Source organism: Bombina bombina, chromosome 6 (genome assembly GCF_027579735.1).
Source record: "Bombina bombina isolate aBomBom1 chromosome 6, aBomBom1.pri, whole genome shotgun sequence".
NCBI classification, from domain to species: domain Eukaryota; kingdom Metazoa; phylum Chordata; class Amphibia; order Anura; family Bombinatoridae; genus Bombina; species Bombina bombina.
The window spans coordinates 388,238,096-388,310,184 of record NC_069504.1 but is presented as its reverse complement, the minus strand read 5'-3'; positions in this window follow the sequence as shown (position 1 = coordinate 388,310,184).

Below are 72,089 nucleotides of genomic sequence, written 5' to 3'. Positions count from 1 at the left end.
TTGCCCAAGCCTGGGCGAAGAGAGAAAGTCTGCCCCCCACTAGATCCGATCCCGGATCGGGGGCCCTCAATTCATGCTGTCTTAGTGGCAGCTGCAGGCTTCCTGGCCTGCTTGCCCTTGTTCCAGGACTGGTTAGGTCTCCAGCCTTGTCTGTAGCGAGCACCAGATCCTTCTTGTTTTGGAGTAGTGGAAGTTGATGCTGCTCCTGCTTTGAAATTCCGAAAGGAACGAAAATTAGACTGTCTAGCCTTAGGTTTGGCTTTGTCTTGAGGTAGGGCGTGGCCCTTACCTCCTGTAATGTCAGCGGTAATTTCTTTCAAACCAGGCCCAAATAAGGTCTGTCCCTTGAAAGGTATATTAAGTAATTTGGACTTAGAAGTTACATCAGCTGACCAGGATTTTAGCCACAGTGCTCTGCGCGCCTGAATGGCGAATCCGGAATTCTTAGCCGTAAGTTTAATTAAATGTACTACGGCTTCCGAAATGAATGAATTAGATAGCTTAAGTACTCTAAGCCTGTCTGAAATGTCGTCCAGCGTAGCTGAACCAAGATTCTCTTCTAGAGACTCAATCCAGAATGCCGCTGCAGCCGTGATCGGCGCAATGCATGCAAGGGGTTGCAATATAAAACCTTGTTGAACAAACATTTTCTTAAGGTAACCCTCTAATTTTTTATCCATTGGATCTGAAAAGGCACAGCTATCCTCTACCGGGATAGTGGTACGTTTAGCTAAAGTAGAAACTGCTCCCTCCACCTTAGGGACCGTTTGCCATAAGTCCCGAGTGGTGGTGTCTATTGGAAACATCTTTCTAAATATCGGAGGGGGTGAGAACGGCACACCGGGTCTATCCCACTCCTTAGTAATAATTTCAGTTAGTCTCTTAGGTATAGGAAAAACGTCAGTACTTGTTGGTACAGCAAAATATTTATCCAACCTACACATTTTCTCTGGTATTGCAACTGTGTTACAATCATTCAGGGCCGCTAACACCTCCCCTAGTAAAACACGGAGGTTTTCCAGCCTAAATTTAAAATTTTAAATATCTGAATCCAATCTGTTTGGATCAGAACCGTCAGCTGCAGAATGAAGCTCTCCGTCCTCATGTTCTGCAAGTTGCGACGCAGTATCTGACATGGCCCTATCATTATCAGCGCACTCTGTTCTCACCCCAGAGTGATCACGCTTGCCCCTTAGTTCTGGTAATTTAGCCAAAACCTCAGTCATAACAGTAGCCATATCTTGTAATGTTATTTGTAATGGCCGCCCAGATGTACTGGGCGCCGCCATTTCGCGCACGTCCCGAGCGGGAGATGCAGGTACTGTCACGTGAGGCGAGTTAGTCGGCATAACTCTCCCCTCGTTGTTTGGTGAAATTTGTTCAATTCGTACAGATTGACTTTTATTTAATGTAGCATCAATACAGTTAGTACATAAATTTCTATTGGGCTCCACCTTGGCGTTAGTACAAATAGTACAGGTCTCATCTTCTGAATCAGACATGTTTAACAAACTAGCAAATAAACTTGCAATTTGGAAATACAATGAAAAAACGAACTGTGCTTAAGAAGCACTGAATATATATAACAGATGAAAACAATAAGCTTTGTAAAACAAAACGCAATTTAGCAAAGGCTTGTACCCAGTAGCAAGGAATAACTAACCCTGAGGCATAAAAAAGTTAAAGAATAAACGTTTTATATCACAGTCAACTACAATCTTACAGCTCTGTTAGATTACTTCCCTCAAATTAGCTTTGAAGATCCCTGGGTTCTGTAGAGATAAACCGGAACATGCAGGAAAAAACGATGAGCTTGTGACTGAAATTTTTAATGCGTAGCAAAAGCGCCAAAAAAGGTCCCACCCCCTCACACACAACAGTGAGAGAGATCAGTAAACTGTCATAATTAGATCCAGTAACTGCCAAGTGGAAAAATAGTGCCCAAACATTTTATTCACCCAGTACCTCAGAAAATGAAAACGATTTTACATTCCAGCAAAAACGTTTTACATAAATTAAGAGTTATTAAAAAGCCTGTTGCATTGCCAGTAGGCTAAAGTCTTGTATACATAGTGTAATTCCAGTGAAGTACCATTCCCCGGAATACTAAAAATGTAAATTATACATACATGATATTATGTCGGTATGGCAGGATTTTCTCATCAATTCCATTGTTAGAAAATAAAAACTGCTACATACCTCTTTGCAGAATAAACTGCCCGCTGTCCCCTGATCTGAAGTTTACCTCTCCTCAGATGGCCGAGAAACAGCAATATGATCTTAACAACTCCGGCTAAAATCATAGTAAAAACTCTGGTAGATTCTTCTTCAAACTCCACCAGAGAAGGAATAACACACTCCGGTGCTATTAAAAAATAACAAACTTTTGATTGAAGAAATAAACTAAATAAAATCACCATAGTCCTCTCACACATCCTATCTAGTCGTTGGGTGCAAGAGAATGACTGGGGGTGACGTAGAGGGGAGGGGCTATATGCAACTCTGCTGGGTGAATCCTCTTGCACTTCCTGTTGGGGAGGAGTAATATCCCAGAAGTAATGATGACCCGTGGACTGATCACACTTAACAGAAGAAATCTCTTAGCTGGAGGCCTTAACTTGAAGCCAATTCTGTACCTTTCTGAAACAATGTTTCTGAAACCAGAGATTAAGAACGGAATTGATCCAAATTTCTTTGAAGAAAACGTAATCTGCCCCATACCAGCTGAGCTGGAATAAGGGCCGCACCTTCATAGGTACTTAGGAGCTGGCTATAGGTTTCTATAAGGCTTGGATATATTCCAAACTGGAAATAGTTTCCAAACTGATACCGCTCCTGAGGATGAAGGATCAGGCTTTTGTTCCTTGTTGTGAGGAAAGGAACGAAAATGATTATTTACCCTGGAAAGAAAGGGAAAGCAAGGTTGACTTAGAAGACATATCAGCATTCCAAGTTTAATCCATAAAGCTTTTCTAGCTAAAATAGCTAGAGACATATACCTGACATCAACTCTAATGATATCAAAAGATGGTATCACCAATAAAATTATTAGCATGTTATAGAATAATAATAATGCTATAAAATTATGATCTGTTACTTGTTGCGCTAAAGCTTCTAACCAAAAAATTGAAGCTGCAGCAACATCCGCTAAAAATATAGCAGGTCTAAGAAGATTACCTGAACATAAGTAAGCTTTTCTTAGAAAGGATTCAATTTTCCTATCTAAAGGATCCTTAAATGAAGTACTATCTGCCGTAGGAATAGTAGTACATTAGCAGGAGTAGAGACAGCCCCATAACCTTAGGGATTTTTGTCCCAAAAAACTCTAATCTGTCAGATGACACAGGATATAATTTGCTTAAACGTCTAGAAGGAGTAAATAAATTACCCAAATTATTCCATTCCCTGGAAATTACTTCAGAAATAGCATCAGGGAGATAAAACACTTCTGGAATAACTACAGGAGATTTAAAAACCTTATTTAAACGTTTACATTTAGTATCAAGAGGACCAGAATCCTCTATTTCTAATGCAAATAACACTTCTTTAAGTAAAGAACGAATAAATTCCATCTTGAACAAATACAAAGATTTATCAGCATCAACCTCTGAGACAGAAACCTCTGAACCAGAAGAACCATTATCAGTATAAGAATGATGATGTTCATTTAAAAATTCATCTGAAAAAAGAGAAGTTTTAAAAGACTTTTATGTATACTAGAAGGAAAAATAACAGACATAGCCTTCTTAATGGATTTAAAAAAAAAAAAAAAAATCTCTTGTTATCAGGAACACTCTGAAAATTAGATGTTGACGGAACAGCAACAGGTAATGTAACAGTACTAAAGGAAATTTTATCTGCATTAATAAGTTTGACATGACATGCAAAACAAACAACAGCTGGAGAAACAGATACCAAAAGTTTATAGCAGATACACTTAGCTTGGTAGCTCCAGCACTGTGCAGTGATTTTCCTGAAGTATCTTCTGACTCAGTTGCAACGTGGAACATCTTGCAATATGTAAAAGAAAAAAACAACATATAAAGCAAAATTGATCAAATTCCTTAAATGACAGTTTCAGGAATGGGAAAAAAATGCCAGTGAACAAGCTTCTAGCAACCAGAAGCAATAAATAATGAGACTTAAATAATGTGGAGACAAAAATGACGCCCACATTATTTGGCGCCAAAAATGACGCCACATCCGGAACGCCGACATTTTTGACGCAAAAAAACGTCAAAAAATGACGCAACTTCCGGCGACACGTATGACGCCGGAAACAGAAAAAAAATTTTGCGCCAAAAAAGTCCGCGCCAAGAATGGCGCAATAAAATGAAGCATTTTCTGCCCCCGCGAGCCTAACAGCCCACAGGGAAAAAGTCAAATTTTTTAAGGTAAGAAAAAATGAATGAAACAAATGCATTTATCCCAAATATGAAACTGACTGTCTGAAAAATAAGGAATGTTGAACATTCTGAGTCAAGGCAAATAAATGTTTGAATACATATATTTAGAACTTTATAAACAAAGTGCCCAACCATAGCTTAGAGTGTCACAGAAAATAAGATTTACTTACCCCAGGACACTCATCTACATGTTTGTAGAAAGCCAAACCAGTACTGAAACGAGAATCAGCAGAGGTAATGGTATATATAAGAGTATATCGTTGATCTGAAAAGGGAGGTAAGAGATGAATCTCTACGACCGATAACAGAGAACCTATGAAATAGACCCCGTAGAAGGAGATCACTGCATTCAAATAGGCAATACTCTCCTCACATCCCTCTGACATTCACTGCACGCTGAGAGGAAAACCGGGCTCCAACTTGCTGCGGAGCGCATATCAACGTAGAATCTAGCACAAACTTACTTCACCACCTCCATCGGAGGCAAAGTTTGTAAAACTGAATTGTGGGTGTGGTGAGGGGTGTATTTATAGGCATTTTAAGGTTTGGGAAACTTTGCCCCTCCTGGTAGGAATGTATATCCCATACGTCACTAGCTCATGGACTCTTGCTAATTACATGAAATAAATGTGGGTTATAACCGTATGAAAACAGGCCCGAAGTGTTTTGGGAAGCAGCAAAAGCTGTATTGCGAGGCAAGGTAAAAGCATATTTGTGTAATATGAAAAGGAAATCCAGGCACCAGGAAATCCAGTTGTCATATCAAGTAAAGAATGCATATAAAACATACTTAGGGCTACGCTCGAGTGAGCACTGGAGGAAATATATAGCTGCTAAATCTATGCGTGATGTCTTTATTAAACAGAAGACCAGAGCAGAAATACAAAGACAAAAAGCCCTTTATTGTGGCTATGCGGGTAGGTCTGCTAAATTTGTGGCGAGATTGATTAAGACCAATGGTAGAAATAAGATAACTTCTATGAGAAAGGATTCCGAGAGATTATTTTATGAGGTTTTTTCGGAATTATATAGATCTGAAGAGCAAGACACAACAGACTTTTTTTGGGATAAAATTAAGGCTCCTAAAATACCCACCGAGAGTTTAGCAGAGATCAATGCTCCAATTACAGTAGAGGAGACCATAGAGGCAATTACAGCAGCCAAGACTAATAAGGCAGCAGGTCCTGATTGCCTACCTTCGGAATTTTATAAGATTCTACAGCTACAAATTGCTCCAACATTGGTAAATTTATTCAATTATTATTTTGTTGATCTAATAAATGCTCTCCTTACTTTGCAGCGGCGGTAATATCCTTAATTCCAAAAAAAATAAAGACCCTGAGTTACCCGGTTCATATAGACCTATGTCAGTTCTTAATGTGGACTATAAATTGCTTACATCGATTCTGGCAAAAAGATTAAAGCCCCACCTCGGTTGAATAATTCATGAGAATCAAGCCGGGTTTATGGCTGGGAGGAATCCTGCCAAAAATACTTATAAGATCATGACATTAATTGATTATTTTTGCATGTGCAGGAAGTAATCCGTATTATATATTCGGCTCCGATGTTCTCAGCCAGTAGTACTATACAGGGGCACCCGCCAAGGATGCCCCTTATCTCCATTGCTGTTTAAAATCTCATTGGAACCACTCGCAATTCTGCTTCGTCAACAATTATACAAAAACTAGTACTGTTGATGTACGCAGACGATATACTGTTATGTTTAAGTAATATTAGTAAGAATCTTCCGATTTTCTTGGATACGGTTAACAGCTTTGGTAGGATTTCGGGTTTTAAAATGAATCTGTCCAAATCCGAACTTTTATGGATAAATAAAAAAGATCATACTATAAATCATCCTTTTAAAGAAACAGCACAGATAACCTTTTTAGGGATTATTTTAAATCCGAACCCTGAAGATTGGTATAATTTGAACTATAACAAATGCTTTTCAGATAGCAAGAAAAAAATGGAAGATTGGATAAAACTTCCTATCTCTTTATCTGCTAGGGTCACGCTTTTAAAAACTATTCTATTCCCAAAAATATTCTATCTTATCCAGAATATCCCATTACATATTCATAAAAAAGGATATAATGGATTATAAGGCATGCTCTAAATTTCTATGGCAAGGCACCAAAGCACGGATTTCAGTATCACGCTTGATGAACAATGTAGAAGCTGCCGGTTTAGCACTGCCCAATATACTTCTTTATAGCCAAGCGGCCCGGGTTAAAGTGGCAGTGGACTGGTTGACAGGTCTAGAACAAGTATCCCCAGTAGGCTGGGAAACGGCATTAATAGCTCCCTATCATTAGCTATTTTGCATTGTCCAATCACCGCCCTGCCAACGCAAATTTTTATTTTGGAAACTTTTAAGTTTTAAATTTTTTCTTTATTAAGAACAAAAAGTACATACAGTTAGATAACCAAAGAAAGAAATTACTTTCCACAAGTACATCAAAACAATTACATAGCATTAACATATAACAATTAGGCGTATTGCAGAGTTATATACATCTATATATATTGTAAGCAATATTTGTGCTTCTATTCAGTCAATGCGGGGAGTCTACAATGTACCTAGAAGTCACGGATAGCGGAGTATAACTCCAGAGTCGTAGTGATAGGGTTGAAGTGACAGTTGTAACCACGTTTCTCAATTACTTTGTCGGTCTGTATTTTAACATGGTCATTCAGTGGCATTGGGAGTAAGGGGTAGGTTATAGGGTTAGTAGGGAGGGAGTCATCACATGGGAGGGGGAGGGGAAGTTCAGGTGAGAAGAGGTGAGGAGAGGGGAAGGGGTTAGGGTAAAGAACGCGGTAGTGGAGATGGAGACATGAAGAGAGTGAGTGGGGGAGAAAGGGGAGAGGGAAAAGAGAAAAAAAAAAAAAAAAAAAAAAAGGGGGTAAAACTACTTGTGCGCGGTATCTCCTGTCCCAACTGCCTAGGGAGAGGGAAAGCGGTACGGGAGTCCGTATGGGTCTACAGGATCTGAATCCAGTCACCCCAAATTGCCCAGTAAACTTCCATTCGCTCTAACAAGCTATATGCAAATTTTTCCATGTTGGCTAAGTATTGTATTACCTCACAGACTTCCGAAATCGTGGGTGAGGTAACCTGTTTCCAGGCTCTAGCAATGCAAAGTTTGGTGGCTGCCATCACATAGATCACCAGTTGCTTGCTACATTTGGGGAGAGTATTATCCATGATGTGGAAGAGTGCCACCCTTGGCGTTAGCTGTATAGTCAGATTCATAGAATGCAAGAGTGTCTCAACATCTTTCCATAGGTCCTTTATTTTAGGACATGACCACCATATATGGGAATTGGAGCCTACCCTTCCGCACGATCTCCAGCAATCGGGAGATACATTAGGAAACATTCTCGACAGTTTGGTGGGCACTCTGTACCATTGTAGCATTAGTTTCATATAACTTTCGAAGATCGTTATACAATGGATCATTTTTTTTGTCAATTCAATCACTGCTTTCAGCTCTATATCTGATATGATTAAAGCCAACTCCTTGCACCACATTTTGATTTGGCTTGGGAGGCCTTCTGAGTGATCTTGTAGCATGGCTTTGTAGTGGAATGTGAGGGGTTTCCACGTCCCCATCTCAAGCAGCCATCTTTCTTCCCATTTAGAATGGGGTCTGAGAGTCTGAGTGCCAAATTTCCAGGAGCGAAGTAAGCTGAGTACCCTGCAGCACTCAAAGTAGAGCCATAAAGGAGAGCCGCTTAGTAAGTCGAGTACTTGATGGACTGTCATAAGTTTACCGTTTGAAAACAGATGTTCCACCATGTCTATGTTGTGTTGTATCCAAAACTCAAGATGGATATTCGGTAGGTCCCAGAGAAGACCCCTTATCTGGTGAATCGGTGAGGGATGTGGGGCAATCTCCTTATGATGTCTAAGTTCATGCCACATTTTGATATTTTGTTGTACTATGGGGTTAGGAACTCTATCTACCAGCTGCTTGTGTTCATGAACCCAGAGAATACTTGGTAAGTCTAGGCCTTCAGGTAGGTGTAGTTCCTCTATTTTGAACCATTTCGTTTCCTCTCTAGTCGGGCCCCAAGCCGTGATCTGTGATAGTCTAGCGGCTTCATAGTAAAGGAATATATTTGGAAAAGCTACTCCACCTTTGGAGAACTCTCTCTGCATGGTTTTGTAGCCAATCCTAGGCATCTTTTTCCCCCATACATACTTAGAGAAAATTCGGTGAATTTGTTGTAATGTGCCATGCGGGATGTTCAATGGGAGACATCGGAATAGGTACAGCGCTTTAGGAAGCAGTGACATTTTCACCGTGGCGATACGGCCCATCCAAGAGATTTCTCTGAAATCCCATCTGTGTGTTAAGGATCGTAACTCAATGATGAGGGCGTCAAAGTTTAAAGAGAGGATGACGTCTAAGTCTGCACTTAAGTGAACACCTAGATGTTTGAGGGACGTTGTAGACCAGTGAAAGTCATACGTTTCACGTAGGCTCAGGAGTTGGTCTTCGGGCAAGTTAATACTGTATGCCTCTGTTTTTGAGACGTTTATCTTGTAATAGCTCAGAAGGCTAAACTGTTCTAGGGCAGTGAAACCTGCCGGGACTGAACTTTGGGGGTTTGTGAGAAAGAGAGTAACGTCGTCCGCATACAGAGCAATCTTTTCCTGACTAGTGCTTACTGGTAATCCCTCAATGACAGGCGACATCCGAATCAGTTCTGCCAATGGTTCCATGACCAGGGCAAATAACAAGGGGGATAATGGACAGCCTTGCCTGGTACCATTAGAAATATTGAAGGGAGGAGAGCAGAAGCCCAACCCTCTTACTCTGGCACTTGGATTAGAGTACAAGACTTTGATCATGGTTATGGCTTCGGGTGGGAAGTCAAACGTGTCCAAGACTCTCCACATATACTCCCATCTGACCCTGTCAAACGCTTTTTCAGCGTCTAGTGACAGGGCCAGAAGGGGGACAGCTCGTCTCTTCGCCTCGGAAAAGACGGAAATCAGTCGTCTCGTATTGTCCGGGCCCTGCCGGCCGTTCACGAATCCGACCTGGTCTGTGTTGATTAATCCCGGCAGCAGGGGAGACAGCCTTTCCGCGAGAATTTTAGAATATAATTTTGTGTCTACATTAATAAGTGAAATGGGACGGAAATTGCCACAAAGGGTCGGGTCTTTACCCGGCTTTGGGATCGCAACTATAGTTGCTTCAAGATATTCTTGTAGTATCTGTCCTTCAGTTCTGATTTCGTTGTACGCTTGACAGAGTACAGGTTTGAGTTGCGTTTGTAATTTTTTGTACAATTGCCCCGGAAACCCATCCGGGCCCGGGGCTTTATCAGTCTTCAACTGTTTAATTGCTATTCCGAGTTCCATTTCAGTAATAGGTTCAGTTAGCTTAACCTTGTCTTCCTCTGAGAGTTTGGGTAGGCCTAGTCTCTGTAAGAAGGAGGAGATATCCGGAGGAGACATCACTTTGGGTGTCTCATGAGAGTTGATGTTGTACAGGCGTTCATAAAAGTCGGCAAAAGCCTTTCCTATGTCTTCAGGAGCATGTACTTTTTGACCTTCAAGGACGAGGTATGGTATTCGGGAGCTAGCTAGTTTCTGCTTCAGTTTATTTGCAAGCATCGAGCCTGCTTTGTTGCTTTTTGAGTACATAATCATTTTGAATCTCGAAAGGGCTCGCTTAAATTTTTCAACTTCCAGGTTTTTAATCTGTGATTTCAAATTCAAAATCTCAGTGGATAGGCTAGCTGTAGGCATTAGTTTGTTTTGCCTTTCTTTCGCCCGTAGGTCGCAAGTGAGCTTGCCTAGCGGGGCCCCCCATTTTTTTTTGATATTCGATGCCTTTGCAATACAGAATCCCCTGATGTACGCCTTTAATGCTGCCCACCTGATTTGGTGCGAAGTCTGATTGGGTCTGTTAGTGTCTAAGAATTCCTCGACCTTGTCGACCAATTCTGTGACAAAAGAGATGTCCTCCCAGAGAAACCTCGGGAGCCTCCATGACGGTCTAGCCAGTACGGATCTCTCAATGTCAATAGACATTGTAACAGCGTCATGATCTGACCATGGACAGCTGCATATGCTAGAGTTTGTGATGTTGTTCATAGACCAGGAGTTGACAAAGAAGTAGTCCAATCTCGAGTATGACCGGTGAGGGGGAGAAAAATACGTGTAATCTCGTGAGTCAGGGTGACATGCCCTCCACACATCATAGAGCTCAGACTGGTATATCAGGTTTTGAAATTTAGGAGCTGTAGACCTAGAGTAGTTGTCTAAAACTCTATCTTTCGGGAGTTTTTTGTCCGTATGGGGGTCCCAGACTAGATTAAAATCTCCTCCTAAAATTAATGTGCCTTGCTTCAGGCCATCGATAAGATGCAGCATTGTGCGGAGGAAGGTTATCTGACCTTGGTTAGGGGCATACAAGTTTACTAGAGTGAAGAGGTGTGAATTCAGTCTGCAAACCACCAAAAGAAACCTCCCCTCTGGATCCATTTCTATATGTTGTGGTTGAAATGCAACTCTTGCACTGATGCAAATTGAGACACCTCTGGTTTTTTCATGGTAGGTCGAATTAAGGACCACCGGAAAGTGTCTAGATTTCAATATTGGAGTATTAGTTGAAGACCAATGCGTCTCCTGAAGGAAGGAAACATCACACTGGAGCTTCCTTAAGTAAGTTTGTACCATGCTTCGCTTCTCTGGCGAGTTAAGTCCCTTCGTGTTGAGGGAGACAAATTTAAGACCAGGGTTCATCGCGAAAGAAAAGAAAAAAAAAAAAAAAGGGGGGGGGGGGATCTAAAGGGTGAGGAAGAAGGGAAGTTAAATAGCCGTTGTTAGTAGTCTGAGAGCAGTAATGAGTGTGGGCTGGTGGTTATCGTCTGTTTATAAGTTATGAAAATATGAAAAGTAGGTCACTTAGTGAGTGCGATTGAATCTGTGTTCTTGTGCTTACTTTCGGTAAGCTATGGTGTTACCCTTGGGGGGGGTGGAGAGATACAGTCCTACGACTGCATTAACCAATGTCCAAAAGAGTAAGAAAAAAGAGAAAGAAAAACTGAAAATCGGGGAGAGGAGAGAGGAGATGGGGTTCGGGCCGAGGCAAAGTCTGTAAGCAGGGGGGGGGGGGGAGGGGGAAGGAGAAACAGTAATGTGCATCGCTTCCCTGATGAGCAGGGTCAATTCTATGTATATTTATCGAGGTGTAACTGTATAAATTAGTATCATTCTATAGGTCATGAGGAAAGAAGAAAAAGGTGGTCCTGTATAGGGTTTAACCGTAAATGATTAAAAGTGCAGATGTCGAGGAGAGAAAAATGAGATATTAATGGTTCAGTATGCTGTCCTGATGGTCATGTAAAAACTTTATCTGATCAAAACAATATCTTTCAATCATAAATGCGAGAGAAATTGGTGAAGGATCACAGTAATCATAATAGCTTCAGTCTGTGTAATTAGAACCTACCAACTATATTTTAGCACATGATGGTATCTTTATTGCCTAGGTTAGGTGTTTCTGTTCTGATCTAACATCTGGTATGGGTCATAGTAGCTTCACTCTGTATAACCAAAACCTGCCAACTACATTTAAGTGCATAATGGCATCTTAATTGCCAAGGTCAGGTGTTTCTGTTCTGATCTCGCATCTCTTATGTGGGTTATCTATTGATATTTAGGCTAATCTATACTCACAGGTGCAAAACTAATATATCTTAATTAATAATTAACTCATATAAACAATAGAGAACTAGAGGGGATCTAGTAAAGCCTTTTTGTCAGATATGCTTAGGACTTGTCTTATAGCATTTACTTTAGGACTCAATAAGTTATGCCTTATCAAGCGAGACTCTCCGACTGAGGCTAACAGGCTCTAGTCATGTGGTGAAACATATCCTTCCTATCACATCCATCTTAACTTACCCATTCGCATGTTCAACGGCTTATGTGTCTCTATTAATACCTAGTGGGTGTATGCTAGGTTTGAATATAATTGTAGGGTACTATGGGCTGAGAGCTATTAAAGCAAGTATGAGTGTCTAGGGAATAGGGTGCAGCAGTTAAGGTCCTGGGAAATGATACGTACTTTGGAACAGAGATAGTAATGTTTTATCTCTTGTAGAGACTGTTAGGTTGGTTAGGAATTACCTGTCTCAAATCTCTAGACAAATGTAACATATAATAAACATAGGGCTTGTGAGTTATGATAAACAGTGCATATAATCAGTGTCAAGAGTAGCACATAATAACTGTAAACATTGCAAGAGAAAGAAAAAATTCAAGCATTTTCGTTATCAGCAATAGGGCAAAATGGGATAGTCTCTTATTGCGTGTCCATATCTTTGCAGCGTATCCCCATATATACCTTCCATATAGGATTCATTGAAATTTGCAACAAGTAACAGAGATGATAAGAAATAAACCTAAGCATTGCTAGAAAGGTATGTATTACTCTGACATTTTCACAGTCGAAGCCAAACCAGGAGGATGAATCCTGAGGCAGAAGGTCTCTTATGACAGTACATGTAATCAATATCAAGAGTAACACATGAAAACTGTGAACACAGATAAAGAATAAACCTAAGCATTGCAAGAAAGGTATGTATTACTCTGACATTTTCACAATCAATGCCAAAGCAGGAGGATGAGTCCTGAGGCAGAAAGTCTCTTATGACAGTACATGCAATCAATATCAAGAGTAACACATAAGGACTGTAGACACTGCAAACAATAAAAAGAATTCTAGCATTTACATTATCAGCAATAGGAAATCTAAGCATTGTAAGAAAGGTATGTAGTACTCAGATATTTTCATAGTTAAAGCCGAGTCAGGAGCATGGTTCCTGAGGTAGGAAGTCTCTTATAATATGTATGTGCCCATGAAACTTATCTTCAATCAGGATCCAATGTCTCTAGTCCTGTAGTTTAACATTCCCCCTTTCATAACAGTTGCATAACTAGGGAGCAAATAAAACATCCCCCCTGCAAAACAATATAACAAAAAACATTTAGTAGCAAAGGATATACTTATCAGTCTTCATCTCCTGAGGATTCTTCTACCCTATCTGATGATAGTTGCTGAGGTGCTAAGTTCTGTCTTTTAGAAGGGGTACTTCTCTGAGCAAGGGGCCTCCATTCAAATGCAGATGGTCTTAGGATAGAGGAGGGGGTAGTGTTGAGTTCCATATCCTGAGGGATAAGGGAGCTATTTTCTCCAAATTGGTTGGGGAACTTGGTCCATCCCTTGAGAAGGAAGAGGCCTTTGTCTGGGGTATCCGCTGTGTAGAATCGTCCATCTTTTTGAATCAGAAGTTTAGTAGGGTATCCCCACCTATATTTAATTCCCATCTGTCTCAATGTCTTTGTCACTTCACGGAATGTGCCTCTCTTTTGCATCGTAAATTGAGACAGATCTGGAAATATTTGTATAGAGGCAAATTTGGCTGGTAGAGTGGGGCGAAGAAACATGGCTCTAAGAATTTGTTCTTTGTATGTGAAGTAGTGGAATCTGGCAATCACATCCCTTGGTTTCTCTGCTGAGACATTCCTCCCCCTGGGGAGTCTGTGCGCTCTGTCTATCAGGGTCTCGTTGGGGAAACCTGGAGGGTGGAGTATTTCACACAGTTCAAGAAGGTATTTGCCAAGATCAGTTGGGGTAATCTCTTCAGGTACACCTCTAAATCTTAAGTTGTTCCTGCGGGAGCGATCTTCCATATCCGCCATCTTGGCTTCAACCGTGTCTAGCATGTCCACTAGAACTTGAGAGTGGTTAGCCAAGTTTCCCTGTTCAACTGTTAAGTCCTCTTGTTTTTTTTCCAGGACATCAATGCGTTCACTAATAACGCCAATATCTCGCCTGAGGTCTGCCGTGGAGCTCTTAATAGCTTTTGTAAGGGAATCTTGGAGAGAATTCATCCTCTGAGTAAGGGTAGTGACAATATCTGAGGCTACAGAATCAGGGATACTGCTCTCAATGTTAGCAGCTTCGGCCATATCACAGCCGTTTCCTAGCAATTGCTGTGGAGTGTCAGGGTCGGTTGCAGGTTTTCCCAGAGTAGGTTTGACTTTAAAGTGGTCTACCACCGATTTCCTATACTCTGAGGGATTAGCGGTTTTTCTTCTAGACCCTTGTGGCATGATAAAGGAAGTGGGGGTTCAGTAGAAGTACTCCAATATGAAATGATATGATTGGGTAGAGATCTCTTAGTTTCTTAGATCATATTCCTTTATGTTCCATTTTATGCCTCGGCCCTAAGGACCCCTGTCTCCTAGTGCATGTTGTGAGCCATGTGGATCGACTAGTTTAAGATTAGAACCGGCATATGGTTGTACTTCACCCAGTGGCGGCTTATAGTGAGAGCCTCCTTTGTTTCAAGCAGTTTCAGGATGAGGAAAAAGCAATTAACAGAGTTAAGCCTTCTGCAACCACTGTCTCCCCCCCGGGGATATGCCTCCTATCAGCGAAGTCGGTAAAAGGTTGGGGGGTATGACCCACAGGTACCCCGCTCCTGCAGGAAAGGGTGGGGGGGGGACTAGTGAAGAGCAGTTATAATAAGGATAATGAGTAGTGCCGGGCCCTTATTGTGGTCAGTAGGTACTGAGAATTCTGTTAGTGCGGGCTTCTGAGGGGCTGCAAGTAAGCATGAGGGAGAAGTGAGCTGCAGCGAACTTCAGAGGTGTCCAGGGTATATAGGGCCGTGACAGTGTTAAAAAGCCGCTGTGAAAAAGTCTGTGTGAGCAATTGCCTGTGGACTGTATCTTAGAGGGGGGTAATATACATAGCGATTTGGATACAATAGTCACAGTCTATGTGTCTCTTATAGGAGCCGCAAGGAACTCACTACTTACAGGTCGCCACGTGGGATGCTGCGGGGGTCACTATATCTGCCAAAGTGGAAAAAAGTAGAATCCAGTCGGTGCTTCCCCTCTCTCCTAGGGTTATTGTAGGTCCGGTAAGTCTACAAGGTGTATTGTTGCCACCAGGTACACTTTTATTTCTTCAGGCCTGGTATCGAGTGCCGGTGTAGGCCGCAGCCGCGGTCTTTCCTGGGAAGCGGTCCGGTTCTCCTGGGCAGTCTAATTTTGCGGCCAAAATTGACTGAAAAATCGGATAGGGATCTGCTCCGGGTAGTGTCACTAGTTGCCCCAGGTGGTTTGTGAGCAAATTCGCTAGGTGTATCTAGCTAAAAAAAGGCGAGCTTCAAAGGGGGGTATATTCTATTGCGCCGTTTTATTCCCTTCTCATACAAAAGCCCTCCGCAGTTCAAGTAGAGTATATAGTGTCTTTATGGGACAAATTATTTCCACAATTAGATCTAACATCAATTTTGATAATATCAAAAATGGCATCACAAATAAAATGATTAGCATGTTGCAGTAAGCGAATGCTGCTAGATATGTCGGGATCCAATTCTTGTTGCACTAAATTCTCCAAGCAAAAAGTTTAGGCAGCCGCAACATCAGCCAAAGAAATAGCAGGTCTGAGAAGATGACCTGAATATAAATAGGCCTTCCTTAGATAAGATTCAAGCTTCCTATCTAAAGTATCCTTAAAAGAAGTACTATATTCCATAGGAATAGTGGTACGTTTAGCAAAAGTAGAAATAGCCCCATCAAATTTTTTCCCAAAACTCTATAGATTTTACTGGTAAAGGATACAATTTTTTAAACCTTGAAGAAGGAATAAAAGAAGTGCCTGGCTTATTCCATTCCCTAGAAATCATATCAGAAATAGCCTCAGGAATAGGAAAAACCACAGGAGGTTTAAAATCAGCATTTAAACGTTTATTAGACTGAACGTCAAAAGGACTGGTTACCTCAATATCCAAAGTAATTAACACTTCTTTTAATAAAGAACGCATATACTCTATTTTAAATAAATTAGTAGATTTGTCAGTGTCAATGTCTGAGGAAGGATCTTCTGTCTCAGATAGATCCTCATCAGAGAAGGATAAATTATTATGTTGTTGGTCATTTGAAATGTCATCAGCTAAATGAGAAGTTTTAAAAGACCTTTTACGTTTATTAGAAGGTGGAAATGCAGAAAAAGCCTTCAGAATAGAATCAGAAACAAATTCTTTAAAATTTACAGGTATATCATGCACATTAGAAGTTGAAGGAACTGCAACTGGCAATGTACTATTACTGATGGAAACACTATCTGCATGTAAAAGTTTATCATGACAACTATTACAAATGACATTCGGTGAAATAATTTCTACACTTTTACAACAAATGCACTTAGCTTTGGTAGAACCGATGTCAAGCAGCAATGTTCCAGCAGAAACTTCTGAGGCAGGATCAGATTGGGACATCTTGCACAATGTAAGAGAAAAAACAATATATAAAGCAAAATTATCTATTTCCTTATATGACAGTTTCTGGAATGGGAAAAAATGCAAAAGCATAGCCCTCTGTTAGAGAAAAAAGCAAGAGGCAGACATCAATGGGGTATTGAAATAATGAAAAAATTTGGCGCCAAGTATGACGCACAACGTAACGTAAACTTTTTTGGCGCCAAAAATAACCAGAAATGACAAATGAGAAAATATTTTCGCGCCAAGAATGACGCAATAAAGTTTAGCATTTGATGCACCCGCAGGCCTAATACTCGCAATAGCAAGAAGTAGTCAATTGAAAAAAAGACTAAACCCCAGGTAAGAAATAAATTTCTTAAAAAGTTTATATTCCCCAAATATGAAACTGACAGTCTGCTGAAGGAAATACATGAACCTGACTCATGGCAAATATAAGTACAATACATATATTTAGAACTTTATATAAATGCATAAAGTGCCAAAACCATAGCTGAGGTGTCGTCTTAAGTAATAAAAAAAAAACTTACCAAAAGACACCCATCCACATAAAGCAGATAGCCAAACCAGTACTAAAACAGTTATTAGTAGAGGTAATGGTAAATTGAGAGTATATCGTCGATCTGAAAAGGGAGGTAGGAGATGAATCTCTACGACCGATAACAGAGAACCTATGAAATAGACCCCCGTTAGGGAAATCATTGTATTCAAATAAGTGATACTCCCTTCACGTCCCTCTGACATTCGCTGTACTCAGAGGAATCGGGCTTCAACAATGCTGAGAAGCGCATATCAACGTAGAAATCTTAGCACAAACTTACTTCACCACCTCCATAGGAGGCAAAGTTTGTAAAACTGAATTGTGGGTGTGGTGAGGGGTGTATTTATAGGCATTTTGAGGTTTGGGAAACTTTGCCCCTCCTGGTAGGATTGTATATCCCATATATCACTAGCTCATGGACTCTTGCCAATTACATGAAAGAAATTAAACTTTCATTATTCAGATAGGACTTTTAATTTTAATCAACTTTCCAATTTACTTTTATCATGACATTTACGTTTTTCTCTTGATATTCTTAGTTTAAACTAAACATAGGTAGGCTCATATGCTAATTTCTCAGTCTTTGAGGGCTGCCTCTTATCACATGCTTTTTAAATCTCTTTTCAACACAAAGAGACAAAGTACACGTGGGCCATATAGATAACACAGTGTTCAGGCGCAGGGGGTTATTTAAGATATAGCACAAAACAATGCTAAATTTAAGACAATAGATAATAAACAGTCACAGTCATGTGATCAGGGGGCTGGAAGAAGGCTCCTAGATACAAGGTAATCACAGAGGTAAAAAGTATATTAATATAACTGTGTTGGTTATGCAAAACTGGGGAATTTGTAATAAAGGATTATCTATCTTTTAAAACAATAACAATTCTATGGTAGACTGTCCCTTTAAGGCTCCAAGGAGGAGCAATAGTTTTAAACACAGGCCTGATTCTGACCAGGGCCTGACAAAAGGATTGCACATCTGGCACATCTGCCAGACGCTTATGTAAAAGAATAGATAATGCAGAAATTTGACATTTCAGAGAACTGACTGACAATCCTTTCTCCAGACCTTCCTGGAGAAAAGACATTCTAGGAATCCTGACCCTACTACAAGAGAAGCCCTTCGATTCACACCAATAAAAAGGTATTTACCCCATACCTTATGGTAAATTTTACGAGTAACACAGTTTATGAATGCCTCTTTTTTACCTGGTCTGCAGATAATCTTAAGAGGAGGAATCTGCCCCTGGGAGGACAAGTCTTGAAGTCTATTTTGTAACCCTGAGATACTAGGTCTGGGACATCATGTATCCAAGCTTGTTGAGACAAGGAAAGTCTGCCACTTGATTCAGTACCAGACCGGGGGCGGACCCTTCTACTGACTTAGTCTCGGAATAAGGGGAAACAATCAAAGAAGACTTCATCTAAGTCTGACTGGATCTCCATGAGGACTTTGACTGTTTCGGCTTGGAGGAGGAAGACTTCTGACCCTTGAAGTTACAATAGGAACGAAAATTTGAATTGACGCCCCTTAGATCTATTCTTCTCTTGTGGTAGAAAAACATAATTTATGTAAGAATTTACCTGATAAATTAATTTCTTTCATATTGGCAAGAGTCCATGAGCTAGTGACGTATGGGATATACATTCCTACCAGGAGGGGCAAAGTTTCCCAAATCTCAAAATGCCTATAAATACACCCCCACCACACCCACAATTTAGTTTAACGCATAGCCAAGAAGTGGGGTGATAAGAAAGGAGCGAAAGCATCAACAAGGAATTGGAATAATTGTGCTTTATACAAAAAAATCATAACCACCACAAAAAGGATGGGCCTCATGGACTCTTGCCAATAGAGTAGGCATAAATTCTTACTCATGTTATGAGCCCATGAGCTAGTGATGTATGGTATAGCAAATACCCAAGATGTGGAACTCCACGCAAGAGTCACTAGTGAGGGAGGGATAAAAATAAAGACAGCCAATTCCGCTGAAAAATAAATCCACAACCCAAATCAAAAGTTTTAATCTTCATAATTAAAAAAACTGCAATTATAAGCAGAAGAATCAAACTGAAACAGCTGCCTGAAGTACTTTTCTACCAAAAACTGCTTCTGAAGAAGAGAAAACATCAAAATGGTAGAATTTAGTAAAAGTATGCAAAGAAGACCAAGTTGCTGCTTTGCAAATCTGATCAACAGAAGCTTCATTCTTAAAAGCCCAGGAAGTAGAAACTGACCTAGTAGAATGAGCCGTAATCCTGAGGCGGGGGATTTACCCGACTCAAAATAAGCATGATGAATTCAAAGCTTTAACCAAGATGCCAAAGAAATGGCAGAAGCCTTCTAACCGTTCCTAAAACCAGAAAAGATAATAGACTAGAAGTCTTTCTGAAATCTTTAGTAGCTTCAGCATAATATTTCAAAGCTCTAACCACATCCAAAGAATGTAAAGATCTCTCCAGAGAATTATTTGGATTAGGACACAATGAAGGGACAACAATTTCTCTACTAATGTTGTTGGAATTCACAACTTTAGGTAAAAATTTAAATTAAGTCCACAAAACCGCCTTATCCTGATGAAAAATCAGAAAAGGAAACTCACAAGAAAGAGCAGATAATTCAGAAACTCTTCAAGCAGAAGAAATGGCAAAAAGGAACAATACTTTCCAAGAAAGTAATTTAATGTCCAGAGAATGCATAGGCTCAAACGGAGGATATGAACCAAAGCCTGTACAAAACAATGAATATCAGGAAGATTAAATAGAAGAACGGTAGTCCTGGAGAGTATAGTTAAAAAGTCTTTTATTTCAAACTCTGATTAAAAAGCGAATGGCAAACACAAGTAAAAGCACAACAGGTGTGGCACTGTCTGGCTACGTGTTTCGGCTTGGAGCCGTAGTCATAGCCTATAGTGCTATGTGACACACCTTTTAAATACCCATACCTAAAATCCGATTGGTTAAAAATAAAACACACCTGTTATTTACCTACTCTATACATAGTGAAACTAATTTCTACAGAACCTCCAAAGCAATTTAGCACTAACAAAAGTGCCAGTATCACGATCCAATATGACAGGGAAATGAAGGTAGTGGAATGGGAGAATACACACAATAAAACAATACTGAGTAATGGTTCATAAATGAAGACAAAATAGTGGTAATGCGGACTACAATCAACAAAATACACCACAGTCAAATGTACAAATGATCTATGAATCAGAAGATCTAAAGGGTCAGAGGGCAAACATGAAAGTCAATTACATATTGGAAGATATATTATGATAAACCCTCCCCTTATAGCATGTTTATAGATAAGATAACGTATTAGAATAATGGAAGATAGGATTGATAATACAATATTCTCCAAATAGTTGGAAGAGTGGGTTAATATGTAAGGTAACACTACCTAAATAACACAGATCATTACAGTTCAACATAAGATGTTAAATTAGTATGTATGAAATGCATAATTGTGACTCCCAGAAAACCAGTATAAAGAAATGCCCAAAGCAATTACCACAGATTCATGATATCATACTTGGAGTTGAGACCATTTGGAATTTGAGTGCCCATTGTAAAAATCCAATGTGCCTCTCTCAACTCCAGTATGCGATCAATGGAGCCGCCCCTTTTGGGTCTGTGGACCCTTTCTATGGCACTCCAAGAAAAGGAAGAGAGATTCCCTCCATGGTATACCCCAAAATGCTGAACTACAGGGGTACTCGATTTAGCTGTAGTAAAAGAGGAAAGGTGTTCCCTAATTCTGGTGTTTACTTCTCTGGAGGTGAGACCTATGTATTGAATTTTACATGATGAGCAATTAAGTACATAAATCACACGGTTTGCACTTCTTATGGCCGCATTTATGCATGCCCTGATGTCTGATCCAAGCACAGGCATCATTAGTCTTAGTGGGCAGCATAGTGGGAGACAGCAGAGAGCCCAATGTGGGACCTTTCCTGTATGCACACCTAACACCACTTTTGACTGTTTCAATTAATTTATCATCGGCCTTGAGAATATTGAAGTGCTTGCGTATAATAGAACAAATGTCATTATATTGTCCACTGTGTGTGGTGACAAAAGTCACTCCATCAAAGAGCTTAGAGTCAGTTTTCTGTCTGTCTACCAAGAGACTATCTCTGGTTTTGGAGCTCACCAAGTGTTTGGCCTTACGAATGGCTTTTATTGGATATCTGCGTTGGTGTAACCTGGATTCAAGGTCCCTAGCTAGTGTCCTAAAGTAACTGTCATCTGAGCAGTTTCTTTTAAGTCTGATCATCTCCCCCTTAGCAATTGCTTCTGGGACATGTTTAGGATGGCAACTTGTGCCAAACAGGACTGAATTCCCTGAAATGGGTTTCCTACAGGAAACTGTTTTAACTTTCCCATCTGGAAGCCCTATAAGGGTAAGATCTAAAAATTTGGCACTTTTATCATTAAATTCAAATGTAAATTTGAGATTCATGTCATTCGAATTGAGGGATGAACAGAATTCTATAGCTTGCTATAAAAGGTTCCTGTCCATATGAAAATCAAATCGTCTATATATCTCTTGTATGTGGATATATAGACACGGAAAGGGTTACTATCTCCAAAGATGTGGAAGAACTCCCAGAATCCTAGGAACAGATTAGCATACGAGGGGGCAAATTTCGCCCCCATCGCTGTTCCACATCTTTGGAGATAGTATACCCCCTCGAACACAAAAAAATTGTGTGTAAGGAGGAACCCTACAACCTTCAAAATGAAACAATTGAAATCATCAGTGTAATTGCCAAAGTTGTCTAAGAAAAAACAAATTGCCTTTAAGCCTATGTCATGGGGTATACAGGAGTAGAGTGAGACAGCATCCACAGTCAACCATCTGGATTGTGATGTCCAGACAACATTTTCCATTAGCTGCAAAACATGTTTTGTGTCTCGCAAATGCGAGGGTAATGAAGTTACAATTGGCTGTAGGATGCTGTCCACCCACTCAGATAGGTTACACAGCAGGGAATCTACCCCACTTACAATCGGACGACCCTTAATTTCCTGGAGGGACTTGTAGACCTTGGGAAAATGATGGAAGGCGTGAATTTTTGGAAAATCAGGAACCAAATATGCAAAAGTTGTCGAGTCAATAAACCCTGATTCCACACCCTCATCCAAAAGATCCCTCCTGAAGATAGAGGTGGGATCACCTTTAAGGATGGAATATTCGTCCCTATTGTTGAGTTGCCTTAATGCTTCAGCCACGTAAGCTTCACGGTCAAGAACAACAGTCATACCGCCTTTATCGGCTTTTCTTATAGTAATACTGGAGTTATCTTTTAACTCCTTGACTGCTGCTCTTTCCCTGAAACTTAGGTTGTTCTTGGGTCATTTGTTTGACTGTTTAAGGGCAATAAGATCCTGTTCGACCCTGTTGTAAAAAGTTTCTACAATATTACCCCTAACCTGTATAGGGTAAAAGGTAGACTTACCCTTCATCAGGGGGCCTCTACTGAGAGTACCTTGCAAATTGTGAATGGATTCTGACTGTAGTTGTTGCAAAGAGACCACATCACAGGTTTGTGAAAAGGAGAGAGACTCCCCTGTTGTTCATTATCACTGACTTCACTAGTAGTGGAAAAAAATTTTTTAAAAGTTATATTTCTGATGAATTTATTTAAATCCAATAAGGTTTTAAACACATCAAAGTCATTGGTAGGTGAAAAATTAAGCCCCAGACTAAGTACTTTCAATTGATCAATAGTGAGCGATGTGGATGAAAGATTAATGACATTGTTATATGTAGCATTTATTTGTACTTTGAGATTGGTTTGGCTTGTCTCAACTGGTATCTCTGCTGTCCCTGCGAATTGTGATAAATCTGTGTCTTTGACTTTTTCCCTCCCCCTTTGTGTGAGATCTGATCCTGGGGAAAAACCTGTTCCATAAGACCTATATTCCCTGTTTGTGTAGCATTAACATGTAAACCTAACTGGGGTACAGGTATAGGATACATAGAATAATTAGAATTGTGTTGAGGAATTAGAGTATGAGATGTCTCGGCTGAGTGTATTGGGGGAGTAGTTACAGACCTATGTACAGATTGTGAATTACTCTGTATCTCTCCTACAAACTGAGGTTCAGTAGTAGTAGTACTGACAGTTAAACCTGATGTTTGAATATTTGATGTTTCATCACTGCCATCAGTGCTATACTCAGTGTCACTTCCAGAAAACGTTACATTTCTAGTATTGTTTGTCTGTCTTTGTCTGTTCCTGCATCCCCTTCCTCTCCCCCCAATTCTAGGCTGATTTTGTCTTAGTGTGGACCTTTGTTTTTTACTCCATATGTAAACTGTATTGTTAAGATAGTCATTCTTATCTCTCAAAAATTTAGTGTGTTTTCTCTCCATGATTGTGGATCTGCTAGTAGCTAAAATACCTCTAAGGATATTGTCAAATTTAGCAAAATCTGAAACTGTGCTACGTAAGCCAGACAGTGCCACACCTGTTGTGCTTTTACTTGTGTTTGCCATTCGCTTTTTAATCAGAGTTTGAAATAAAAGACTTTTTAACTATACTCTCCAGGACTACTGTTCTTCTATTTTCACTACTTGCCAGTGATTCCTGGATTGTTGAGCTGTGGGGAGGTGTGTGTTTGCAGCTAATAGACATTGGTGAACTTTCAGCCTTTTTTCTTACCATGGATTGGTTCCCGCTGATTGACACTAATACCAGCCAATAGGATCTAGCGCTCATCGAGAAGGAGAGACGCTGTACATCTGCAGACCCACGAGGACGCCAAGCAGCTGAGCCGGTGGAGAGACGAGCACTTGGAGGTGGTATGAGGTACCCGTGCATCGCAGATCCCAAAGTTCCGGTAGAGTAAGCAGGCTTGGGCAACAGTGGGGTGATTGATTTCGGCAATTGCTTCTGCAGTCATTTGTGAAAGTTTTCTGAAAGCTGGTATATCGTTTGGAATCCACCATAATATTAGCTGACCTGAAGTGGTTATTCACGTATTTGTTTCTTAGCACTACCGAGTTTTTTCCTTGTGTATATCAGGAAGATTAGCAATGTTTCTGTGGAACAGAACAGAAAGAGCAGAGATTTGTCTTTTCAAGGAACTTGCAGACAAACCCTTATCCAAACCATCCTGAAGAAACTGTAAAATTCTAAGAATTCTAAAAGAATGCCAAGAGAATTTATGAGAACACCATGAAATGTAAGTCTTCCAAACTCTGTAATAAATCTTTCTAGATACAGATTTACGAGCCTGCAACATAGTATTAATCACTGAGTCAGAGAAACCTTTTTGACTAAGCACTAATCGTTCAATCTCCATACCTTCAAATTTAATGATTTGAGATCCTGATGGAAAAATGGGCCTTGAGATAGAAGGTCTGGCCTTAACGGAAGTGGCCAAGGTTGGCAACTGGACATCCGAACAAGATCCGCATGCCAAAATCTGTGAGGCCATGCTGGAGCTACCAGCAGTACATTATGATTTTGGAAATCACTCTTGGAAGAAGAACTAGAGGCGGAAAGATATAAGCAGGTTGCAAACTCCAAGGAACTGTCAACGCATCCACTGCTTCTGCCTGAGGATCCCTGGACCTGGACAGATACCTGGGAAGTTTCCTGTTTAGATGAGAAGCCATCAGATCTATTTCTGGAAGCCCCCACATCTGAACAATCTGAAAAAACACATCTGGGTGAAGAGACCACTCTCCCGGATGTAAAGTCTGGCGACTGAGATAATCTGCTTCCCAATTGTCTATACCTGGGATATGGACCGCAGAAATTAGACAGGAGCTGGATTCCGCCCATGCAAGTATCCGAGATACTTCTTACATAGCTTGAGAACTGTGAGTCCCACCTTGATGATTGACATATGCCACGGTTGTGACAGTGTCTGTTTGAAAACAAATAAATGGTTCTTTCTTCAGAAGAGCCCAAAACTGAAGAGCTCTGAGAATCGCACAGAGTTCCAAAATATTGATTGGTAATCTCGCCTATTGAGACTTCCAAATGCCCTGCGCTGTCAGAGATCCCCAGACAGCTCCCCAACCTGAAAGACTTGCATCTGTTGTGATCACAGTCCAAGCTGGATGAACAAAAGAAGCTCCTTGAACTAAACGATGGTGATCTAACCACCAAGTCAGAGATAGTCGAACATTGGGATTTAAGGATATTAATTGTGATATCTTTGTATAATCCCTACACCATTGGCTCAGCATACAAAGCTGAAAAGGTCTCATGTGAAAACGAGCAAAGGGGATCGCGCCCGATGCTGCAGTCATGAGACCTAAAACCTCCATGCACATAGCTACTGAAGGTTTCGACAAGCTGAAATCAATTTCAGATGTCTTTTGTCTGTTAGAGACAAAGTCATGGATACTGAATCTATTTGGAATCCTAAAAAGGTTACCCTTGTCTGAGGAATCAAGGAACGTTTTGGTAAATTGATCCTCCAACCATGTCTTTGAAGAAACAACACTAGTTGATTCGTGTGAGATTCTGCAGAATGTAAAGACTGAGCAAGTACCAAGATATCGTCCAAATAAGGAACAACCGCAATACCCTGTTCTCTGATTACAGAGAGTAGGGCACCGAGAACCTTTGAAAAGATCATTGGAGCTGTTGCTAGGCCAAAAGGAAGAGCAGCAAATTGGTAATGCTTGTCTAGAAAAGAGAATCTCAGGAACTGATAGTGATCTGGATGAATCGGAATATGAAGATATGCATCCTGTAAGTCTATTGTGTACATATAATGCCCTTGATGAACAAAAGGCAGAATAGTCCTTATAGTCACCATCTTGAATGTTGGTATTCTTACATAACTATTCAAAATTTTTAGATCCAGAGCTGGTCTGAAAGAATTCTCCTTCTTTGGAACAATGAAAAGATTTGAATAAAACCCCAGACCCCGTTCCTGAAAAGGAACTGGCACAATTACCCCAGATACCTCTAGGTCTGAAACACACTTCAGGAAAGCCTGAGCCTTTACTTGGTTCACTGGAATGCGTGAGAGAGAAAAAACATAATTTATGTAAGAACTTACCTGATAAATTCATTTCTTTCATATTAGCAAGAGTCCATGAGCTAGTGACGTATGGGATATACATTCCTACCAGGAGGGGCAAAGTTTCCCAAACCTCAAAATGCCTATAAATACACCCCTCACCACACCCACAATTCAGTTTAATGAATAGCCAAGAAGTGGGGTGATAAAAAAGTGCGAAAGCATATAAAATAAGGAATTGGAATAATTGTGCTTTATACAAAAATCATAACCACCACAAAAAAGGGTGGGCCTCATGGACTCTTGCTAATATGAAAGAAATGAATTTATCAGATAAGTTCTTACATAAATTATGTTTTCTTTCATGTAATTAGCAAGAGTCCATGAGCTAGTGACGTATGGGATAATGACTACCCAAGATGTGGATCTTTCCACGCAAGAGTCACTAGAGAGGGAGGGATAAAATAAAGACAGCCAATTCCTGCTGAAAATAATCCACACCCAAAATAAAGTTTAATGAAAAACATAAGCAGAAGATTCAAACTGAAACCGCTGCCTGAAGTACTTTTCTACCAAAAACTGCTTCAGAAGAAGAAAATACATCAAAAGGGTAGAATTTAGTAAAAGTATGCAAAGAGGACCAAGTTGCTGCTTTGCAAATCTGATCAATCGAAGCTTCATTCCTAAACGCCCAGGAAGTAGAAACTGACCTAGTAGAATGAGCTGTAATCCTTTGAGGCGGAGTTTTACCCGACTCAACATAGGCAAGATGAATTAAAGATTTCAACCAAGATGCCAAAGAAATGGCAGAAGCTTTCTGGCCTTTTCTAGAACCGGAAAAGATAACAAATAAACTAGAAGTCTTTCGGAAAGACTTAGTAGCTTCAACATAATATTTCAAAGCTCTAACAACATCCAAAGAATGTAACGATTTCTCCTTAGAATTCTTAGGATTAGGACATAATGAAGGAACCACAATTTCTCTACTAATGTTGTTGGAATTCACAACTTTAGGTAAAAATTCAAAATAAGTTCGCAACACTGCCTTATCCTGATGAAAAATCAGAAAAGGAGACTCACAAGAAAGAGCAGATAATTCAGAAACTCTTCTGGCAGAAGAGATTGCCAAAAGGAACAAAACTTTCCAAGAAAGTAATTTAATGTCCAATGAATGCATAGGTTCAAACGGAGGAGCTTGAAGAGCCCCTAGAACCAAATTCAAACTCCAAGGAGGAGAAATTGACTTAATGACAGGTTTGATACGAACCAAAGCTTGTACAAAACAATGAATATCAGGAAGATTAGCAATCTTTCTGTGAAAAAGAACAGAAAGAGCAGAGATTTGTCCTTTCAAGGAACTTGCGGACAAACCTTTATCTAAACCATCCTGAAGAAACTGTAAAATTCTTGGAATTCTAAAAGAATGCCAAGAAAAATGATGAGAGAGACACCAAGAAATATAAGTCTTCCAGACTCTATAATATATCTCTCTGGATACAGATTTACGAGCCTGTAACATAGTATTAATCACAGAGTCAGAGAAACCTCTTTGACTAAGAATCAAGCGTTCAATCTCCATACCTTTAAATTTAAGGATTTGAGATCCTGATGGAAAAAAGTACCTTGCGACAGAAGGTCTGGTCGTAGCGGAAGAGTCCACGGATGGCAAGAGGCCATCCGGACAAGATCCGCATACCAAAACCTGTGAGGCCATGCTGGAGCTACCAGCAGAACAAACGAGCTTTCCTTCAGAATCTTGGAGATTACTCTTGGAAGAAGAACTAGAGGCGGAAAGATATAAGCAGGATGATACTTCCAAGGAAGTGATAATGCATCCACTGCTTCCGCCTGAGGATCCCGGGATCTGGACAGATACCTGGGAAGTTTCTTGTTTAGATGAGACGCCATCAGATCTATTTCTGGAAGCTCCCATATTTGAACAATCTGAAGAAATACCTCTGGGTGAAGAGACCATTCGCCCGGATGCAACGTTTGGCGACTGAGATAATCCGCTTCCCAATTGTCTATACCTGGGATATGAACCGCAGAGATTAGACAGGAGCTGGATTCCGCCCAAACCAGAATTCGAGATACTTCTTTCATAGCCAGAGGACTGTGAGTCCCTCCTTGATGATTGATGTATGCCACAGTTGTGACATTGTCTGTCTGAAAACAAATGAACGATTCTCTCTTCAGAAGAGGCCAAGACTGAAGAGCTCTGAAAATTGCTCGGAGTTCCAAAATATTGATCGGTAATCTCACCTCCTGAGATTCCCAAACTCCTTGTGCCGTCAGAGATCCCCACACAGCTCCCCAACCTGTGAGACTTGCATCTGTTGAAATTACAGTCCAGGTCGGAAGCACAAAAGAAGCCCCCTGAATTAAACGATGGTGATCTGTCCACCACGTTAGAGAGTGTCGTACAATCGGTTTTAAAGATATTAATTGAGATATCTTTGTGTAATCCCTGCACCATTGATTCAGCATACAGAGCTGAAGAGGTCGCATGTGAAAACGAGCAAAGGGGATCGCGTCCGATGCAGCAGTCATAAGACCTAGAATTTCCATGCATAAGGCTACCGAAGGGAATGATTGTGACTGAAGGTTTCGACAAGCTGAAATCAATTTTAGACGTCTCTTGTCTGTTAAAGACAGAGTCATGGACACTGAATCTATCTGGAATCCCAGAAAAGTTACCCTTGTCTGAGGGATCAATGAACTTTTTGGTAAATTGATCCTCCAACCATGATCTTGAAGAAACAACACAAGTCGATTCATATGAGATTCTGCTAAATGTAAAGACTGAGCAAGTACCAAGATATCGTCCAAATAAAGAAATACCACAATACCCTGTTCTCTGATTACAGACAGAAGGGCACCGAGAACCTTTGTAAAAATTCTTGGAGCTGTAGCTAGGCCAAACGGCAGAGCCACAAACTGGTAATGCTTGTCCAGAAAAGAGAATCTCAGGAACTGATAATGATCTGGATGAATCGGAATATGCAGATATGCATCCTGTAAATCTATTGTGGACATATAATGCCCTTGCTGAACAAAAGGCAAGATAGTCCTTACAGTTACCATTTTGAACGTTGGTATCCTTACATAACGATTCAATATTTTTAGATCCAGAACTGGTCTGAAGGAATTCTCCTTCTTTGGTACAATAAAGAGATTTGAATAAAACCCCATCCCCTGATCCAGAACTGGAACTGGCATAATTACTCCAGCCAACTCTAGATCTGAAACACAATTCAGAAATGCTTGAGCTTTCACTGGATTTACTGGGACACGGGAAAGAAAAAAATCTCTTTGCAGGAGGTCTCATCTTGAAACCAATTCTGTACCCTTCTGAAACAATGTTCTGAATCCAAAGATTGTGAACAGAATTGATCCAAATTTCTTTGAAAAAACGTAACCTGCCCCCTACCAGCTGAGCTGGAATGAGGGCCACACCTTCATGTGGACTTAGAAGCAGGCTTTTCCTTTCTAGAAGGCTTGGATTTATTCCAGACTGGAGATGGTTTCCAAACTGAAACTGCTCCTGAGGATGAAGGATCAGGCTTTTGTTCTTTGTTCAAACGAAAGGAACGAAAACGATTATTAGCCCTGTTTTTACCCTTAGATTGTTTATCCTGTGGTAAAAAAGTTCCTTTCCCACCAGTAACAGTTGAGATAATGGAATCCAACTGAGAACCAAATAATTTGTTACCCTGGAAAGAAATGGAAAGTAGAGTTGATTTAGAAGCCATATCAGCATTCCAAGATTTAAGCCATAAAGCTCTTCTAGCTAAAATAGCTAGAGACATAAACCTGACATCAACTCTGATAATATCAAAAATGGCATCACAGATAAAATTATTAGCATGCTGAAAAAGAATAATAATATTATGAGAATCATGATCTGTTACTTGTTGTGCTAAAGTCTCCAACCAAAAAGTTGAAGCTGCAGCAACATCAGCCAAAGATATAGCAGGTCTAAGAAGATTACCTGAACACAGATAAGCTTTTCTTAGAAAGGATTCAATTTTCCTATCTAAAGGATCTTTAAACGAAGTACCATCTGACGTAGGAATAGTAGTACGTTTAGCAAGGGTAGAAATAGCCCCATCAACTTTAGGGATTTTGTCCCAAAATTCTAATCTGTCAGACGGCACAGGATATAATTGCTTAAAACTTTTAGAAGGAGTAAATGAATTACCCAATTTATCCCATTCTCTGGAAATTACTTCAGAAATAGCATTAGGAACAGGAAAAACTTCTGGAATAACCACAGGAGATTTAAACACTTTATCTAAACGTTTAGAATTAGTATCAAGAGGACCAGAATCCTCTATTTCTAAAGCAATTAGTACTTCTTTAAGTAAAGAACGAATAAATTCCATTTTAAATAAATATGAAGATTTATCAGCATCAATCTCTGAGACAGAATCCTCTGAACCAGAAGAGTCATCAGAATCAGAATGATGATGTTCATTTAAAAATTCATCTGTAGAGAGAGAAGTTTTAAAAGATTTTTTATGTTTACTAGAAGGAGAAATAACAGACATAGCCTTCTTGATGGATTCAGAAACAAAATCTCTTATGTTATCAGGAACATTCTGCACCTTAGATGTTGAGGGAACTGCAACAGGCAATGGTACATTACTAAAGGAAATATTATCTGCTTTAACAAGTTTGTCATGACAATTAATACAAACAACAGCCGGAGGAATAGCTACCAAAAGTTTACAGCAGATACACTTAGCTTTGGTAGTTCCAGCACTAGACAGCGATTTTCCTGAAGTATCTTCTGACTCAGATGCAACGTGAGACATCTTGCAATATGTAAGAGAAAAAACAACATATAAAGCAAAATTGATCAAATTCCTTAAATGACAGTTTCAGGAATGGGAAAAAATGCCAATAAACAAGCTTCTAGTAACCAGAAGCAAAGAAAAAATGAGACTGAAATAATGTGGAGACAAAAGCGACGCCCATATTTTTTGGCGCCAAATAATACGCCAAAAATGACGCCACATCCACAACGCCGACATTTTTGGCGCAAAAGAACGTAAAAAAATGACGCAACTTCTGGCGACACATATGACGCCGGAAACAGAAAAGATTTTTTGCGCCAAAAAAGTCAGCGCCAAGAATGACGCAATAAAAAGAAGCATTTTCAGCCCCCGCGAGCCTAACAGCCCACAGGGAAAAAAAGTCAAATTTTTAAGGTAAGAAAAAATGATTGATTCAAACGCATTATCCCAAATATGAAACTGACTGTCTGAAAATAAGGAATGTTGAACATTCTGAGTCAAGGCAAATAAATGTTTGAATACATATATTTAGAACTTTATAAATAAAGTGCCCAACCATAGCTTAGAGTGTCACAGAAAATAAGATTTACTTACCCCAGGACACTCATCTACATGTTTGTAGAAAGCCAAACCAGTACTGAAACGAAAATCAGCAGAGGTAATGGTATATAAATAAGAGTATATCGTCGATCTGAAAAGGGAGGTAAGAGATGAATCTGTACGACCGATAACAGAGAACCTATGAAATAGACCCCGTAGAAGGAGATCACTGCATTCAAATAGGCAATACTCTCCTCACATCCCTCTGACATTCACTGCACGCTGAGAGGAAAACCGGGCTCCAACTTGCTGCGGAGCGCATATCAACGTAGAATCTAGCACAAACTTACTTCACCACCTCCATAGGAGGCAAAGTTTGTAAAACTGAATTGTGGGTGTGGTGAGAGGTGTATTTATAGGCATTTTGAGGTTTGGGAAACTTTGCCCCTCCTGGTAGGAATGTATATCCCATACATCACTAGCTCATGGACTCTTGCTAATTACATGAAAGAAAATTCCCACAGGCGGTCTTACTTTGAAACCTATTCTGTACCCTTGAGAAATAATGTTCTGAATCCAATGATTTTGGATTGAATTGATCCAAACATCCTTGTAAAATCTTAGTCGGCCCCCTACCAGCTGTGCTGGAATGAGGGCCGCACCTTCATGCAGACTTGGGGGCTGATTTTTTTTCCAACTGGAAACCGTTCCCTTAGGGGAAGGGTCAGATTTCTGTTCCTTATTTTGATTAAAGGAACGAAAAAAACGGTTAGCAGCCCTAAATTTACCCTTAGATTTTTTATCCTGAGGCAAAAAAGCTCCCTTCCCCCCAGTGACAGTTGAAATAATAGAATCCAACTGAGAACCAAATAATGTATTATCTTGGAAAGACAGAAAGAGCAACGTTGATTTAGAAGTCATATCAGCATTCCAAGATTTAAGCCATAAAGCTCTTCTAGCTAATATAGCTAAATACATATATCTTACATCAATTCTAATGATATCAAAAATGGCATCACAAATGAAATTATTAGCATGTTGAATTAACTTAACAATGCTATACACATTATGATCTGGTACTTGTTGTGCTAAAGTTTCCAACCAAAAGATTGAAGCAGCAGCAACATCAGCCAAAGAAATAGCAGGCCTAAGAAGATGACCTGAACATAAATAAGCCTTCCTTAGAAAAGATTCAAGTTTCCTATCTAAAGGATCTTTAAAAAAAATAACATATAAAGCAAAATTATCAATTTCCCTATATGACAGTTTCAGGAATGGGAAAAAATGCAAACAAAATAAGCCTCTGGAAACCAGAAACAAAATGAAATAAGGACTTAAATAATGTCAAAAATCTGGCACAACTGACAAAATATTTTTTGGTGCCAAGAACGTCTGCAACAAACACGAGCGTCATAGATGACGCAACTACGTGAAAACTCTTGGCGACAACTAAGACGCTGGAAATGACGAAATTGCGTCAACAAACTTAATTCTCGCATGTAGCATTTTGCGCTCCCGCGAGCCTAACAGCCTGCAATTTAGAAAAGAAAGTCAATTTGAAAAATTTTCAGGTAAGAAAATGTTCTGTTTTTTATATATATATATATATATATATATTTATATAAATGCATTTCCCAAAAAATGAAACTGACAGTCTGTAAGAAGGAAATATACTGATTAACCTGAATCATGGCAAATATAATTACAAACATTATATTTAGAACTTTACATATAAAGTGCCAAACCATAGCTGAGAGTGTCTTAAATAAAAGTAAAACATACTTACCAAAAGACACTCATCTACATAAAGTAGATAGCCAAACCAGTACTGAAACGAGAATCAGTAGAGGTAATGATATATAAGAGTATATCGTCGATCTGAAAAGGGAGGTAGGAGATTAATCTCTACGACCGATAACAGAGAACCTATGAAATAGATCCCCGTTAGGATTACCATTGTATTCAATAGGTAATACTCCCTTCACATCCCTCTGTCATTCACTGCACTCTGAGAGGAACTGGGCTTTAGCACGCTGAGAAGCGCATGTCAACGTAGAAATCTAGCACAAACTTACTTCATCACCTCCATAGGAGGCAAAGTTTGTAAAACTGAATTGTGGGTGTGTTGGGGGGGTGTATTTGTAGGCATTTTGAGGTTTGGGAAACTTTGCCCCTCCTGGTAGGAATGTATATCGCATACGTCACTAGCTCATGGACTCTTGCCAATTACATGAAAGAAAGACCCCTTTCCACCTGTAATTAAAGTAATGTTCTCCGCCAGACCAGGACCAAACCGGGTCTTAACCTTGCAAGGTAACGACAGGAGCTTAGACTTGGAGGTAACATCAGCTGACCAAGATTTTAGCCACAGAGCCCTGCGGGCTAGGACAGTGAAGCCAGACATCTTGGCTCCCAGTCTAATGACTTGCATGTTAGCATCAGAGATAAAGGAATTGGCTAGTTTGAAAACCTTAATCCTATATTGGATCTTCTCCAACGGAGTCTCCTCTAAAATCAATTCGGACAAACCATTGCACCAATAAGATGCTGCACTTGTCACTATGGCAATACAAACTGCAGGTTGCCATTGTAGACCCTGATGAACATACATTTTCTATAAATAAGTCTCCAGCTTTTTGTCCATGGGATCCTAAAAAGAACAGCTATCCTCAATAGGAATCTTGGTTATCTTAGCAAGAGTAGAAAAAGCCCCTTCTACTCGAGTCTCGAATAAAGTCAGCAACAGGAAACATCTCTTTAAAAACGGGAGACAGAGAAAGTTATCCCAGGTTTATCCCATTCCTGTGTAATGATCTCCGACACACGGTCTGGAACAGGAAACACTTCCACTGAGGAAGGATCATTGTATTTGTTAAGCTTACTAGATTTCTTAGGGTTGACAGCGATAAAAGTATTGGAGTCGTCCAAAGAATCCAGAACCTCCTTAAGCAGTAAACAGAGGTGTTAAAGCTTAAATCTGAAGTTTACTTCTTCAGAATCAAAGGATTTACTCTGTCAGAATCTGAGATTTCACCCTCAGAGGATACCGAGGTATATTCCTCATCAGACTTGTGAAGGAGGTCAACCTTCACAGCAGCAGATGGGAGAGGCACCTTACTATCAGAAAAAAAGCTTAGTTTTCCTCATGGGCTTCCCCATTATGGGAAAAGCAGATAAAGCTGCAGATATTGCAAAATATATCTGTGCAGCAAAATCTGTGCAGCAAATATACTCCTCTAGGAGGCTGAGAGGAACTGCAGGGCACAGTATGTGAAGCCTTTAAGAATTGGGGATGTTTGAGGAGAAAGCTGTGGCATTGCCTGAACAGCATCATCCTGAGAGACACCAGGCTCAGAAGAGAGACATTTATATTTAAGCTTTAGGGTCTTAGCTAGACAAGAGGAGCAAAATTGCATAGGTAAAACAATTAGGGCCTCTAAACATAATAAACATTTATCAACTGACCCAGACTCCTGTTCAGTGTCCGTAACAAATTGGCAAAAAAATAATGAGACAGGAAAAAAAGCTATCCCTCTAAGAAGGAATTGCTTCAAAGCACGACGACGCTAGGAGTGTACACAAATAACAAAACACACCTCTACACCCCAGAGATATTGAGGTGTCCTACCGTATCACTAGTAATTGAAAGAGGACAAAAGAAGAGCTCAAAAAAAAAAAGTGTCTCGCAGCTGTTGCAGAGAACTCACTGAGGCGGACACCACTCCATTCATCATACAGATGGAAGAGCAGTGTGTCACGTGAGTGGCAGGATCAGAAACTGCGCAAAAGTAAAAGCACGCGAACAAGTTTCCAGTAAAGCAGTTACAAACAACAAACAGCCCATAATACACAATAAAGGCTCTTAATACACTGTCCGATAGCGTTGCAATAAAAAAACAAATGTACCCTTCAGCCAGAAGCAACATCCTACAAATAAGGGAAGAATTAACCCCTAATGTCTCTCAACACATACTTAAGTGCCTGCACATTACCCTAATAAAATCTTGATAATAGGTTTAAATACGTCTCAAGTTCAGAAAAATGCAGAGTTAAAACTTGAAAGTGCAAGTCTACAATACCTAGAAGACAAAAGCACTTACCTGCATATCCAGCTTTTGGTCAAGAAGACAGCTTGCAAGGCGTGAAAGGACACATAATCCTTACAGAGACCTGTAGAAAAAGAAAGAACAGAGTAACCACCTCTGGCTTCCTATAACTAGGGCAGCAAATATGTTAGAAAACAGAGCAAAGACAACCTCACCACTTTCTAACTGCTTAAAAGTCACCACAACTCTTACTCAAGAGATTGACTTGGACACAGCTAAACCCAAATCCTTGCTTGCAGGGAAAAGTACCCATAAAAGGAATAAATATCTTCAGACACCAACTTCACGTCCTTCATTGACAGAGGCAAAGAGAATGACTGGGGGTTATGGGTAAGGGAATTGACACTTTACAGCTCTGCTGGGGTGCTCTTTGCCTCCTCCTGCTGGCCAGAAGTGAATATACCACTAGAAATTGGAATGACGTTGTGGACACTCCATGTCTTAGGTAAGAAATAAACAGACACCATCCAGGATCCGTGCTGTAGAACAGATACAGCCTCTCAAGTGTGACAGCCGTGTAGCGATGCACTGACAGGGACCCGAGTGTGGAAAAGCAAGCAGTGTAACTTGTTAACACAGATAGCTCAGGAGTTGTTAGATACAGTCTCAATGGCTTTGCAGAAAAACTTTCCCTGCATCTCCAGACTTTCATCAATGCTCTCACTGAGAGGTTTATATGATTAATTAAAACTCCAGTCCTCACTTGAAGGGAACATACCCATTAAGGGCCATCCTCCTCTAGTGACGAAAGGCAAAAAATGACTGGGGGGGGGGGGGATAGGTGAAGTGGGAGGGTTATTTATAGCCTTTTGGCTGGGGTGTCTTTGCCTCCTCCTGGTGGCCAGGTGTTAATATTCCCAACAGTAATGAAGAAAGTTGTGGACTCTCCCTACATTTGGAAAGAAATCAGTGTAACCAACATTGTTTACCTGGTGGGGAGCATAGCAAAAGTATACTGGAAGAAGTCATGGTAACTTCCCTGCGAAATCCAGGAGGTTAACATTCACCAAAATTATTAAAGGACCAGTAAATACAGTAGATTTGCATAATCAACAAATGCATTATAAAAAGACAATGCAATAGCACTTAGTCTGAACTTCAAATGGAGTAGTAGATTTTTTTCTGACAAATTTCAGTTATGTTTATTTCCACACCTCTTGTATCATGTGACAGTAATCAAATAATCACAAATGCATATTTGTATTTTCTGTGAATTCTTGCACATGCTCAGTAGGAGCTGATAAGCCCAAAATGTGTAAATATAAAAAGACTGCACATTTTGTTAACGGAAGTAAATTGGAAAGTTATTTAAAATTAAATTCTCTATCTGAATCAGGAAAGTTTAATTTTGACTTGAGTGTCACTTTAATAATAGAATGACAGGGTTAATAACAGCTCCCATGCTCTCTCTCCAAGAAAACAATTCATTGAGTACATTAAAATCCAGAATATCTAGCATTGCCTACTTCCATGAAAATGAGGCAAAGAACTTCTGTGAGGGATATTTTTGTTTGGGGTGTCTTTGCCTCCACCTGGTGGCCCGGTGAAGTATTTCCCCTAGCTAATGAATTACGTTGTGGACTCACTGCTATTAGAAAGAAAAAACACTAAGGAATAATGGGAAAGTGGGAGCGATTAAAGCCCTGTTGTGTAAGGTTTTTCCTCCTCCTGTAGGACTGAACTTTAAGGGGTTCTTTTCGACCCTACATGTGATGGCTTGTGGACTCTCACCATCTTATTAAAGAAACATAATTTATGTAAGAACGTACCTGATAAATTAATTTCTTTCATATTGGCAAGAGTCCATGAGCTAGTGACGTATGGGAAATACAATCCTACCAGGAGGGGCAAAGTTTTCCAAACCTCAAAATGCCTATAAATACACCCCTCACCACACCCACAATTCAGTTTAACGAATAGATTAGTAGTGGGGTGATAAAGGAGTAGAAAGCATCAACAAAGGAATTTGGAAATAATTGTGCTTTATACAAAAAAATCATAAGCACCATAAAAAGGGTGGGCCACATGGACTCTTGCCAATATGAAAGAAATTAATTTATCAGGTAAGTTCTTACTTAAATTATGTTTTCTTTCATGAAATTGGCAAGAGTCCATGAGCTAGTGACGTATGGGATAGCAATACCCAAGAAGTAGAACTCCACGCAAGAGTTACTAGAGAGGGAGGGATAAAATAAAAACAGTCATTTTGCTGAAAAAAATTAATCCACAACCCAAATATAAAAGTTTATTATCATAAATAAAAGGAAAAAATTAAATCATAAGCAGAAGAATCAAACTGAAACAGCTGCCTGAAGAACTTTTCTACCAAAAACTGCTTCTGGAGAAGCAAATACATCAAAATGGTAGAATTTAGTAAATTTATGCAAAGAAGACCAAGTTGCTGCTTTGCAAATCTGATCAACTGAAGCTTCATTCTTAAAAGCCCAAGAAGTGGTAACTGATCTAGTAGAATGAGCTGTAATTCTGTGAGGCGGGGCTTTACCCGACTCCAAATAAGCTTGACGAATCAAAAGCTTTAACCACAATGCCGAAGAAACGGCAAAAGCCTTCTGACCTTTCCTGAAACCAGAAAAGATAACAAATAGAAAAGAAGTCTTCCTGAAATCTTTAGTGGCTTCAACATATTTCAGAGCTCTCACCACATCCAAAGAATGTAAAGATCTCTCCAAAGAATTCTTAGGATTAGGACATAAGGAAGGGACAACAATTTCTCTATTAATGTTGCTAGAATTCACAACCTTAGGTAAGAATTTAAATGAAGTCCGCAAAACTGCCTTATCCTGATGAAAAATCAGAAAACATAATTTATGTAAGAACTTGCTTGATAAATTCATTTCTTTCATATTGGCAAGAGTCCATGAGCTAGCGACGTATGGGATATACAATCCTACCATGAGGGGCAAAGTTTCCCAAACCTCAAAATGCCTATACTGTAAATACACCCCTCACCACACCCACAATTCGATTTAACGAATAGCCAAGAAGTGGGGTGATAAGAAAAAAGTGCGAAAGCATATAAAATAAGGAATTGGAATAATTGTGCTTTATACAAAAAAATCATAACCACCACAAAAAAGGGCGGGCCTCATGGACTCTTGCTAATATGAAAGAAATGAATTTATCAGGTAAGTTCTTACATAAATTATGTTTTTTTTCATGTAATTAGCAAGAGTCCATGAGCTAGTGACGTATGGGATAATGACTACCCAAGATGTGGATCTTTCCACACAAGAGTCACTAGAGAGGGAGGGATAAAATAAAGACAGCCAATTCCTGCTGAAAATAATCCACACCCAAAATAAAGTTTAATGAAAAACATAAGCAGAAGATTCAAACTGAAACCGCTGCCTGAAGTACTTTTCTACCAAAAACTGCTTCAGAAGAAGAAAATACAACAAAATGGTAGAATTTGGTAAAAGTATGCAAAGAGGACCAAGTTGCCGCTTTGCAAATCTGATCAACCGAAGCTTCATTCCTAAACGCCCAGGAAGTAGAAACTGACCTAGTAGAATGAGCTGTAATCCTATGAGGCGGAGTCTTACCCGACTCAACATAGGCAAGATGAATTAAAGATTTCAACCAAGATGCCAAAGAAATGGCAGAAGTTTTCTGGCCTTTCTAAAACCGGAAAAGATAACAAATAAACTAGAAGTCTTTCGGAAAGACTTAGTAGCTTCAACATAATATTTCAAAGCTCTAATAACATCCAAAGAATGCAACGATTTCTCCTTAGAATTCTTAGGATTAGGACATAATGAAGGAACCACAATGTCTCTACTAATGTTGTTGGAATTCACAACTTAGGTAAAAATTCAAAAGAAATTCGCAACACCGCCTTATCCTGATGAAAAATCAGAAAAGGAGACTCACAAGAAAGAGCAGATAATTCAGAAACTCTTCTGGCAGAAGAGATGGCCAAAAGGAACAAAACTTTCCAAGAAAGTAATTTAATATCCAATGAATGCATAGGTTCAAATGGAGGAGCTTGAAGAGCCCCCAGAACCAAATTCAAACTCCAAGGAGGAGAAATTGACTTAATGACAGGCTTTATACGAACCAAAGCTTGTACAAAACAATGAATATCAGGAAGAATAGCAATCTTTCTGTGAAAAAGAACAGAAAGAGCAGAGATTTGACCTTTCAAGGAACTTGCGGACAAACCCTTATCTAAACCATCCTGAAGAAACTGTAATATTCTCGGTATTCTAAAAGAATGCCAAGAAAAATGATGAGAAAGACACCAAGAAATACAAGTCTTCCAGACTCTATAATATATCTCTCTGGATACAGATTTACGAGCCTGTAACATAGTATTAATCACAGAGTCAGAGAAACCTCTTTGACCAAGAATCAAGCGTTCAATCTCCATACCTTTAAATTTAAGGATTTCAGATCCTGATGGAAAAAAGGACCTTGAGACAAAAGGTCTGGTCTTAACGGAAGAGTCCACGGTTGGCAAGAGGCCATCCGGACAAGATCCGCATACCAAAACCTGTGAGGCCATGCCGGAGCTACCAGCAGAACAAACGAGCATTCCTTCAGAATCTTGGAGATTACTCTTGGAAGAAGAACTAGAGGCGGAAAGATATAGGCAGGATGATACTTCCAAGGAAGAGATAATGCATCCACTGCCTCCGCCTGAGGATCCCGGGATCTGGACAGATACCTGGGAAGTTTCTTGTTTAGATGAGAAGCCATCAGATCTATTTCTGGAAGTTCCCACATTTGAACAATCTGAAGAAATACCTCTGGGTGAAGAGACCATTCGCCCGGATGCAACGTTTGGCGACTGAGATAATCCGCTTTCCAATTGTCCATACCTGGGATATGAACCGCAGAGATTAGACAGGAGCTGGATTCCGCCCAAACCAAAATTCGAGATACTTCTTTCATAGCCAGAGGACTGTGAGTCCCTCCTTGATGATTGATGTATGCCACAGTTGTGACATTGTCTATCTGAAAACAAATGAACAACTCTCTCTTCAGAAGAGGCCAAGACTGAAGAGCTCTGAAAATTGCACGGAGTTCCAAAATATTGATCGGAAATCTCACCTCCTGAGATTCCCAAACCCCTTGTGCCGTCAGATACCCCCACACAGCTCCCCAACCTGTAAGACTTGCATCTGTTGAGATTATAGTCCAGGTCGGACGAACAAAGAAGCCCCCTGAACTAAACGATGGTGATCTGTCCACCATGTCAGAGAGTGTCGTAAAATCGGTTTAAAGATATTAATTGAGATATCTTTGAGTAATCCCTGCACCATTGGTTCAGCATACAGAGCTGAAGAGGTCGCATGTGAAAACGAGCAAAGGAGATCGCATCTGATGCGGCAGTCCTAAGACCCAACATTTCCATGCATAAGGCTACCAAAGGGAATGATTGTGACTGAAGGTTTTGACAAGCTGATATCAATGTTAAACTTCTCCTGTCTGACAAGGACAGAGTCATAGACACTGAATTTATCTATAAACCTAAAAAGGTTACCCTTGTCTGAGGAATCAATGAACTGATTGGTAAATTGATCCTCCAACCATGAACTTGAAGAAACAACACAAGTCGATTCGTATGAGATTCTTCGAAAATTAGAAGACTGAGCAAGTACCAAGATATCGTCCAAATAAGGAAATACCAAAACCCTATTCTCTGATTACAGAAAGAAGGGCACCGAGAACCTTTGAAAAAAATTCTTGGAACTGAGGCTAGGCCAAACGGTAGAGCCACAAAACTGGTAATGCTTGTCTAAAAAGAGAATCTCAGACACTAAAAGTGATCTGGATGAATCGGAATATGCAGATACACATCCTGTAAATCTATTGTAGACATATAATGCCCTTGCTAAACAAAAGGCAGGATAGTCCTACAGTAACCATGTTGAATGTTGGTATCCTAACATAACGATTCAATAATGATAGATCCGGAACTGGTCTGAAGGAATTGACCTTCTTTGGTACAATGAAGAGATAAAATAAAACCCCAGCCCCTGTTCCAGAACTGGAACTGGCATAAATACTCCAGCCAACTCTAGATCTGAAACACATTTCAGAAATGCTGAGCCTTTGCTGTGTTAACTGGGACACGGGAAAGAAAAGAATCTCTTAGCAGGAGGCCTTAACTTGAAGCCAATTCTGTACCTTTCTGAAACAATGTTTCTAAAACCAGAGATTAAGAACGGAATTGATCCAAATTTCTTTGAAGAAAACGTAATCTGCCCCATACCAGCTGAGCTGGAATAAGGGCCGCACCTTCATAGGTACTTAGGAGCTGGCTATAGGTTTCTATAAGGCTTGGATATATTCCAAACTGGAAATAGTTTCCAAACTGATACCGCTCCTGAGGATGAAGGATCAGGCTTTTGTTCCTTGTTGTGAGGAAAGGAACGAAAATTATTATTTACCCTGGAAAGAAAGGGAAAGCAAAGTTGACTTAGAAGACATGTCAGCATTCCAAGTTTAATCCATAAAGCTTTTCTAGCTAAAATAGCTAGAGACATATTATCACCAATAAAATTATTAGCATGTTATAGAATAATAATAATGCTATAAAATTATGATCTGTTACTTGTTGCGCTAAAGCTTCTAACCAAAAAGTTGAAGCTGCAGCAACATCCGCTAAAAATATAGCAGGTCTAAGAAGATTACCTGAACATAAGGAAGCTTTTCTTAGAAAGGATTCAATTTTCCTATCTAAAGGATCCTTAAATTAAGTACTATCTGCCGTAGTGAATAGTAGTACATTAGTAGGAGTAGAGACAGCCCCATAACCTTAGGGATTTTTGTCCCAAAAAACTCTAATCTGTCAGATGGCACAGGATATAATTTGCTTAAACGTCTAGAAGGAGTAAATAAATTACCCAAATTATTCCATTCCCTGGAAATTACTTCAGAAATAGCATCAGGGAGATAAAACACTTCTGGAATAACTACAGGAGATTTAAAAACCTTATTTAAACGTTTACATTTAGTATCAAGAGGACCAGAATCCTCTATTTCTAATGCAAATAACACTTCTTTAAGTAAAGAATGAATAAATTCCATCTTGAACAAATACAAAGATTTATCAGCATCAACCTCTGAGACAGAAACCTCTGAACCAGAAGAACCATTATCAGTATCAAAATGATGATGTTCATTTAAAAATTCATCTGAAAAAAGAGAAGTTTTAAAAGACTTTTATGTATACTAGAAGGAGAAATAACAGACATAGCCTTCTTAATGGATTTAAAAAATAAAATCTCTTATGTTATCAGGAACACTCTGAAAATTAGATGTTGACGGAACAGCAACAGGTAATGTAACAGTACTAAAGGAAATTTTATCTGCATTAATAAGTTTGACATGACATGCAATACAAATAACAGCTGGAGAAACAGATACCAAAAGTTTATAGCAGATACACTTAGCTTGGTAGCTCCAGCACTGTGCAGTGATTTTCCTGAAGTATCTTCTGACTCAGTTGCAACGTGGAACATCTTGCAATATGTAAAAGAAAAAAACAACATATAAAGCAAAATTGATCAAATTCCTTAAATGACAGTTTCAGGAATGGGAAAAAAATGCCAGTGAACAAGCTTCTAGCAACCAGAAGCAATAAATAATGAGACTTAAATAATGTGGAGACAAAAATGACGCCCATATTTTTTAGCGCCAAAAAAGACGCCCACATTATTTGGCGCCTAAATGCTTTTGGCGCCAAAAATGACGCCACATCCGGAACGCCGACATTTTTGACGCAAAAAAACGTCAAAAAATGACGCAACTTCCGGCGACACGTATGACGCCGGAAACAGAAAAAAAAATTTGCGCCAAAAAAATCTGCGCCAAGAATGACGCAATAAAATGAAGCATTTTCTGCCCCCGCGAGCCTAACAGCCCACAGGGAAAAAGTCAAATTTTTAAGGTAAGAAAAAATGATTGAAACAAATGCATTTATACCAAATATGAAACTGACTGTCTGAAAAATAAGGAAAGTTGAACATTCTGAGTCAAGGCAAATAAATGTTTGAATACATATATTTAGAACTTTATAAATAAAGTGCCCAACCATAGCTTAGAGTGTCACAGAAAATAAGATTTACTTACCCCAGGACACTCAACTACATGTTTGTAGAAAGCCAAACCAGTACTGAAACGAGAATCAGCAGAGGTAATGGTATATATAAGAGTATATCGTCGATCTGAAAAGGGAGGTAAGAGATGAATCTCTACGACCGATAACAGAGAACCTATGAAATAGACCCCGTAGAAGGAGATCACTGCATTCAAATAGGCAATACTCTCCTCACATCCCTCTGACATTCACTGCACGCTGAGAGGAAAACCGGGCTCCAACTTGCTGCGGAGCGCATATCAACGTAGAATCTAGCACAAACTTACTTCACCACCTCCATCGGAGGCAAAGTTTGTAAAAACTGAATTGTGGGTGTGGTGAGGGGTGTATTTATAGGCATTTTAAGGTTTGGGAAACTTTGCCCCTCCTGGTAGGAATGTATATCCCATACGTCACTAGCTCATGGACTCTTGCTAATTACATGAAAGAAATGAATTTATCAGGAAAGTTCTTACATAAATTGTGTTTTCTTTCATGTAATTGGCAAGAGTCCATGAGCTGGTGACGTATGGGATATCAAATACCCAAGATATGGAACTCCACGCAAGAGTCACTAGAGAGGGAGGGATAAAAAATAAACAGCAAAAAGCTGAAAAAAACATAATTTATGTAAGAACTTACCTGATAAATTCATTTCTTTCATATTAGCAAGAGTCCATGAGCTAGTGACGTATGGGATATACATTCCTACCAGGAGGGGCAAAGTTTCCCAAACCTCAAAATGCCTATAAATACACCCCTCACCACACCCACAATTCAGTTTAACGAATAGCCAAGAAGTGGGGTGAAAAAAAGTGCGAAAGCATATAAAATAAGGAATTGGAATAATTGTGCTTTATACAAAAATCATAACCACCCCAAAAAAAGGGCGGGCCTCATGGACTCTTGCTAATATGAAAGAAATGAATTTATCAGGTAAGTTCTTACATAAATTATGTTTTCTTTCATGTAATTAGCAAGAGTCCATGAGCTAGTGACGTATGGGATAATGATTACCCAAGATGTGGATCTTTCCACGCAAGAGTCACTAGAGAGGGAGGGATAAAATAAAGACAGCCAATTCCTGCTGAAAATAATCCACACCCAAAATAAAGTTTAATGAAAAACATAAGCAGAAGATTCAAACTGAAACCGCTGCCTGAAGTACTTTTCTACCAAAAACTGCTTCTGAAGAAGAAAATACATCAAAATGGTAGAATTTAGTAAAAGTATGCAAAGAGGACCAAGTTGCTGCTTTGCAAATCTGATCAATCGAAGCTTCATTCCTAAACGCCCAGGAAGTAGAAACTGACCTAGTAGAATGAGCTATAATCCTTTGAGGCGGAGATTTACCCGACTCAACATAAACAAGATGAATTAAAGATTTCAACCAAGATGCCAAAGAAATGGCAGAAGCTTTCTGGCCTTTTCTAGAACCAGAAAAGATAACAAATAAACTAGAAGTCTTTCGGAAAGACTTAGTAGCTTCAACATAATATTTCAAAGCTCTAATAACATCCAAAGAATGCAATGATTTCTCCTTAGAATTCTTAGGATTAGGACATAATGAAGGAACCACAATTTCCCTACTAATGTTGTTAGAATTCACAACTTTAGGTAAAAATTCAAAAGAAGTTCGCAACACTGCCTTATCCTGATGAAAAATCAGAAAAGGAGACTCACAAGAAAGAGCAGATAATTCAGAAACTGTTCTGGCAGAAGAGATTGCCAAAAGGAACAAAACTTTCCAAGAAAGTAATTTAATGTCCAATGAATGCATAGGTTCAAACGGAGGAGCTTGAAGAGCCCCCAGAACCAAATTCAAACTCCAAGGAGGAGAAATTGACTTAATGACAGGTTTTATACGAACCAAAGCTTGTACAAAACAATGAATATCAGGAAGATTAGCAATCTTTCTGTGAAAAAGAACAGAAAGAGCAGAGATTTGTCCTTTCAAGGAACTTGCAGACAAACCTTTATCTAAACCATCCTGAAGAAACTGTAAAATTCTTGGAATTCTAAAAGAATGCCAAGAAAAATGATGAGAAAGACACCAAGAAATATAAGTCTTCCAGACTCTATAATATATCTCTCTGGATACAGATTTACGAGCCTGTAACATAGTATTAATCACAGAGTCAGAGAAACCTCTTTGACCAAGAATCAAGCGTTCAATCTCCATACCTTTAAATTTAAGGATTTGAGATCCTGATGGAAAAAAGGACCTTGCGACAGAAGGTCTGGTCGTAACGGAAGAGTCCACGGATGGCAAGAGGCCATCCGGACAAGATCCGCATACCAAAACCTGTGAGGCCATGCCGGAGCTACCAGCAGAACAAACGAGCATTCCTTCAGAATCTTGGAGATTACTCTTGGAAGAAGAACTAGAGGCGGAAAGATATAAGCAGGATGATACTTCCAAGGAAGTGACAATGCATCCACTGCTTCCGCCTGAGGATCCCGGGATCTGGACAGATACCTGGGAAGTTTCTTGTTTAGATGAGACGCCATCAGATCTATTTCTGGAAGCTCCCACACATTTGAACAATCTGAAGAAATACCTCTGGGTGAAGAGACCATTCACCCGGATGCAACGTTTGGCGACTGAGATAATCCGCTTCCCAATTGTCTATACCTGGGATATGAACCGCAGAGATTAGACAGGAGCTGGATTCCGCCCAAACCAGAATTCGAGATACTTCTTTCATAGCCAGAGGACTGTGAGTCCCTCCTTGATGATTGATGTATGCCACAGTTGTGACATTGTCTGTCTGAAAACAAATGAACGATTCTCTCTTCAGAAGAGGCCAAGACTGAAGAGCTCTGAAAATTGCACGGAGTTCCAAAATATTGATCGGTAATCTCACCTCCTGAGATTCCCAAACTCCTTGTGCCGTCAGAGATCCCCACTCAGCTCCCCAACCTGTGAGACTTGCATCTGTTGAAATTACAGTCCAGGTCGGAAGCACAAAAGAAGCCCCCTGAATTAAACGATGGTGATCTGTCCACCACGTTAGAGAGTGTCGTACAATCGGTTTTAAAGATATTAATTGAGATATCTTTGTGTAATCCTTGCACCATTGATTCAGCATACAGAGCTGAAGAGGTCGCATGTGAAAACGAGCAAAGGGGATCGCGTCCGATGCAGCAGTCATAAGACCTAGAATTTCCATGCATAAGGCTACCGAAGGGAATGATTGTGACTGAAGGTTTCGACAAGCTGAAATCAATTTTAGACGTCTCTTGTCTGTTAAAGACAGAGTCATGGACACTGAATCTATCTGGAAACCCAGAAAGGTTACCCTTGTCTGAGGAATCAATTAACTTTTTGGTGAATTGATCCTCCAACCATGATCTTGAAGCAACAACACAAGTCGATTCGTATGAGATTCTGCTAAATGTAAAGACTGAGCAAGTACCAAGATATCGTCCAAATAAGGAAATACCACAATACCCTGTTCTCTGATTACAGACAGAAGGGCACCGAGAACCTTTGTAAAAATTCTTGGAGCTGTAGCTAGGCCAAACGGCAGAGCCACAATGGATGAATCGGAATATGCAGATATGCGTCCTGTAAATCTATTGTGGACATAAAATGCCCTTGCTGAACAAAAGGCAAGATAGTCCTTACAGTTACCATTTTGAACGTTGGTATCCTTACATAACGATTCAATATTTTTAGATCCAGAACTGGTCTGAAGGAATTCTCCTTCTTTGGTACAATGAAGAGATTTGAATAAAACCCCATCCCCTGTTCCAGAACTGGAACTGGCATAATTACTCCAGCCAACTCTAGATCTGAAACACAATTCAGAAATGCTTGAGCTTTCACTGGATTTACTGGGACACGGGAAAGAAAAAATCTCTTTGCAGGAGGTCTCATCTTGAAACCAATTCTGTACCCTTCTGAAACAATGTTCTGAATCCAAAGATTGTGAACAGAATTGATCCAAATTTCTTTGAAAAAACGTAACCTGCCCCCTACCAGCTGAGCTGGAATGAGGGCCGCACCTTCATGTGGACTTAGAAGCAGGCTTTGCCTTTCTAGAAGGCTTGGATTTATTCCAGACTGGAGATGGTTTCCAAACTGAAACTGCTCCTGAGGATGAAGGATCAGGCTTTTGTTCTTTGTTGAAACGAAAGGAACGAAAACGATTATTAGCCCTGTTTTTACCCTTAGATTTTTTATCCTGTGGTAAAAAAGTTCCTTTCCCACCAGTAACAGTTGAGATAATGGAATCCAACTGAGAACCAAATAATTTGTTACCCTGGAAAGAAATAGAAAGTAGAGTTGATTTAGAAGCCATATCAGCATTCCAAGTTTTAAGCCATAAAGCTCTTCTAGCTAAAATAGCTAGAGACATAAACCTGACATCAACTCTGATAATATCAAAAATGGCATCACAGATAAAATTATTAGCATGCTGAAGAAGAATAATAATATTATGAGAATCATGATCTGTTACTTGTTGTGCTAAAGTCTCCAACCAAAAAGTTGAAGCTGCAGCAACATCAGCCAAAGATATAGCAGGTCTAAGAAGATTACCTGAACACAGATAAGCTTTTCTTAGAAAGGATTCAATTTTCCTATCTAAAGGATCTTTAAACCAAGTACCATCTGACGTAGGAATAGTAGTACGTTTAGCAAGGGTAGAAATAGCCCCATCGACTTTAGGGATTTTGTCCCAAAATTCTAATCTGTCAGACGGCACAGGATATAATTGCTTAAAACGTTTAGAAGGAGTAAATGAATTACCCAATTTATCCCATTCTCTGGAAATTACTTCAGAAATAGCATTAGGAACAGGAAAAACTTCTGGAATAACCAAAGGAGATTTAAATACCTTATCTAAACGTTTAGAATTAGTATCAAGAGGACCAGAATCCTCTATTTCTAAAGCAATTAGTACTTCTTTAAGTAAAGAACGAATAAATTCCATTTTAAATAAATATGAAGATTTATCAGCATCAATCTCTGAGACAGAATCCTCTGAACCAGAAGAGTCATCAGAATCAGAATGATGATGTTCATTTAAAAATTCATCTGTAGAGAGAGAAGTTTTAAAAGATTTTTTATGTTTACTAGAAGGAGAAATAACAGACATAGCCTTCTTGATGGATTCAGAAAAAAAATCTCTTATGTTATCAGGAACATTCTGCACCTTAGATGTTGAGGGAACTGCAACAGGCAATGGTACATTACTAAAGGAAATATTATCTGCTTTAACAAGTTTGTCATGACAATTAATACAAACAACAGCCGGAGGAATAGCTACCAAAAGTTTACAGCAGATACACTTAGCTTTGGTAGTTCCAGCACTAGACAGCGATTTTCCTGAAGTATCTTCTGACTCAGATGCAACGTGAGACATCTTGCAATATGTAAGAGAAAAAACAACATATAAAGCAAAATTGATCAAATTCCTTAAATGACAGTTTCAGGAATGGGAAAAAATGCCAATAAACAAGCTTCTAGTAACCAGAAGCAAAGAAAAAATGAGACTGAAATAATGTGGAGACAAAAGCGACGCCCATATTTTTTGGCGCCAAATAATACGCCCACATTGTTTGCGCCAAAAATGACGCCACATCCGGAACGCCGACATTTTTGGCGCAAAAGGACGTCAAAAAATGACGCAACTTCCGGCGACACGTATGACGCCGGAAACAGAAAAGATTTTTTGCGCCAAAAAAGTCCGCGCCAAGAATGACGCAATAAAATGAAGCATTTCCAGCCCCCGCGAGCCTAACAGCCCACAGGGAAAAAAAGTCAAATTTTTAAGGTAAGAAAAAATGATTGATTCAAATGCATTATCCCAAATATGAAACTGACTGTCTGAAAATAAGGAATGTTGAACATTCTGAGTCAAGGCAAATAAATGTTTGAATACATATATTTAGAACTTTATTAATAAAGTGCCCAAACATAGCTTAGAGTGTCACAGAAAATAAGATTTACTTACCCCAGGACACTCATCTACATGTTTGTAGAAAGCCAAACCAGTACTGAAACGAAAATCAGCAGAGGTAATGGTATATAAATAAGAGTATATCGTCGATCTGAAAAGGGAGGTAAGAGATGAATCTCTACGACCGATAACAGAGAACCTATGAAATAGACCCCGTAGAAGGAGATCACTGCATTCAAATAGGCAATACTCTCCTCACATCCCTCTGACATTCACTGCACGCTGAGAGGAAAACCGGGCTCCAACTTGCTGCGGAGCGCATATCAACGTAGAATCTAGCACAAACTTACTTCACCACCTCCATAGGAGGCAAAGTTTGTAAAACTGAATTGTGGGTGTGGTGAGGGGTGTATTTATAGGCATTTTGAGGTTTGGGAAACTTTGCCCCTCCTGGTAGGAATGTATATCCCATACGTCACTAGCTCATGGGCTCTTGCTAATTACATGAAAGAAATAACCCACAACCCAAATATAAGTTATTCTTATGAAGAAAATAAAAACTTAAAATAGCAGCAGAAGAATCAAACTGAAACAGCTGCCTGAAGAACTTTTCTACCAAAAACTGCTTCAGAAGAAGCAAATACATCAAAACGGTAGAATTTAGTAAATGTATGCAAAGAGGACCAAGTCGCTGCTTTGCAAATCTGATCAACTGAAGCTTCATTCTTAAAAGCCCAGGAAGTGGAGACTGATCCAGTTGAATGAGCTGTAATTCTCTGAGGCGGGGCTTGACCCAACTCCAAATAAGCTTGATGAGTTAAAAGCTTTAACCAAGAGGACAAGGAAATAGAGGCCTTCTGACCTTTCGTAGGACCAGAAAATATAACAAATAGACTAGAAGTCTTCCTGAAATCTTTAGTAGCTTCAACATAATATTTCAAAGCTCTTACCACATCCAAAGAATGTAAGGATCTTTCCAAAGGATTCTTAGGATTAGGACACAAGGGACAACAATTTCTCTACTAATTTGGTTAGAATTCATAACCTTAGGTAAAAATTCAAATGAAGTCTGCAAAACCGCCTTATCCTGAGGAAAAATCAGAAAAGGAGATAGCTCAGACACTCTTCTAGCTGAAGAGATGGCCAAAAGGAATAACACTTTCCAAGAAAGTAGTTTAATGTCCAAAGAATGCATAGACTCAAACGGAGGAGCCTGTAACGCCTTCAAAACCAAATTGAGACTCCATGGAGGAGAAATTGATTTAATGACGGGCTTAATATGAACTAAAGCCTGTACAAAACAGTGAATATCAGGAAGTTTAGCAATCTTTATGTGAAATAAAACTGAAAGAGCAGAGATTTGTCCCTTCAAGGAACTTGCAGACAAACCCCTATCCAAACCATCCTGGAGAAACTGTAAAATTCTAGGAATTCTAAAAGAATGCCAAGAGAATTTATGAGAACAACACCATGAAATTTAAATCTTCCAAACTCGATAATAAATCTTCCTAGAGACAGATTTACGAGCTTGTAACATAGTATTAATTACCGAGTCAGAGAAACCTCTATGACTTAATACTACTAAGCGTTCAATTTCCATACCTTCAAATTTAATGATTGGAGATCCTGATGGATAAATGGACCTTGAGACAATAGGTCCGGCCTTAACAGAAGTGGCCAAGGTTGGCAACTGGACATCCGAACAAGATCAACATACCAAAACCTGTGGGGCCAAGCTGAAGCCACCAGCAACACAAACAATTGTTCCATGATGATCTTGGAGATCACACTTGGAAGAAGAACTAGAGGTGGGAAGATATAAGCAGGTTGATAACACCAAGGAAGTGTCAGCGCATCCACTGCTTCTGCCTGAGAATCTCTGAACCTGGACAGGTATCTGGTAAGTTTCTTGTTTAGATGAGAGGCCATCAGATTTATTTCTGGAAGACCCCACATCTGAACAATCTGAGAAAACACATCCGGATGGAGAGACCACTCCCCATGGATGTAAAGTCTGACGACTGAGATCATCCGCCTCCCAATTGTCTACACCTGGGATATGAACCGCAGAAATTAGACAAGAGCTGGATTCCGCCCAAACAAGTATCCGAGATACTTCTTTCATAGCTAGGGGACTGTGAGTCCCACCGTGATGATTGACATATGCCACCGTTGTGATATTGTCTGTCTGAAAACAAATGAACGGTTCTCTCTTCAACAGAGGCCAAAACTGAAGAGCTCTGAGAATTGCACAGAGTTCTAAAATATTGATTGGTAATCTCGCCTCTTGAGATTTCCAAACTCCTTGTGCTGTCAGAGATCCCCAGACAGCAACCCAACCTGAAAGACTCGCATCTGTTGTGATCACAGTCCAGGTTGGCCAAACAAAAGAGGCTCCTTGAACTAAACGCTGGTGATTTAACCACCACATCAGAGAGTGTCAAACATTGGGATTTAAGGATATTAATTGTGATATATTTGTATAATCCTGGCACCATTGATTCAACATGCAAAGCTGGAGAGGTCTCAAGTTCTTTCAGGCAATTCACAATTTATGTTGTGAACATATAGAGTCTTTTTCCACTGATACAGGTCACCACGGCTAGCAAGTACGTCTGGTAGGGGATGTTTTCCTCCCGGACTCGGCATACAGCAGCAGGGAACCTTCTCCAGCAACGGAATAGACCAGTAAGCTCAACACGTTTCCCATGGAGTACGCCCGGGCTTTTTTAAGAGCAGGATATGTTGACAAGAGGTGTGTAGCTATTTCAAGCTGAAGATAGCTTCCCATTGGCCGTTGTTTTAACCAATCAATTGCTAGCTAGTATTACACACCCAGATCACAGCGATCATACTTTCACAAAGAGCGGTGCTTAAAGACAATACAAAATAATATAACAAATTCATAAAACTGCAAACCATCACAAAAATTTAGATAATACATAGAAAAAAATTGTTATAATGACAATGAAAAGATTAAAAAGACTCAGTGACTTTAAAATACAAGATATTCACAATACGATATATTGCATTATAAAAACAATTCATGTTACAATAAAATACATTGCAAAGCACATACAACCATTTAATTATACAATCATTTCATAAGATAAAAACAATTGTCATCATAAATAATACATATTTTCCACATAAAGATATATAGAGTTACCATATACAGAGTTATCGTATACAAAAATGCATTGATACCATAAGAAAATACATTAATAACATATACAGTTACAAAATGTTATTTCAAATTGTTACCCTGAAACGATATAAAAATAATTAGTTACCACCATAAATATACACAAATTGCAAGAATAGAAATTCATACTAAATAAACAGAATGTACCATGATTAAAAAGCTACAGAAAGGCTTGAACATCTAAATCGATGTCAAGTCCATATGGATCTAAAGTTTTCAATTTATATATCCATTCTGTTTCTCTTTGTCTCAATGATCTCAATCTGTTTTTATTATCAGGGGGTATCCAATCAATGATCTGAATCTCAAGACCCCTAGGATCACTACCATGAACCAAAGAGAAGTGGTTGGGGACACTGTTTTTAAGATCATTCTTTATATTATACAGGTGTTCATTAAACCTAGTCCTTAACTTCCTTTTGGTACGCCCTACATAGAGCAACTCACATTTACACCTTAAGAGGTACATAGTATATTTGTTGTAAAATTGTGGAGATTATGTCTCCTAATGTCATTTGTATTAGTTGTCATGATAAACTTTTACATGCAGATAGTGTCCATCTGTAATAGTACATTACCGGTTGCAGTTCTTTCAACTTCTAATGTACATGATATACCTGTGAATTTTAAAGAATTTGTTACTGATTCTATTCAGAAGGCTTTGTCTGCATTTCCACCTTCTAATAAGTGTAAGGGGTCTTTTAAAACTTCTCTTAAAGTTGATGAAATTTCAAATGACCGACAACATAATGAATTATCCACTTTTGATGAGGATCTATCTGATTCAGAAGATCCTTCCTCGGACATGGACACTGACAAATCTACTTATTTATTTAAAATAGAGTATATGCGTTCTTTGTTAAAAGAAGTGTTAATTACTTTGGATATTGAGGAAGCTAGTCCTCTTGATATTAAAACTAGTTAACGTTTAAATGCTGTTTTTTAACCTTCTGTGGTTACTCCAGAGGTTTTTCCTATTCCTGATGCTATTTCTGACATGATTTCTAAGGAATGGAATAAGCCAGGTACTCCTTTTAATCCTTCTGCAAGGTTTAAAAAATTGTATCCTTTACCAGCGGTTGCAATAGAGTTTTGGGAAAAAATCCCCAAAGTTGATGGGGCTATTTCTACTCTTGCTAAACGAACCACTATTCCTATGGAAGATAGTAATTCCTTTAAAGATCCTTTAGATAGGAAGCTTGAATCTTATCTAAGGAAAGCCTATTTATATTCAGGTCATCTTCTTAGGCCTGCAATCACTTTGGCTGGTGTTGCAGCTGCTTCAACTTGGAGAATTTAGTGCAACAAGAATTGGATTCTAGCATATCTAGCATTGTTCGCTTACTGCAACATGCTAATCATTTTATTTGTGATGCTATTTTTTATATCAAAATTGATGTTAGATCCATGTCTTTAGCTATTTTAGCTAGAAGAGCTTTGTGGCTTAAATCTTGGAATGCTGATATGACATCTAAGTCTAGATACTATCTCTTTCTTTCCAAGGTAATAAGTTATTTGGTTCTCAGTTGGATTCAATAATTTCAACTGTCAATTGGGGGAAGGGAGTTTTCCCCCAGAATCTGTGTTGATATGCTGCACTTGTAAATAAATCTACTTTGAATCGTATCCCTTTGCGCTGTCCTCTTTCATACAGATTATTAAATTGATCCTCCAACCATGTTTTCGAAGAAACAACACAAGTTGATTCATGTGAGATTCTTCAGAATGTAAAGACTGAGCTAGTACCAAGATATCGTCCAAATAAGGAAACACCGCAATACCCTATTCTCTGATTACAGAGAGTAGGGCACCCAGAACCTTTGAAGAGATTCTTGGAGCTGTTGCTAGGCCAAATGGAAGAGCAACAAATTGGTAATGCTTGTCTAGAAAAGAGAATCTCAGGAACTGATAATGTTCTGGATGAATCGGAATATGAAGGTAAGCATCCTGCAAGTCTATTGTAGACATATAATGTCCTTGCTGAACAAAAGGCAGAATAGTCCTTATAGTTACCATCTTGAAAGTTGGTACTCTTACATAACGATTCAAAATTTTCAGATCCAGAACTGGTCTGAATGAATTTTCTCTCTTTGGGACGAAGAATAGATTTGAATAAAACCCCAGGCCTTGTTCCTGAAAAGGAACCGGCATGATTACCCCTGAAACCTCCAGATCTGAAACACACTTCAGGAAAGCCTGAGCTTTTACTGGATTCACTGGGATGCGTGAGAGAAAAAAATCTCCTCACAGGAGGTCTTACTCTGAATCCAATTCGGTACCCCTGAGAGACAATGCTCTAAATCCATTGATTTTGGACAGAATTTATCCAAACATCCTTGAAAAACCTTAATCTGCCCCCTACCAGCTGTGCTGGAATGAGGGCCGCACCTTCATGTGGACTTAGGGGCTGACTTTGGTTTCTTGAAAGGCTTGGATTTATTCCAATTTGAAGAAGGCTTCCAATTGGAAACAGATTCCTTGGGGGAGGGATTAGGTTTCTGTTCCTTATTTTGTCGAAAATAATGAAAACGTTTAGAAACTTTAGATTTACCCTTAGGTCTTTTATTCTGAGGCAAGAAAACTCCCTTCCCCCAATTGACAGTTGAAATGATTGAATCCAACTGAGAACCAAATAACTTATTACCTTGGAAAGAAAGAGATAGTATCTAGACTTAGATGTCATATCAGCATTCCAAGATTTAAGCCACAAAGCTCTTCTAGCTAAAATAGCTAAAGACATGGATCTAACATCAATTTTGATATAAAAAATAGCATCACAAATAAAATGATTAGCATGTTGCAGTAAGCGAACAATGCTAGATATGCTAGAATCCAATTCTTGTTGCGCTAAATTCTCCAAGTTGAAGCAGCTGCAACATCAGCCAAAGTAATTGCAGGCCTAAGAAGATGACCTGAATATAAATTGGCTTTCCTTAGATAAGATTCAAGCTTCCTATCTAAAGGATCTTTAAAGGAAGTACTATCTTCCATAGGAATAGTGGTTCGTTTAGCAAGAGTAGAAATAGCCCCATCAACTTTGGGGATTTTTTCCCAAAACTCTATTGCAACCGCTGGTAAAGGATACAATTTTTTTAAACCTTGCAGAAGGATTAAAAGGAGTACCTGGCTTATTCCATTCCTTAGAAATCATGTCAGAAATAGCATCAGGAATAGGAAAAACCTCTGGAGTAACCACAGAAGGTTAAAAAACAGCATTTAAACGTTAACTAGTTTTAATATCAAGAGGACTAGCTTCCTCAATATCCAAAGTAATTAACACTTCTTTTAACAAAGAACGCATATACTCTATTTTAAATAAATAAGTAGATTTGTCAGTGTCCATGTCCGAGGAAGGATCTTCTGAATCAGATAGATCCTCATCAAACGTGGATAATTCATTATGTTGTCGGTCATTTGAAATTTCATCAACTTTAAGAGAAGTTTTAAAAGACCCCTTACGCTTATTAGAAGGTGGAAATGCAGACAAAGCCTTCTGAATAGAATCAGCAACAAATTCTTTAAAATTCACAGGTATATCATGTACATTAGAAGTTGAAGGAACTGCAACCGGTAATGTACTATTACAGATAGACACTATCTGCATGTAAAAGTTTATCATGACAACTAATACAAATGACATTAGGAGACATAATCTCCACAATTTTACAACAAATGAACTTAGCTTTGGTAGAACCGATGTCAGGCAGCAAAGTTCCAGCAGATACTTCTGAGGCAGGATCAGATTGAGACATCTTACAGAATGTATAAGAAAAAACAACATAAAGCAAAATTATCAATTTCCAAATATGACAGTTTCAGGAATGGGAAAAAATGAAAATAGCATAGCCCTCTGACTTAGAAAAAGGCAAGAGGCAAAAGCAATGGGGCAATAAATAATGAATAAAGTTTGGCGCCAAGTATGAGGCAAAACGTAACTAGAAATTTTTTTTGGCACCAACCATGTCCGTGACACACTCGCGTCACTAACGACGCAACCCTGTGTAAACCCCTGCGTCAACTACGACACCGGAAATGGCGAACTTGCATTAACAGACGTGCCTTTTCCTGCCAAAAATTCTCGTGCCAAGAATGACGCAATAAAGTGTAGCATTTAGCGCACCTGCGAGCCTAAGACAGCCCGCAAATTAAAACAAGTAGTCATTTGAAAAAAAGACTAAACCCCAGGTAAGAAAAATATTTCTCAATATTAACTTTCCCAAATATGAAACTGACAGTCTGCACAAGGTAATACATGAACCTGACTCATGGCAAATATAAGTACAATACATATATTTAGAACTTTATATAAATGCATAAAGTGCCAAACCATAGCTGAGGTGTCTTAAGAAATAAAAACATACTTACCAGACACCCATCCACATATAGCAGATAGCCAAACCAGTACTGAAACAGTTATCAGTGGAGGCAATGGTATATGAGAGTATATTGTCGATCTGAAAAGGGAGGTAGGAGATGAATCTCTACGACCGGTAACAGAGAACCTATGAAATAGACCTCCGTTAGGGAAATCACTGCATTCAATAGGTAATACTCTCCCTCTGACATTCGCTGTACTCTGAGAGGAATCAGGCTTCAAAATGCTGAGAAGTGCACGTCAACGTAGACATCTTAGCACAAACTTACTTCACCACCTCCATAGGAGGCAAAGTTTGTAAAACTGAATTGTGGTGAGGGGTGTATTTATAGGAATTTTGAGGTTTGGGAAACTTTGCCCCTCCTGGTAGGATTGTATATCCCATACGTCACTAACTCATGGACTCTTGCCAATTACATGAAAGAAAAGGAGATTCACAAGAGAGCAGATAATTTAGAAACTCTTCTAGCAGAAGAGATGGCCAAAAGGAATAACACTTTCCAAGAAAGTAGTTTAATGTCCAAAGAATGCATAGGCTCAAATGGAGGAGCCTGTAAAGCCGTCAAACCCAAATTAAGACTCCAAGGAGGAGAGATTGATTTAATGACAGGCTTTATATGAACCAAAGCCTGTACAAAACAGTGAATATCAGGAAGTTTAGCAATCTTTCTGTAGAATAAAACAGAAAGAGCAGAGATTTGTCCTTTCAAGGAACTTGCAGACAAACTTTTATCCAAACCATCCTGAAGAAACTGTAAAATTCTAGGAATTCTAAAAGAATTCCAAGAGAATGTATGAGAGGAACACCATGAAATGTAAGTCTTCCAAACTCGATAATAAATCTTTCTAGAAACAAATTTACGAGCATGTAACAGTCATAGAGGTTTCTCTGATTCAGTTATCGTTCAATTTCCATACCTTCAAATTTAATGATTTGAGATCCTGATGGAAAAATGGACCTTGAGACAGAAGGTCTGGTCTTAATGGAAGTGGCCAAGGTTGGCAACTGGACATCCGAACAAGATCCCCATACCAATACCTGTGAGGCCATGCTGGAGCCACCAGCAGCACAAACAATTGCTCCATGATGATTTTGGAGATCACTTTTGGAAGAAGAACTAGAGGTGGGAAAATATAAGCAGGTTGATAACACCAAGGAAGTGTCAACGCATCCACTGGTTCCGTCAGATGATCCCTGGACAGGTACCTGGGAAGTTTCTTGTTTAGATGAGATGCCATCAGATCTATTTCTGGAAGACACCACATATAAACAATTTGAGAAAACACATCTGGGTGGAGAGACCACTCTCCTGGATGTAAAGTCTGAGATAATCCGCTTCCCAATTGTCTATACCTGGGATATGAACCACAGAAATTAGACAGGAGCTGGATTCCGCCCAAACAAGTATCCAAGATACTTCTTTCATAGCTTGAGGACTGTGAGTCCCACCCTGATGACGGACATATGCCAGAGTTGTGTTATTGTCTGTCTGAAAACAAATAAACAGTTCTCTCTTCAATAGAGGCCAAAACTGAAAAGCCCTGAGAATCGCAGAGAGTTCCAAAATATTTATTGGTAATCTCGCCTCTTGAGATTTCCAAACCCCTTGTGCTGTCAGAGATCCCAAAACAGCTGCTCAACCTGAAAGAGTTGCATCTATTGTGATCACAGTCCAGGTTGGATGAACGTAAGAGGCCCCTAGAACTATACAATGGTGATCTAACCACCAAGTCAGAGATAGTCAAACATTGGGATTTAACGATATTGTGATATCCTTGTATAATCCCTGCACCATTGGTTCATCATACAAAGCTGGAGAGGTCTCATATGAAAACGAGCAAAGGGGATCGCGTCCGATGCTGCAGTCATGAGACCTAAAACTTCCATGCACATAGCTACTGAAGGGAATGACTGAGACTGAAGGTTCCGACAGGCTGCAACCAATTTCAAACGTCTCTTGTCTGTTAGAGACAAAGTCATGGACACTGAATCTATCTGGAAAAAGGTTACCTTTGTCTGAGGAATCAAAGAACTTTTTGGTAAATTGATCCTCCAACCATGATTTTGAAGAAACAACACTAATTGATATGTGTGAGATTCTGCAGAACAAAAAGACTGATAAAGTACTAAGATAGCGTCCAAATAAGGAAACACCGCAATACCTTTCTGATTACAGAGAGTAGTGCACCGAGAACCTTTGAAAAGATTCTTGGAGCTGTCGCTAGGCCAAACAGAAGAACAACAAATTGGTAATGCTTGTCTAGAAAAGAGAATCTCAGGAACTGATAGTGATCTGGATGAATCGGAATAACATAATTTATGTAAGAACTTACCTGATAAATTCATTTCTTTCATATTAGCAAGAGTCCATGAGCTAGTGACGTATGGGATATACATTCCTACCAGGAGGGGCAAAGTTTCCCAAACCTCAAAATGCCTATAAATACACCCCTCACCACACCCACAAATCAGTTTAACGAATAGCCAAGAAGTGGGGTGATAAGAAAAAAGTGCGAAAGCATAAAAAATAAGGAATTGGAATAATTGTGCTTTATACAAAAAAATCATAACCACCACAAAAAAGGGTGGGCCTCATGGACTCTTGCTAATATGAAAGAAATGAATTTATCAGGTAAGTTCTTACATAAATTATGTTTTCTTTCATGTAATTAGCAAGAATCCATGAGCTAGTGACGTATGGGATAATGACTACCCAAGATGTGGATCTTCCACGCAAGAGTCACTAGAGACGGAGGGATAAAATAAAGACAGCCAATTCCGCTGAAAAAAATCCACACCCAAAATAAAGTTTAAATCTTATAATGAAAAAAACTGAAATTATAAGCAGAAGAATCAAACTGAAACAGCTGCCTGAAGTACTTTTCTACCAAAAACTGCTTCAGAAGAAGAAAACACATCAAAATGGTAGAATTTAGTAAAAGTATGCAAAGAAGACCAAGTGGCTGCTTTGCAAATCTGATCAACTGAAGCTTCATTCCTATACGCCCAGGAAGTAGAAACTGACCTAGTAGAATGAGCTGTAATCCTTTGAGGCGGAGTTTTACCCGACTCGACATAGGCATGATGAAACAAAGATTTTAACCAAGAAGCCAAAGAAATGGCAGAAGCCTTCTGACCTTTCCTAGAACCGGAAAAGATAGCAAATAGACTAGAAGTCTTTCGGAAATCCTTAGTAGCTTCAACATATTATTTCAAAGCTCTAACTACATCCAAAGAATGCAACGACTTTTCCTTAGAATTCTTAGGATTAGGACACAATGAAGGAACCACAATTTCTCTACTAATGTTGTTAGAATTCACAACTTTAGGTAAAAATTTAAAAGAAGTTCGCAACACCTGATGAAAAATCAGAAAAGGAGACTCACAAGAAAGAGCAGATAATTCAGAAACTCTTCTAGCAGAAGAGATGGCCAAAAGAAACAAAACTTTCCAAGAAAGTAATTTAATGTCCAGTGAATGCATAGGTTCAAACGGAGGAGCTTGAAGAGCCCCCAGAACCAAATTCAAACTCCAAGGAGGAGAGATTGACTTAATAACAGGTTTTATATGAGCCAAAGCTTGTACAAAACAATGAATATCAGGAAGACTAGCAATCTTTCTGTGAAAAAGGAACAGAAAGAGCAGAGATTTGACCTTTCAAGGAACTTGCAGACAAACCTTATCCAAACCATCCTGAAGAAACTGTAAAATTCTAGGAATTCTAAAAGAATGCCAAGAAAAATGATGAGAAAAACACCAAGAAATGTAAATCTTCCAGACTCGATAATATATCTTCCTAGATACAGTTTTACGAGCCTGTAACATAGTATTAATCACAGAGTCAGAGAAACCTCTATGACTGAGAATCAAGCGTTCAATCTCCATACCTTCAAATTTAAGGATTTGAGAACCTGATGGAAAAAAGGACCTTGCGATAGAAGGTCTGGTCTTAACGGAAGAGTCCACGGTTGGCAAGTGGCCATCCGGACAAGATCCGTATACCAAAACCTGTGAGGCCATGCTGGAGCCACCAGCAGAATAAACGAACGTTCCTTTAGAATCTTGGAAAAAGAACTATAGGCGGAAAGATATAAGCAGGATGATACTTCCAATGAAGTGACAATGCATCCACTGCTTCCGCCTGAGGATCCCTGAATCTGGACAGATACCTGGGAAGCTTCTTGTTTAGATGAGAAGCCATCAGATCTATTTCTGGAAGTCCCCATATTTGAACAATCTGAAGAAATACCTCTGGGTGAAGAAACCATTCGCCCGGATGTAGCGTTTGGCGACTGAGATAATCCGCTTCCCAATTGTCTATACCTGGGATATGAACCGCAGAAATTAGACAGGAGCTGGATTCCGCCCATACAAGTATTCGAGAGACTTATTTCATAGCCAGAGGACTGTGAGTTCCTCCTTGATGATTGACATATGCCACGGTTGTGACATCGTCCGTCTAGAAACAAATGAACGACACTCTCTTTAGAAGAGGCCACGACTGAAGAGCTCTGAAAATTGCACGGAGTTCCAAAAAATGTTGATTGGTAATCTCGCCTCCTGAGATTCCCAAACCCCTTGTGCTGTCAGAAACCCCCATACAGCTCCCCAACCTGTCAGACTTGCATCTGTTGAGATCACAGTCTAGGTTGGAAGAACAAAAGAAGCCCCCTGAACTAAACGATGGTGGTCTGTCCACCACGTCAGAGAGTGTCGAACAATCGGTTTTAAAGATATTAATTGAGATATCTTTGTATAATCCCTGCACCACTGGTTCAGCATACAGAGCTGAAGAGGTCGCATGTGAAAACGAGCAAAGGGGATCGCGTCCAATGCAGCAGTCATAAGACCTAGAATTTCCATGCATAAGGCTACCGAAGGGAAAGATTGAGACTGAAGGTTTCGATAAGCTGAAACTAATTTCAGACGCCTCTTGTCCGTCATAGACAGAATCAAGAACACTGAATCTATCAGGAAACCTAAAAAGGTTACCCTTGTCTGAGGAATCAAACAAACTTTTTGGTAAATTGATCCTCCAACCATGTTCTTGAAGAAACAACACTTATAAAAGACTGGAAAGGTTCTTTCTAGTGAAAATGAGCAAAGGGAATTGAATCCAATGCTGTGGCCATAAGACCTAAAACTTCTATGCATATATAGCAACTGAAGGAAATAATAGAGACTAAAGGTACCGATAGACGGAACCCAATAACATTATCCCTTGTCTGATAGAGACAAGGACAGTGACACAAACTATCTGGAAACCTAAAAAAGGTGACCCTTGTGTGAGGAATCAAGAGCTTTTGAAAAGAAGATCCTCTAACTATGTCCTGAAGAGTAAGTGAATCATATGAGATTCCGCATCCTCAGAAAATAATCTGAATGAAAACAGAAAAATGAAAATATGCATTTATTGTATCTAATGAAAACAAATAATGCTATCAATGACCATAAAAAGGCAAAATAGTTTGAATAAAACTCCAAAACCCGGTTCCTCAAAAGGAACTGGAAAAAATACCCCAGAAGATTCCAGGTCTGAGCAGCGCTTGAACCCCATGGGTGCCCAGCCATGCTTCAACAGTACCCAAAATATATAGGACAGAAACACAGTTAAAGAAAGTGTTAGCCTTACTGGAATAAAATCAAAGAAATTTGGACAAAATAAATTTCAAAGAAGCCTTAACCTGCCCCTTACCAGCCAAGCTGGAATACGGCACGTACATCGCAAAATTAGGGAGCTGATTTCGAACTCCAATTATAGACATGTTACTTGGGAAAGAACTCAGGAATTCATTCCTTAATAAGAACAACCAAACCAGTATAAGCTTAAAGTTTTAGTCTTAGAACTCAACCTTGAAGCCCAGAGTAACAGTTAAGAATTGAATCCAATTATAAAACAAATAATTAATTATCTTATAACAAAAGAAATATGGATTTTTTTTATTTATTTTTTAAATCACAAAATTCTTCTAGCTAAAAAAGCTAAAGACATAGATTAACCCTCATTTGCTAAAATATTCAATAAAATGAAGACACAAATGAAATTATTAGCATGATAGTCCAGTTTAAAGGACCAGCCAATACAGTGGACTTGCATAATCAATAAATGCAAAACAACAAGACAAATGCAACAGCACCTAGTCTAGTAAATGTTGTCCCTTTAACAATGCTAAAATAAATCATAATCTGATACTTGATCTTAAAGTAAACAGAGAAAATGAAGCAATTGCAATATCCAAATAAATCACAGGACCAAAAAAAGTACCTGAAACTAAATAATTTTCCATAAATAAGATACAACTATCTAAAGGAAAATAAATACTATTTTGCTATAGAAACAATAGCATAATTAGTAGAATTAGAGATAGCCCCAATAAATTGGAGAACCCTCCAAATTGAGTTTAACTGCTGGCAAAGAATATAGTTTAAAACCTTTGAAGAAGGAATAAAAGAAAATTCTCAGCCTAATTCATTCCCTAGTATAGGGAATTGGAAAGAAAACCTCTGAAAACACAGAAGAAATAAATAGGCAGAAATAATGTCAGCTAGTCTTAAAGAACTAGTTACCTTAATATCCAAAATAATCAACACCTTTTCAACAAAGAACAAATGTACTTTAATAATAGAAAAATAATAAAAAAGTAGATTTTGTTAGTGTCAATATCTGATGAAGAAAATTTCTGAAAGAGAAAAAAACATCATCAGAGAAGGATAAATCAGTATGTTGTTGGTCATTTGAAACTTCAATAATTAAAAAAGAAGTGAATAAGACCTAAAAATTTTATTAGAAGGCACGAAGTCAGACAAAGCCTTTAACATAGAATCAGAAAAATATTTCTTATAAGTCTTCTAAATATTTCTTGTAAGAAAAGAAAATATATAAAGCATTAATACTAATGGATTCCGCATGTAAAAGTATAACATAATAACTTATTACAAACCATAGCTAAAGATAAACATTTAAAACATTTAAAATAAATGAACTTAGCTTTGGTAGAACTGAAACTCAGTTAAGCGTTTTTCCAGAAGTGGCTTCTGATTCAGAGTCCATCTGAGACATCTTGCAATATGTAATAGAAAAAACAACATATAAAGCAAAATTGATCAAATTCCTTAAATGACAGTTTCAGGAATGGGAAAAAAATGCCAATGAACAAGCTTCTAGCAACCAGAAGCAATAAATAATGAGACTTAAATATTGTGGAGACAACAATGACGCTCTAATTTTTTAGCGCCAAAAAAGCCGCCCACATTATTTGGCGCCTAAATGCTTTTGGCGCCAAAAATGGCGCCACATCCGGTAACGCCGACATTTTTTGGCACAAAAACGTCAAAAAAATGACGCAACTTCCGGCGAGACGTATGACGCCGGAAATGACAAGAAAATTTTTGCACCAAGAAAGACGCAATAAAATGAAGCATTTTCAGCCCCCGCGAGCCTAACAGCCCACAGGAAAAAAAGTCAAATTTTAAGGTAAGAAAAAATTGAATTATTCATATGCATTATCCCAAATATGAAACTGACTGTCTGAAAATAAGGAACGTTGAACATCCTGAATCAAGGCAAATAAATGTTTAAACACATATATTTAGAACTTTATATAAAAGTGCCCAACCATAGCTTAGAGTGTCACAGAAAATAAGACTTACTTACCCCAGGACACTCATCTACATGTAGTAGAAAGCCAAACCAGTACTGAAACGAGAATCAGTAGAGGTAATGGTATATAAGAGTATATCGTCGATCTGAAAAGGGAGGTAAGAGATGAATCTCTACAACCGATAACAGAGAACCTATGAAATAGACCCCGTAGAAGGAGACCATTGAATTCAAATAGGCAATACTCTCTTCACATCCCTCTGACATTCACTGCACGCTGAGAGGAAAACCGGGCTCCAACCTGCTGCGGAGCGCATATCAACGTAGAATCTAGCACAAACTTACTTCACCACCTCCACAGGAGGCAAAGTTTGTAAAACTGATTTGTGGGTGTGGTGAGGGGTGTATTTATAGGCATTTTGAGGTTTGGGAAACTTTGCCCCTCCTGGTAGGAATGTATATCCCATACGTCACTAGCTCATGGACTCTTGCTAATTACATGAAAGAAATTTAGATATGCATCCTGTAAGTCTATTGTGGACATATAATGCCCTTGCTGAACAAAAGGCAGAATAGTCCTTAAAGTCACCATTTTGAAAGTTGGTACTCTTACATATCGATTAAATATTTTGAGATCCAAAACTAGTCTGAATGAATTTTCTTTCTTTGGGACAATGAATAGATTTGAATAAAACCCCAGACCCTGTTCCTGAAATGGAACTGGCATGATTACCCCTAATAACTCCAGGTCTAAAACACACTTCAGGAAAGCCTGAGCTTTTACTGGGTTTGCAGGGATGCGTGAGAGGAAAAAATCTTCTCACAGGCAGTCTTACTCTGAATCATATTCTGTACCCCTGAGAGACAATACTCTGAATCCATTTATTTTGGACCGAATTGATCCAAACCTTTTTAAAAAATCTTAATCTGCCTCCTACCAGCTGAGCTGGAATGAGGGCCGCACCTTCATGCGGACTTGGGGGCTGGCTTCGATCTCTTAAATGGCTTGGATTTATTCCAATTCGAGGAAGGCTTCCAATTGGAAACAGATTCCTTGGAGGAGGGATTAGGTTTCTGTTCCTTATTTTGTCGAAAAGAACAAAAATGGTTAGAAGCTTTAGATTTACCCTTAGATCTTTTATTCTGAGGCAAGAAAACTCCCTTCCCCCCATTGACAGTTGAAATTATTGAATCCAACTGAGAACCAAATAACTTATTAACTTCGAAAGAAAGAGATAGCAATCTGGACTTAGAAGTCATGTCAGCATTCCAAGATTTAAGCCACAAAGCTCTTCTAGCTAAAATAGCTAAAGACATAGATTTAACATCAATTTTTATGATATAAAAAATGGCATCACAAATAAAATTATTAGCATGTTGAATCAAGTTATCAATGCTAGACAAATCATGATCCAATACTTGTTGCGCTAAAGTTTCCAACCAAAAATTTGAAGCAGCTGCAACATCAGCCAAAGAAATTGCAGGCCTGAGAAGATGACCTGAATATAAATAGGCTTTCCTTAGAAATGAATCAAGTTTCCTATCTAAAGGATCTTTAAAAGAAGTACTATCTTCCGTTGGAATAGTAGTACGTTTAGCAAGAGTAGAGATAGCCCCATCAACCTTGGGGATCTTTTCCCAAAAGTCTAAAGAAACTGCTGGCAAAAGATACAATTTTTTAAACCTTGAAGAAGGAATAAAAGTACCACCAGGCCTATTCCATTCCTTAGAAATCATATCAAAAATGGCTTCAGGAACTGGAAAAACCTCTGGAATAACCATAGGAGGATTATAAACAGAATTTAAACATTTACTAGTTTTAATATCAAGAGGACTAGTTTCCTCCATATTGTGAAAAAGCCCCTTTCCTAATATTGGGTCAGTGACTAAAAACAGTGTCAGGCTTTTCCTTATAATCCATTTACCTTATTTAACCCCTTAATGACCACAGCACTTTTCCATTTTCTGACCGTTTGGGACCAAGGCTATTTTTACATTTCTGCAGTGTTTGTGTTTAGCTGTAATTTTACTCTTACTCATTTACTGTACCCACACATATTATATACCGTTTTTCTCGCCATTAAATGGGCTTTCTAAAGATACTATTATTTTCATCATATCTTATAATTTACTATAAAAAAAATATAAAATGAGGAAAAAATGGAAAAAAACACACTTTTTCTAACTTAGACCCCCAAAATCTGTTACAAATCTGCAACCACCAAAAAATACCTATGCTAAATAGTTTCCAAATTTTGTCCTGAGTTTAGAAATACCCAATGTTTACATGTTCTTTGCTTTTTTTGCAAGTTATAGGGCAATAAATACAAGAAGCACTTTGTTATTTCCAAACCACTTTTTTTCAAACTTAGCACTAGTTACATTGGAACACTGATATCTTCCAGGAATCCCTGAATATCCCTTGACATGTATATATTTTTTTTTAGAAGACATCCCAAAGTATTGATCTAGGCCCATTTTGGTATATTTCATGCCACCATTTCACCACCAAATGCGATCAAATAAAAAAAATTGTTCACTTTTTCACACATTTTGTTACAAACTTTAGGTTTCTCACTGAATTTATTTACAAACAGCTTGTGCAATTATGGCACAAATAGTTGTAAATGCTTCTCTGGAATCCCCTTTTTTCATAAATAGCAGACATATATGGATTTGGTGTTGCTTTTTGGTAATTAGAAGGCCTCTAAATGCCACTGCGCACCACACGTGTATTATGCCCAGCAATGAAGGGGTTAATTAGGGAGCATGTAGGGAGCTTGTAGGGTTAATTTTAGCTTTATTATAGTGTAGTAGACAACCCTAAGTATTGATCTAGGCCCATTTTGGTATATTTCATGCCACCATTTCACTGCCAAATGCGATTAAAGAAAAAAAAAAGTAAAATTTTTCGCAATTTTAGGTCTCTCACTGAAATCATTTACAAACAGCTTGTGCAATTATGGCACAAATGGTTGTAAATGCTTCTCTGGGATCCCCTTTGTTGAGAAATAGCAGACATACATGGCTTTGGCGTTGCTTTTTGGTAATTAGAAGGCCGCTAAATGCCGCTGCGCATCACATGTGTATTATGGCTAGCAGTGAAGGGGTTAATTAGGTAGCATGTAGGGAGCTTGCAGGGTTAATTTTAGCTTTAGTGTAGAGATCAGCCTCCCACCTGACACATTACACCCCCTGATCCCTCCCAGACAGCTCTCTTCCCTCCCCCACCCCACAATTGTCCCGCCATGTTAAGTACTGGCAGAAAGTCTGCCAGTACTGAAAAAAAAAAGCTATCCTTGATAAAAAAATGTTTTTAAAAAAGGCATATTTACATATGCTGCTCTGGAGGATCCCCCCTTAGCCCCCAACCTCCCTGATACCCCCCAAACAGCTCTTTACCCATCCCCCTCTAACTTATTAGTAGCCATCTTTGGTACTGGCAGCTGTCTGCCAGTACCCAGTTTATAGTAAAACATTTGTTTGTTTGTTTTTTAAATATTTTTCTGTAGTGTAGCTTGCCCCCCCCCCAAAAGACCAACCCCCCACCCCCTCCCAGATCTCTTAGATCGACATAATTTAGATATATTTGGCCCTCACTGCCACTTTTCTCCCATCATTTTTCTGTAGTGTAGCGGTCCCCACCCGCTCCCTACCCGTTCCCTGCACGCACGCGCGCGCACCCGGCGTTCCCGCCCACCTCCACATCATACGGCCCATCGATGGCCGCCCACCCGCCTCCCAGACTAGCTCCCACCCACCAACGAAACCGGCCATCGATGTCCGGTGCAGAGAGGGCCACAGAGTGGCTCTCTCTGCATCGGATGGCCAAGGGGGGTTATTGCAGGATGCCTCGATGTTGAGGCATCACTGCAATAACCGGAAAGCAGCTGGAAGCAAGCAGGATCGCTTCCAGCTGCTTTCCAGACCGAGGACGTACGCCATACGTCCTCAGCCGTTAAGTGTATTTTTTTTTTAGGACGTATGGCGTACGTCCTTGGTCATTAAGGGGTTAAAGAATGATACTTACACCAGTATTATAAAAAGGGATACATTTATTAAATTACAGATCTATACATGAGTGGTGAGAGAAGGGTCTAACATACAAGGCTCTATTCGTCTAACCTGTCTACACTATAAACTAATGCCTGTGGGTGGGTGCATGCAAAGATTGCTGAAGTCTGTCTATTACCTGTTGGTGTTATGTGTCCTTCCTACCTGTCTGTTCTTTCCACAGCATATTTAAAGCAATATAGCCCAACCTTGAAGAATGTCTTAGCCAATCAAATGCTTAAATGTCCAGTTGATAATTGCTTAAATGTCCAGTTGATAAGTCCCAGCAAAAGTAGCCAGCTACCTGTAGGTGTCACCGTTGTCCAAGAAATTACATTTGACAGGACTTCAGGGCATAAGCTGTTAACCTCCTTTGATGTTGGACAACACACTTGACAGGACTCCAGGGCGTACACTGTTTGATGTTGGACAATGCTGTTTATGATCCTTTGAAATTCCAGGAATGATATGCAGTTACCCACCCAAGGACTCCATAAGCCTTTATCTCTGTGGTGACTGTGATAAGGACATCATTTGAAGTTCTGTTGTATTCCAGTCTAGTACATATTTGCAATGAGATACCACTCTTGAGAAACAGGTTTCATCCTTTGAAACTCTGTTCAGAGATATCCATCAGCAGTTAGTTTAATTTGTCCCTAGAAACTGGTTTAGATATTTAGTCTGAATTCAACAAGAAATTGTAATCCAAATTATACTTATTACATCCCCTCTTTGTGTCTGAATGACACACGAGTATTTGTTGTTCTAGAACAGTAACATTTCCTTTTCAGACCTGTGGTTTTATCAGGGTGGGTTATAGATATGCTGACTGAACAGATGAGTTATGATTTCAACTACCTTAAGTGTATATATCTAACTTCTCTAATCATGTGTCTAGCCTTGGATGTCATACGATTAAGTTTTGTACAAAGAACAATTTGTATAACAAAACATATAATAGAACAAATAAAGATAATAAACATAGGATGAATCAAATAATATGCAAAATTATTTACAGTGGAATATTGTCCAAATATGCAATGCCAAATATTCGTGTTAGAAACTGATTCGATGTGGGGAATAAGTTGCTCAATTTGACCTTGAAAATGTTGAATAACTACTTTAGTTTGCTCGTCAGTCTTTCATCTGTTTGAGGAGCACAATGTCTGATTCAATTATTTTACTCCAGTTTAGTAGAACAGATGCATTCCTTATGTTTAGAGGTACTAAAGAAATATTTATACTAGGGCTATACCCAACTGAGTATTGTGAAATAAATTAAAACTTAAAAACCATTCCTGAAATATTCAGTAAATGCAAGTTATCCCCACAATAAAGTCCCCTTGGCAAATCCTGATTCCCATTGTAAGACAACCATTTAATTTGACTGAGCTCATTTAAGAGAATAAAACACACCCTACTATGTCCCATATAAGACACAATGTTATTAGAAGAGACTGTTTCAATAACCACTTGACATTGAGAATTGTTATGCCAGCATGATGTATATACTTTCTCTGTTCTTCAGTTTGCAAAACATAGCTTGAGTGTCAGAAACTGGAATTCCTAAGGAAACAAGTCTCTGAAGCTCATTTCTGACCCCTGCCACAGGAATTAGAGATGATGCAGTACACATGCTATTATTACATCCATGCCAGTCATTTACCCATAGTTTCATATTGTTTAAAGCAAAATTAGTAAGACAATGTTTAACATTAATAAACATGAAAGGCACATGACCATCAGACAATGTTTGCATCATAATTTTGAAATTGGCTGATAATTCTGCCCTTACCTGTGTACACGCCAAACCAAATGAAATGTCTGATGTATTGATTTCACTGTTGATTAGATCATTTACAACCCCTAGCAGATGTGATTCAATGTTTATTTACACATCTATAACACCTTAAGTTAAATTAAATGACCATTAAATACAGTATAATTGCAAGTAACAAGTGCATTATAAAAATACAATGCAATATTGCTTACTCTGATCTTCCAAAAAGCAGTAGATTTTTCAGAATTTATTATTATTATTATTATTGTTATTTTTTTAATTTGACTCCCCTTGTATCATGTAATGGCTATCAGCCAATCACAGAATAGTATACATATACACTGTGACCATGCACATCTGCTCAGTAGGAGCTGGTCCCCCAGAAAATTTTAAATAAAAAGACTATAAAATCTGACAATGGAGGTAAATTGAAAACTCTCCCAAAAATGCATGTTCTATCGGAACTATGAAAACAAAGTTTGATTTTAGTGTCTCTTTAAATAACGTTAGCATCTCCTGACATTCCAGCAATTGCAGATTGTTGTATTTGTTTATACATAACACAATATAGTTTGGAAACACTCCCCTCTTTTATGGAGTTAAGAGCTAAGCTCTGCCTCCATAAAGATAGAAAAAGAAACAACAAATAAACAAATAACCACCCATCACAAACTGTGTATTTTTTTCTATTTACAGACAGATACCAAACCACCACTGCTTTTTAAAAATTATGTTATGTAATCATCACAATAATCACACCCATTGTGATAAGCATTAGGTCTTGTTTCTGTTTTAACAAAAAATTATTGATAAAAAAACAAAACATAATTTATGTAAGATCTTACCTGATAAATTCATTTCTTGCATATTAGCAACAGTCCATGAGCTAGTGACGTATGGGATATACATTCCTACCAGGAGGGGCAAAGTTTCCCAAACCTCAAAATGCCTATAAATACACCCCTCACCACACCCACAAATCAGTTTAACGCATAGCCAAGAAGTGGGGTGATAAGAAAAAAGTGCAAAAGCATAAAAAAATAAGGAATTGGATTAATTGTGCTTTATACAAAAAAAATCATAACCACCACAAAAAGGGTGGGCCTCATGGACTCTTGCTAATATGAAAGAAATTAATTTATCAGGTAAGTTCTTACATAAATTATGTTTTCTTTCATGTAATTAGCAAGAGTCCATGAGCTAGTGACGTATGGGATAATAAATACTCAAGATGTGGAACTTCCACGCAAGAGTCACTAGAGAGGGAGGGATAAAAATAAAGACAGCCAATTCCGCTGAAAAACAATCCACACCCCAAAATAAAGTTTCAA